General features: G+C 51.5%; 1 protein-coding gene across 5 annotated transcripts; it reads right to left on the bottom strand.

Annotated features, from left to right (window-relative positions):
• Positions 1–17933: 17933 nt before the first annotated feature.
• On the bottom strand, positions 17934–29180 carry LRRC32 (leucine rich repeat containing 32). 5 transcript variants are annotated; one of them, XM_010334340.3, is made up of 4 exons: positions 29003–29180; positions 25839–25926; positions 20033–21958; positions 17934–18465 (listed from the first exon to the last, which is right to left on the bottom strand). In XM_010334340.3, the coding sequence occupies exons 2-3, from the start codon at positions 25920–25922 to the stop codon at positions 20054–20056; spliced, it is 1989 nt and encodes a 662-aa protein (XP_010332642.1). In that variant the 5' UTR covers positions 25923–25926; positions 29003–29180; the 3' UTR covers positions 17934–18465; positions 20033–20053. The 5 variants fall into 5 exon arrangements, with proteins under 5 accessions (XP_010332642.1, XP_074256997.1, XP_074256995.1 ...); XM_074400896.1 differs by lacking the exon at positions 29003–29180 and adding an exon at positions 28150–28349; XM_074400894.1 differs by lacking the exon at positions 29003–29180 and adding an exon at positions 28356–28820 and having other exon boundaries at positions 17934–21958.
• Between the last annotated feature and the right edge of the window lie 31768 nt (positions 29181–60948).

Raw genomic sequence — 60948 nt, 5'->3', positions numbered from 1 at the left:
AGTGCCTATTATCCAAGCACTTTGGGAGGCTAAGACAGGCAGATTGCTTGAGGCCAGGAGTTTGAGACCAATTCGACCAACATGGCAAAACCCTGTTTCTACTAAAATTACAAAATATTAGCTGGGGGTGGTGGTGCATGCCTGTAATCCCAGCTACCTCAGAAGGCACGAGAATTTCTTGAATGCAGTAGATAGAGGTTGCAGTGAGCTGAGATCGCACCACTGCACTCTCGCCTGGGTGACAGAGTAAGACTCTGTCTCAAAAAAAAAAAAAAAAAAAAAAAAAGAAGAAGAGGCTATGCACAGAGTGCACCTGCGGGACTGGGATGAACATGGTTTTTGCTATCAGACTTCCTGGGTTCAAACCCACTTCCACTGGTACATGCTGTAGGACCTTGAGCAGGTCACATCACCCTTGAGCCACCTTGAGCTACAGTGTATAAATAGGAACTATAAGATAGAAACAATAATTTCCACCATATGAAGTGTTTAAGAGAATCAAGTGTACTCGCAAAAATGAATGCATATGGCAGTGTGATGCTGAATGCAATTAGTTGCGTCCTCCCGAAGCTGGCTGCCCAGGCTCTGCCTCAGTTGACTCCTCCATCTCCTCCGCACCTTGCTGCACAGCTTTAGCTTCTGTTGCCTGGCAGCCCTGGCTTCCTGTGGGCAGTGCTGGCTTTGCCCTGTCCCAGCTTTGGGGCCAGCACATCAGCAATCCCCTTCCTGATGCTACTATCCAGAACAGAAATCAATTTTGTGAAAACACAGAATAAAGAGCTGGCATGGCATAGCACACAGCAGTGATGTGTGTGTTTAAATCCCCACAAACTGCTTCTGTCTCCTCCTGAACCCTCTTCTGACACAGCTGCCTTTCTCACAGAGGCAAATGTAGCTTGAACCGAACACCCCCAGTTTTATTCCTCCACAGTCATCTCTGCCCTTTGGGTTCTGGGCTCTCCCCATCTGTTATGGGTTGAATTTTGTTCCACTTTACCCCACAACTTATATATTTATGTCCTAACCCTCAGTACCTCTGAATGTGACCTTGTTTGGAACTAGGGTCACTGCAGATGCTGTGAGGCTACACTGAAGTAGTGTGGGAACTAATTCTAATATGACTGGTGTCCTTGTAAAAAGGGGACACGAGTGCACAGAGACATATGCACAGAGAAAGTCCACGTGAAGACTGGAGTCACACTGCCACAGGCCCAGGAGCTACCAGAACCCGAAGAGAGGCCTGGACAGATCCTTCCCCGGAGCCTACTGAGGGAGTTGATCTTGAACTTCCAGTCTTCAGAGCTGTGAGATAATCTATTTCCTTTTTTCCTTTTCTTTCTTTTTCCTTTTTTTTTTTTTTTTTGAGACAGAGTGTCACTCTGTCACCCATGCTGGAGTGCAGTGATACAATCTTGCTCACTTCAACCTCCACCTCCTGGGTTCAAGCGATTCTCCTGCCTCAGCCTCCCAAGTAGCTGGGCCCACAGGCACCTGCCACCATGCCTGGCTAGTTTTGTATTTTTAGTAGAGATGGGGTTTTCACCACACTGCCCAGGCTGGTCTTGAACTCCTGACCTCAGGTGATCTGTCCACCTCAGCCTCCCAAAGTGCTGGGATTACAGGCATGAGCCACCGCACCCAGCCAAGACAATAGATTTATGTGGTTTAAGACAACCAGTTTCACAGTAGCCCTAGCAAACCAATACATTACCTAGCTGCTGTGTCCTCAGGGCCTGGCAGAGCCTGGCCCACGGTTCCCATTCAGGAAAGATTTGCTAAAGACTTCTTGAAAGCAGTAGCTCTGATGCTTGCCCTTCAAGGATAGTCCAGAGCCGGACAGGCTACACTATCAAGAGAAGGCATTGCCAGACATGAGCAAAGGCGCAGCCAGGGGCAGGAAGGGGCAGGCTGGGGAGGCTGTAAGGAGCCCGCAGTTGGCTGGGATGTGGATACTGGTAGTGGGGAGGGGTAGGGTGGAACCAGAAGGTGGAGGAATGTGACGTCAGGGTATCAAGGTCTGTGAATACATTTAGTTGAATAAGCAATGGAGCGGTGGGTGCTGCGGAAAGGAGATAGCAAAATAGCAGGGCTCTGGAATAATTATCAAGCTGCAGAATGGAGTGAACGCAGGGAGACCAGGGAGGTCTGGGCTGGGAGCACAGTCCGATTGAGACATGATGAAGGCTGGAACCCTCATGGACTCAAGGATGGAGACAAGATCAGACATTCGAGAGGAAGAAATGCCAGCATGATGACTGCCATGGAGGTATTTCCCCTTGGAGGTGCTACCTCCAAGCCCCTCCTCCTGTAGACGCCACGCTGAGAATTTCCATGATGTCAGTAGTGACATATAAATCACACCACCCCCCAGTTCCCTCTCTGAAGGCTGACAGTTCTGGTGAGAGAGCAAAGGACGCACAATCCCCACCCCAGGCTGCTCCGGTTTCTGGTTCACAATTCAAAATGTCAGTTCATGGAAAGAGGTGATTTTTCACCTTTTTTAATATCAATTTTTTATTAACAAGCATGAGTAATACAAGTTAATGGTACCAAAAAATCCTGAAACTACAGTGGCATTGACATCTTACAGATATAAGGTGAAAATTACAGTAAAAAAATGACCCTGGATAATCCCTTAAGACAAATGACCTAGGATATTAGAAATTCAAAAGACAAAGAGTACATAATTTCGTCTTTACCTTTTGATCGTAATCATCAAAGACCAATGTCTAGTTCAAAGTGGAACGGACTGGCAGGGTTTGGAGGTAGGGGGTGGCTAAGTTATGGTGCTTCCTGCATATGATCCACTATAATGATAAACCAAAGAAAAGAGCAACCACCTGAAATCCTTCTCCCACTCTTATTTTTTGGAGAGCGTTCTCATTTCTGTCTTCTATTTTTTCCCAATGCATATTACAAGCTAGGCTCAGTGGAGTAGAATCATGTAGTAGCTTTATTTTTCTGACAATAGTATCTTGCAAGCCTGTTCCACTGGCTTTCCTTTCCCTCAACCTGGATGATGAGATCTTATCTTGAGCAGATCTCATAGCTTTGGGGACGGGGAGCAATATAATGTTGGATACAATGAAGAGCCTCATTTTTGGTTTCATTTTTATTTGAAGTTCCATGTGCAGAATGTGCAGGTTTGTTACATAGGTAAGTGTGTGCTATGGTGGTTTGTTTCACCTATCAACCTATGACCTAGGTATTAAGCTCAGCAAGCATTAGCTATTTTTCCTAATGCTCTTTCTCCCCTCATTTCACCCCAACAGGCCCCAGTGTGTGTTTCCCTCTCTGTGTCCTTGTGTTCTTATTGTTCAGCTCCCACTTATAAGTGTGGATATGCGGTGTTTGGTTTTCTGTTCTGGCATTAGTTTGCTGAGAATGATGCCCTCCAGTTGCATCCATGTACCTGCAAAAGACATGATCTCTCTCTTTTTTTAATGACTGCATAGTATTCCATAGTGTATATGTGCCACATTGTCTTTATCCAGTCTATTAATGATGAGCATTTGAGTTGCTTCCGTGTCTTTGCTATTGTGAATAGTGCTGCAATGAACATACATGTTAATGTATCTTTGTAATGGAATTATTTATATCCCGTTGGGTATGTACCCAGCAATGAGATTTCTGAGTCAATGATGATACTTCTGGTTCTAGATCTTTGAGGAATCACCACACTGTCTTCCACAATGGTTGAATTAATTTACATTCCTACCAATAGTGTAAAAGCGTTCCTATTTCTCCACAACCTTGCTAGAACCTTACATTTCTTGACTTTTTAAAATTGCCATTCTGACTGGCATGAGATGGTATCTCTCTCTCTTTTTTTTTTTTTTTTTTTTTTTTGAGATGGAGTCTCACTCTATCCTCTAGGCTGGAGTGCAATGGCGTGATCTCTGCTCACTGCAGCCTCTGCCTCCCAGGCTCAAGCAATTCTCCTGTCTCAGCCTCCCAAGTAGCTGGGATTACAGGCACCCACCACCACACAGAGCTAATTTTTGTATTTTTAGTAGAGATGGGGTTTCACATATTGGCCAGGCTGGTCTTGAACTCCTGACCTCAAATAATCCACCTACCTTGGCCTCCCAAAGTGCTGGGATTATAGGCATGAGCCACCACACCCGGCCGTGAGATGGTATCTCATTGTGGTTTTGATTTGCATTTCTCTAATGATCGGTGATGTTTAACTTTTTTTCATATGTTTGTTGGCTGCATGAAAATCTTCTTTTGAGAAGTGTCTGTTCATTTCCTTTGCCCACTTTTTAATGGGGCAGTTTGTAGTGGAATTATTTATACCCCTTTGGGTATATATCCAGCAATGAGATTTCTGGGTCAATGATATTGCTGGTTCTAGATCTTTGAGGAATCACCTGTAAATTTCCTGTAAATTTGTTTAAGTTCCTTGTAAATTCAGTTATTTTTTTGAAGTCTGCCAAATAAGGGTCTGGCATAAAGTGCCTTCTAATGTGGTTCCCCAAGAAAGATACTACGTCACTTCTGTGGTGTGATATAATTCCCACCACTTCAGCTGGTGGGAATGCAAAATGGCACAGCCACTTTAGAAGACAGTTTGGCAGGTTTTTGTGTATGTGGGTGTGCAAAACTAAACACACTCTTATTCTTTGATCTAGCAATTGCACTCCTTTGTATTTACCCAGATTAGCTGAAAACTTACGTTCACACGAAATCCTGCACACAGATGTTTATAGCAGTTTTATTCACAATTGCCAAAACTTGGAAACAACCAAGTTGATCTCTGCCCCTAGTTCCTAAAACAGCTCCCATAACCCTCGGAATCTCGGAATCTCCCGAGTGATAAGAATGTCTTTTGTATGCCAATGAGATGACTGGTGGCTGGAGGCCCCTAGGTAATTTCAATATAGGGGCTGCTTACAGGAAAGATCTAGCCATGATTAGAGGGTTGGAACTTTCAGCCCCAGGCTGAAGGCTCAGTTGATCACCAAAGGCCAAAGATATAATCCATCATGTTTACCTAATGAAACCTCCATAAAAACCCAAAAGGAGTGGGTTTGGAGAGTTTCCAGAAAGATGAACGCCTGGAGGTGCTGGGAGGATAGTGTGCCTGGAGGGGGCATGGAAACTCCCACATATCTTGCCCTATGTATGTACATTCTTCATCTGGCTGCTCATCTGTATCTTTTGTAATATCCTTTATAACAAACAGGTAAATGTAAGTTAAGTATTTCCCTGAGTTCCATGATCTGTTCTAGCAGATGAATTAAAGCTAAGGAGACATTGTGGGAACCCTGATTTATAGCTGGCTGGTCGAAACCTGGGGCTAATGATGGGCATCTGAAGTGGGGTGGAGCACTGTGGGATCTGATGCTACCTCCAGGTAGATGTTGTCAGAAGAGCATTGAATCGTAGGATGCGCAGATGGTGCCTGCTGGAGAAAACTGATGGTTGGTGGGAAGAAATCCTGCATGTTTTGGTGACCAGAAGTGAAGTATTCTACGGTGAGTGTGAAAGTAGAAAAATATTATTTTTTCTTATCTCTTGCAAAATGGTATTCTCACCAAAAAGGCAGAACCTGACAGAGAAACTATCAGACAAAAACCAAACTGAAAAAAACAGTCTACGAAATAATTGGTCCAGAGTCTTCAAAAATGTCAATGTCCTGAAAGACAATAGAATATTGAAGAACTGTGCTGGATAAAAGGAAACTAAAATGCCGGGCGTGGTGGCTCAAGCCTGTAATCCCAGCACTTTGGGAGGCCGAGGCGGGTGGATCACGAGGTCGAGAGATCGAGACCATCCTGGTCAACATGGTGAAACCCCATCTCTACTAAAAATACAAAAAATTAGCTGGGCATGGTGGCGCGTGCCTGTAATCCCAGCTACTCAGGAGGCTGAGGCAGGAGAATTGCCTGAACCCAGGAGGCGGAGGTTGCGGTGAGCCGAGATTGCGCCATTGCACTCCAGCCTGGGTAACAAGAGCGAAAATCCGTCTCAAAAAAAAAAAAAAAAAAAAAAAGGAAACTAAAGAGACATGGCAGTCAAGTGAAATGCGTAATCTTAGATCCAGTACTGGGTCACCGGTGAAGATTGCTATAAAGCATGTTATTGGGGGCATTTTGTGAAATTGGGTCTAGCCTAAGGATTGGATAATAGTATTATTTTAATGTTAAATTTCCTGAATCTGGTAACTATATTGTAGTTATGTAAGATAATGTTTTTTTTTCTTAGAAAACACACGTTAAAATATTTGGGAGTAATGATGTATGCAACTTACTCTAAAACGGTTGAGAAAAATGTGCATATAAAAAAAAAGTGACAAAGCAAAAGGTTAACAATCACTAACAGCTGATGAATGTGGATAAAGGGTGTATATGAAAGTTCTTTGTCCTATTCTTGCAATTCTTTTGCAAGCTTAAAAGAGTGTTATTCAAAATATATAAAGAGCTCTTAAAACTCAACAATTAAAAAAATAGTCAATTTTAAAATGGGCAGAAGACTTGAACAGACACCTCACCAAAGAAGATATACAGATGACACATAAGCGTATAAAAATGCCATACATCTGATGCCATACATCATCAGAGCTGTAAATTAAAACAACGAGATACCACTACACACCTGGAAGAATGGCCAAAATGCGAAACACTGACAACATCAAAGGCTGGCAAGGATGTGCAGCAACAGAAACTCTCATTCATTGCTGGTGGGAATGCAAAATGGCACAACCACTTTAGAAGACAGTGTGGCAGGTTTTTGTGTATGTGTGTGTGCAAGACTAAACATACTCTTACGCTTTGATCTAGCAATTGCATTCCTTTGTATTTACCCGGATTAGCTGAAAACTTATTTTCACACAGAATCCTGCACACAGATGTTTATAGTAGTTTTATTCACAATTGCCAAAAAAACAAGATGTCCTTCGGTAGGTAAGGGGATAAATAAATTATGGCACACTCAAACAATGAAATATTATTCAGCATTCAAAAGCAATGAGCTATCAACGAATGAAAGACATGGAGGAAACTTACATGCATATAAGTTACTAAGTGAAAGAAGCCAGTCTGAGAATGCTACATACTGAACAATTGCAACTATACAACATTCCGAGAAAGGCAGAACTATGGCAAAAGTGAAAAGATCAGTCATTGCCAGAGGTTAGAGGGGAGTAGAATAATTAGGCAGAGCACAAAGGATTTTTAGGTCAGTGAAACTATTTTGTCTGATGCTATAATGATGAATACATGTTATTAGCAATTTGTCAAAATCCACAGAATATACAACACCAAAAGTGAGCCCTAATGTAAACTGTGGATTCCAGGTGATAATGATGCATCCATGTAGGTTAATTGATTGTAACAAATGTTCTACTCTTCTGAGGGATGTTGATGGTGGGGAGGTTGTGTTTTCGTGGAGGTAGGTGGGTATGGGAACTTTGTATGTTCTGTTCCATTTTGCTGTGAACCTCAAGCTGCTCTAAAAATGAAAGCCTGTTTTAACAACAAAAGGTTAACCTCTTACTACACTCTCATTAAATGGATTAAAGAAAAAAATAACAATACTAAGTTTTGGTAAGGATGTGGAGCAACTGGATCTCTTACACATTGCCAATGGGAATTAAATATCGGACAACGACTTTGGAAAACAGTTTGTCGGTGTCTTTCAAAGGAAAACATATACCTACTCAGTGACCTAACATTCCCACTCCTAGGTATTTGCCCAAGAGAAACCGAAATTTTTGTTCACACAAAAATCTGTTTATGAATGTTTATAGCGGCTTTATTTATAATTGCCAAAACTAGAAACAACCCCCAAACATTCTGTAGTAACAGAATGGTTATACTTCCTGTGGCACATCCATTCAATGGAATAATACTCAGTGATAGGAAGGAACGTGCAGTACTTTCAGAAACGTGGATGAATCCGAAGTACAGTGTACTAAGTGAAAGAGCCCAGACTCAAAAGGCTACATATTGTGTGACTTTGTTTTTATGACCTTCTGGAAAAGGCAAAACTATATGCAAAACTAAATGGTTTCACTTTAGGGTGAGAGGAAGGATTTATACCTTGTCAGTGGTACGGTATCAAAAACTCACAAAACAGAACATTATTAAGGGTGAATTTTTCCATGTGTAAATTATACCTCAACTAAGCCAATGAATCAACTTGAGTTTCCCCTGTAGCTCTGTGACCCAGCTCAGAGACCTGCAGTGAGGAATGGGAGCCTCATTCGCCTCTCCCCTTATCTGTTCTGTTTCTTTGAATTGGGCTCCAGGATGAGAGGGGTTTGGGGGAGATACAGGCAGGTGCAAGGTCTGCTCTGAATGGAGTCATTGTAACCTGGTGTTAGACTCTTCTAGGTGGCAGATGCCCAAACTCTGGCCCTTGCTTTAAAGGGACAAACATCGTTTGGGTTGTGTGCAGACTTCTCTGTTAGTCTCCTCCAGCTGGTTCCTGGGCTTGGGTGACATATCCCCCAAGATCACCTGTGCCTGTCCCCTTCACTCTGGCTTTGAGTCCTTCTGTAGGGTTCTTCTCCTGGTGGGCAGACTTCTTGGGCAGGGATCTTCCATGATGACTGACACCTGGTTACCTTGCACTGTTTCTGGTTGGTAGCACAGGAAACATTTCTCTCTTTTGCACCCTGCAAGCACAGGCTGTTCCCACTTCAGCCCCCACCCCTCATGCTACCACCAGGGACAGCTGCCATAGGCTTTTCCTCTTTAGACTTTTCCAGGGGAGAGGTGGGTCAGGTTCTGTTTCCCCGAAGCTCCAGGGAAGCCCCAGTCTCTTGGCTTGAGCCAGGTGGGGTGAAGTACAGCACTGAGGTGACTCTCCCCACGGAAAGCCCCTGCATCTATCCTCCTCTCTTGGGTCAGTGCCGGCTGTGAGGTTGCTCTGAGGCTGTATGAGGGCATCACAGCCTGTCCAAGTCCTGTTGGATTGTGTCTGGTGCTGCGTTTGAGACTCTGGGATATAGCAGCAATTCCGAGGCAGGAAAGTCCTATTTCACATCCTACTACACATAGGTATTAGGTTATTTTAACAAAACTGGAATTTTATACACATATCACCATTTTATAGCCTGCTTTTTCACTTCTTACTATGTTTTGAGCATCTTTCCACATCAGTAGACTGCTATATTCGTATCATTTTAAATGGTTGATGACGATCACTTACATAAATATACTAAAATTTATATCCATCCTCACTTGTTGGCTGTTTTAGATTGTTTCTAATTTTAAATTATTATTATAATGTTACATTTGAGGTGAATTTATGTCAAGCTCATGAAGGGGCCCCATTTGCATGAGGCCCTTGTAAACGTCTGGGAGTGATCTAGCAATTTTGTATTCATAATTTTGTATTCTTTGTATTACAGGGGGCCCCTAAATTGTATAAACTTCAGGCTCCACAAAAACTGGATGTGTCCTTGGCTATGGCAAACATCTTCACACGCAATTTTTTTTGTTTTGTTTTGTTTTGTTTATTGGCTACGTCTTTATTTCCTTAGGATAAACTCCTAGAAACAGAATTGCTAGATTAAAGCTGATGGACTTTTTTAAGATTCTTGGACCATATTGCCAAAGGGCCCTCCAGAAAAGGTGGTTTCATTTACACTCCCACTCTGCCTTAAATGAGAACACCCACAACTGGGGCAGTTTCTGAGGGATTATGTTTCCTTGTTATTGTGGCTTGCTTGTAGCTCACATTCCCACCTTTTCCCGAAAGTAAAGGTTTTGATCTGAGATTCATGGGATCTGTGGGTAGAATTCTTGGGGTCTGTGAACTTGGTTGAGAAAAAAATTACATCTTTATTTTCATCATTAGCCTCTCATTGAAATGTAATCATTCTTTCCATCTTGAATGTAGACCACAAATCCCCATAGTATTCGCAGTACAAATGACTGTAGCAGTTCCGTAACCAAGAGAAATCACATGTTTTCACGTCCTGTTACAGATCTCTCAGAATATCATTTATGCTCATCAGTGCTTCAAAATTATAATAGTTATTAGATCCGCCACTAGATCTTATTATGTAATGTGCTCATAAAGAACATGTATTACTAAATCGCAATTAAAAAAATATTTTGATAAGCATAGTCAATAGATTTGGTTTCCTTGTAATCATTTGTATTTTTTATTGTATGAATTTTAAAACCTTGTTCTAAAAAGAGGTCTATAGGCTTCACCAGACTGCCAAAGCAACATAAAGTTCAGAACCCTTTGTGTATGGATCAACTCCAGTATCTTTAAAACTTACTGAAGGAAAGGCATTAAGCTTTCATTAACCCTTGCCTGGAGTCAGGCCCTGGGGGTACATGCTGGAGGTACAGAAGGAACAGGATGACCTTCTGCCTTTGAGGAGCTCACAGTCTAGGTGGGATATGCAATTTCACAACTCCTTCCACTCAGTGTCCTGTGGGGTGAGGGCCCAGTTTCTCAGATCTTTCAGAATTTTTTAAAAAATTAGAAATCCAGATTTTTATATGTGCCCATATAAAACAACTCTTCCAATATTTAAATGTTGGCAACTAGTCAAAACTTTTATAAACCACTATGTGGGCCAAATAAAGCATGTCTGAAGGCTAAATTTGGCCCAAAGGCCACCAGTTTTCAACCTTTGCTCTTAGAAAGCTGAATTCCCCAGTGAGGGTGGGACAAATTCATTCTGTAGAACAAAGCAGCAGGGAACCTGAGCATCCCCACCCCAGGGAGACAGGGAACTAGAGCCTTGGCTTTGAGAAGAGAGAAAATGGGAGAAAAAACTCTACTGTGGGCAGTGGGATTCCCTGTAACTTGGGTGCGGGCTGGGTGAGGAGACACATGGCTGGAAGTAGATGCTACTGTAATGAGAGTGCCAAGAGAATTGTGGAAATAATGAGGCAATTAAATTATTGTATATCTAGAAAACCTCAGAACCTCTAGCAAATACAACTGCAAAAGAAAAAACCTATTTGAATTACTAAGAAAAAATGATGTTATTAAAGATAAATGTACAAAATCTATTGCTCTTCTTATTTTCGGCAATAAATGCATATAAATGGAAATTAAAAAAAATCTTTCCATTACAATATTGACAAAAACGATATTCCGAAATAAATTTGACAAGAAAGATATAGGGCCTCTATGAAGAAAGTCATACCATCTTGTGGCAGGATAGAATACAAGATCTGAGGCCGGGTATGGCGGCTCATGCCTGTAATCCCAGCACTTTGGGAGGCTGAGGCGGGTGGATCACCTGAGGTCCGGAGTTTGAGACCAGTCTGGCCAACATGACAAAACCCCATCTCTATTAAAAATACAAAAATTAGCCAGGCGTAGTGGTGAGCACCTATACTCCCAGCTACTCGGGAGACTGAGACAAGAGAATCACTTGAACCTGGGAGGCAAGTGTTGCAGTGAACCAAGATCACACCACTGCACTCCAGCCTGGGTGACAGAGTGACACTCTGTCTCAAAAACAAAAAAAAAAAGAACACAAGATTTGAACAAATGGAAAGATACACCATACTCTTGGATGAGAAGGATTAGTGTAGAAATGTCAAACCTCCCCAAATCAATTCTAAACAGAATCCAATGATCTTGATGTTTATATGAAGGAATAAATGGCTAATAACAGCTAAAAAGATATGAAAAATAGTAATAGTACAGATGACTTGTCTTGCAGATATCAGAACCAACTCTAAAATCAATCATTAGAGTAACGGTATAGGAACAGAGAAATAGATCAGTGAAAAAAAATAAGAAATCCAGAAATAGATATCAAATATATACCAGAATGTAATATCTGACAGAGTAACATTTTAATTATTTAATAAGCAGTGTTTTCACAATTACTATTCCTTCTGAAGGAAGTAAAACTGGATGATTATCCAACTTCAAAATAAAAAACACATCTCAGGTTGTCTGGGGGTGGTGGCTCACACCTATAATCTTAGCACTTTGGGAGGCCACGGCAGTAGGATCCCTTGAGCCCAGGAGTTCAAAACCATCCTGGGCAACATAGGGAGACCCTCTCTCTATTAAAAACAACAACAACAACAGCTTATGTAAAGATTTAAATGTAAAATAAAAAGCAAGGTAACAAATTTTGTGTTTTTTTTTAGATGGAGTTTTGTGCTTGTCACCCAGGCTGGAGTGCAGTGGCATCATCTTGGCTCACTGCAACCTTTGCCTCCTGGGTTTAAGCAATTCTCCTGTCTCAGACTCTCTAGTAGCTGGGATTACAGGCATGCACCACCAGGCTTGGCTAATTTTTTTTTTTTTTTTTTTTTTGTATTTTTAGTAGAGATGGGGTTTCACCATGCTGGCCAGGCTGGTCTTGAACTCCTGACCTCAGGTGATCTGCCCACCTTGGTACCTCAAAGTGCTGGGATTACAGGTGTGAGCCACTGTGCCTGGCCAAGATAACAAATTTTACAAGAAAATTTAGGAGACTATATGAGCAACCTGAGTGAAACTTAATAAAACTGAGAAGTGATTAAGGAAAAGTGAGACTTTGGAAAATGTTGTGGGTCAAAAGATACCTAAGCAGGGACAATAGACAAATGAGTTATGGAAATGTGAGACAAAGTGTAAGATCTGCAACATACAATAAGAATTTACAAATTGATAAGAATGAGTTAACTCAGTAGAAAAATGGGCAAGGATAAAAATGGGTACTTCATGGAAGAGTTCATCCAAATGGCCAAAAAAAAAAAAAAAAAGAAAAAAAGAAAAGGTACTCAGATCCAGTAGGAAAATGCAACTTAAAGTAACAATGAGAGCTCATTTTATACCCGCAGCTAAAACCTGCGTTTCTGGCAGGGAAGCACAGAAAAAGGTATCTCATCCGTTGTTTGTGGAAATGTGAAACATTACTATTTTTTGAAAAGCAGACATTATTAAAAGTATATATATAATATACATTAAAAATGTATAGAATTTGTATATATCTCCACTGATCTAGCACCTCACTTTTAGGTATTCATTCCACAAGACCACAAACCCTCGAGAGTCTAGGTATCTGAACAGAATTTTTTTTTTTGCCTCATGTTTATAGTTGAAGAAAAGATAAAGCTATTGTTCATCAATTGGTCGATGGCTGAATAAATCATGGAATATTATGTACTGTCACAAATGATTTAGAACTTATATCAGTTTATTTGGGGGGATTTCCTTGAAGTACTATCGAATAAAAAAAAGCAAAATGCAAGAGAGTTTATAGAATATGATCCCATTTTTATAAAATAACAATTAAAATCTCTAATACATGCATATGTATGTTTGCGTACAATTTAAATGTGTCTGTCGGTGATTATCTGGTTATGGAGAAAACATACAGGAGGTTGGATACAACGGGTTACCTGGGGTCAAAGGGGAGGGTGGCACAAGCTGACATAGCAGTGTGGAAAGAAAGGAGGGAGACATTTTTGGCTCATCCTCCGCCAAAAAAATTAAAAAGCAGGGGCCTTTGGAGTTGGACTCCCTCACCCTGCAGCTAGCTAGGCCCCCGCCTCCAAAATACGTCACTCCCTTGGCCATCCCTCCCACCACCCTATACATGGCCTTCCATGTTTTTTCCATGATACTTGAATGAGGCAGTTAAATTACCAAGGGGCAGGGAGGGCCGAGGGGTCAGGGCTGCTTTCAGTGCATGAGAGAGGACCTCAGGGTCCAGAGTTCAGGCCCCACTCTCCCCAAGAGTGGGATTTGCCAAGGCAGCTTGGCAAATTCATGAGTGAGGGCCTCAGGGAGTGTTAATTCACTTGTTCTCTCAGCTGAAGTCCTCCTTCCGGCTCACTGACAGGCCATGTCCTCAGAGAGGATTCTTCTGAGTCCCACCCCTCGATGATCTCGCCCTTCACTCCCTCTCCTAGCACTCATCACAATTTTCCATGGTTTTCGTATGTGTGTTTAATGTCCATTTCCTCTATAAGCGCCACAAGGGGAAATACACTTGCAGCGCCCAGTATGAAACGTGACAGGGCTCCGGAAATGCGGGCTGCTTTCAGTCATAGGCCTCCTCTGTGCTCCATTGACTCACTCTTGTATGCATTTCTTTATTCATTTTTTCCCTTATTCACTCCAGAAACATGCTATTGGTTCATGCCTTTTCCTGATCGTCCGCTTTCTAGGGTGACTTTTTCGGAGGAGGTGGGAGTGGGGACATGATGGCAGAAGTCTGGGAATGCATCCACAACTTGGGAGGGCCTAGCTGGGTGAGTTGGAAGCGCTCCAGGGAAGGAGGGAAGATTCCAGAAGGCCGGAAGTCTCAAGCGGAAGGTGCCAAAGGAGGAGAGAGGTGAAAGTGATGTGGTGGAGGCTGGGCCAGGCAGACCCCTCGACTCCCAGGCATGCCCTGGCTCTTCCCACTGCCAGGCCTCGGCTCCTGCCGTTTCTTCTGCCTGGAAAGCCTCTTCCCATCTCTACTTGTTGAAAGCCTACCCTTCCTTGCAGAGCCAGCCCAGATGTCCTCGAAGCCTTGTCTCACTCCACCAGCTGGAAGGGCTGCTCCCTGCTGCAAACAAATTCCCAAGCAGAAAATCTGGACCTCCCTCGAGGCACTGACCACTTCCTGGCTTGTGCTGTGGTGTGGCCCCTCTCTCCACCCCATAGGCAGAGGCTCTATCTAACTGTTCCCTGTATCCTGCAGGGCTAGGGCCCAGCACAGAGCAGATGCCCGAGACACTCTGGCTGGACGAATGAGCAGTGCTGAGTTTGGGGTGGGGCAATGATTATAACCCCATTTTACAGATGCCGAAATAGAGGCGCAGATAAGTGACGGACTTGGCCTTGGTCCCACAGTGAACAAGCAGCAGAACCCAGACTCAGACCTGCGTTTCTGGTCCCAGAGGCCGTGGTCTTTCTAGGGCAGCTTGGTGGGAGGTGAGGTAGGGTGGAGTAGGGTAAAACCCGGGTCCTGGGAGCTAGCAAGCCAGGAAGAGCTGGAGTTAGGACAGCCAAGTTCAGGGAAAGCGCAGCTGGGGAGGAGCCAAGGTATTTATTATGCTTGGTCTCCAGCTCCAAACAGAGCTGATGGATGGAGCTACTCCAGTTCCTATAAACAGCTCTGGCCTCCCTCCCCCATCCCTCTCCATTCCCAGCCACCACAGCCCAAGTGTTTCCAGTGCGATACGGGTAGGGGTGGGGGTGGGGGGGGATGACCAAGGAGAGAGGAATGGGAGTGAGGGGGGTGAGCAAAGGAGTGGGGAAGACGAAGATTAGATGGGGTCCCAGAGGCCCCAGGAAGCTGCAGGGAACGGAGGGAGGTCAGAGAGGATTCTTAGCCTTCCCACCGGCCCCCGCTGCCGTGGGTGGCCCGCAGTCTGCATTCTCCTGTCCTCTCTGTGTCCCCTGGGTCTGCTCAAAAAGCCTCCTTACCACATTCTCTGAGAGCTTGTCTCAACTCCACAAGCTTCTGAGTCCTGGAGGGCAGGGGACATTCACTCAGGCAGGCTTTTCTGAGCTGGCTTTAGTCTGTGTTGGCTCACAGGCCCTGGGGACAGAGAGGACTCTGGGGAGGACCTCCCCCCGGGAGCTCCTGGCTTGGTGGCCAGGTCAGGCAGGCAGTGCTGAGGGCAGCCCAGGGCTGTGCGCAGCTGGAGGAGGGAAATCCAGACAGTCTCCCCAGAAGAGGTGATGGCAGTGATGGCGGCGAGGGTGGTGGAAGGAGATTGTGCAGGTGGGGCAAGGGCTGAGCTGGTTCTGGCAGAGGAGGCGGGAGAGGTGCAGGAGGCAGTGCCGCCTAATGGTTAAGACTGCCGGCTCCAGAGTGGGGCAGCCTGGGTTCAAGTCTCATCGCTGGAGTTCAGTTCTCTAAAATGAGGACGGTAACAGTAGAAACCTCTTCAAGGTTGTCGGAATGAAACACGGCAATGCACATCCAGCGCTCAGCATGGGCTCACCCGGACGTGCTTGACAATGGCCACCTCTGAGCATGCGGTGAGAGGTGGCGGGAGAGAGATGGGCCTCATGGGCCCTCGAGCTGCCTGAAGGACGGGGGCACAGAACACAGATGGCAGGTCCTGGATCCTGGAGGGTGCGGCCAGCCTGTGGGTCTGAGAGAGTGAGTTGCTGGCGTGTGCTGGACCCTTTCACTGGTGGAGTGGCACACGAGCACAGGGAACCCCGGGAGCTGGGTCCTGCAGCTCAGGCTGACTGTAGCCTGGACGTGGCAGGGCCTCCTCTCTCCTTGCAACTTGCTGAGAGCTCGGGAAGCTGGATGCTCTGATGACCTAGCTGGCAGCTGTGTCCATGTTTGGCTGAAAACGGGAATTTCTGCCTCACTGGGGGTCTTGGCCAGGTGAGCAAACTCCCCTGTTTGTCAGGAAAAGGGGTCGGGGCCTGGTGGGCTCCCTGCTGGAGCGGAGGCCTGCAGACCCTGGGCTCAGCTCAGTCGGAGCTCCTGCCTTCCCCTTAGGCCTTCACGGAGCACCTACTGTGTGCCAGGGTGCTCTCCTCCAGTATGTGTGGGGCTTTCTCCTCTCTCCCCCACCTCTATCCCATGAAATAGGCATTGAGAATTTCCCTTTGCAGACAGGGAGCCAGGAGCAGGAAACGGGTGGTGAGAAATGGAAGAATCTCTAGGAAGCAGAGCTGCCAATGCTGGGCCAAGGGGCTGCTGGTTGAGGGGAGGGGTCCAGACTGCCTGCTGGTGGGAAGGAGAAGCATCACAGAGCAGGAGCTTGGGGGAGAGGCAGTCAGGGAAGGGAAGGGAAGGGTGACAAGGTGGCAGTGCCAGGCTCTGCTGAGAGGTGAAGTGGGCCACTAGAGGACAAGCTTATGAACATGGGAGGAAGGTGTGAGGGCCAGAGGAACAAACCACTCCTGCTCTGTGTGCTCTGCCCTGGCCTGTCACACCTCTCAGCGCTACTGCACCCAGGTGAGGCTGCTTCTATCCATATCCCACACTCACCCTCCAGCTCCCAGCCAGGAACCAGGTGTGGTTTTCTACCAAGTTCAACCTTGATCTGCAGCCCAGCTGATCATTGAATTCTCCAGGCCCTGGACACCTAGGGAGGCCTCTGGGAACCAGAGTTGGACTTTCAAGAGGGGCGGGGCTGGAGACAGGGATGTAGGCCATCAGAGAGCAAAGGGTGTTTCCAGCAATGAGGCCATGGGCTCCCACGGGAAAAGGGCCTCGGATGGAGCCCTGGCCATCACCATTTAGAGCTGGCTCGAGGAAGATGAGCAAAGAAGCAAAGAAGACCCTGAAAAGCAGTGGCCTGCGAGGGAGGGGACAGCTTCCTGTGTGGAACCACAGCTGTGGGGAGAGCAGGGGCATGGGTGGGGGGCCCGCTGCACAGGGCCCAGGGAGAGAAGGTCTAAAAAGTGTGCTGAGTTTGGCAAAGGACACCCTTGGCGTGGTTAGCAAAGGCAGCATGGGGCTGGGAGGGGCTGAAGGCAGCTCCAGGAGGGTTGAGAGCAGGAGGAGTGGGAAGGGAAGCAACTTTATCAAGAAGCTGGTCTGTGACAAGCAGGAGGGGGAAGGGGAAAGTGGCTGAGGGGCTTCTCACTATTAAGACGGGCAAGTCTTGAGACCAGCTGAAGTCTCAGAGGAGATGTGAATAGAGACGGAGAGGCTGGAGGCAGAAGAGAGCATCATGGGGCACGGGAGAGAGGACGGGGCTGGGGACCCCCGAGGAGGAGGGCAGTGCCGCCTCTGAGATGGGGCAAAGAGGGCGGAGCACAGAGAAGGGGAGGGGCCTCTAGCTGTAGCAGGAAGGAAACAAAGGGAAGTCCCCAGCCTCTCAACCTTGCGGAGCAGGGTCACCTGTTGAGTGTGGGCGACAGAGGTGTAGCAGGGGCTGTGCTAGTAGCTGAGGCTCCAAGGTCCAGAGTGGTGCTGACCCAGAGCCTCCCTGTCCCCAGGGATTTGCCATGAGGACTGAACAACCGTATGGGAGTTGAGGGGCAGGGTTCAAGTGGATACAACGAATCGGATAGCAAAGAGGGGCTGGCAGCCGCACTGCTTCTCCACAATAAGCTTTTAATACATTCAGGTAGGTTATACACAGAGCTGGGCCCGAGGCCTGGGCTGTGGCCTGGGTCCTGGGTCCTGGGAATTACAATTGACAGCAGCATTGTGTAGTGTTTTCAAAGATCAGGCATGGGAACCCATACCTTGGCCTCCAGGCCTAAGGAAGAGCGTTATGTGCAGTAGCACCTGTGGTCCTGATCCCAGCCAGGACTGGATCTGCCTGGCTGCCCCATGCATCACCGGAGCCTAGCCCTGGCTCTGCCCATTGACTCTTCCTTAACTCCTCTGGACCTTGGTGTTCTTATCTGCAAAATGGGAATGGAGACGTTGGAGACGTGATGTTTTCATTTTATCACACATGACTGAGTGCACATCATGAGCCAGACTGTGGGTCAAGCACAGGTAAGCTGACGAAGACAGTCACACAGGGTCTTGGGTTGGTCCCAGGGCTTCCATTCTTCCCAGACAGTCCATGACTCCATGGTATGAGGGACAGGGGTTTTCTGGGTGAGCCTTCCTACCTGCTTTTTTAGAGGGAAAAAAAAAAAAATCCTTGCATGATGACGTACAGAAAGGAAGTTTGGAGCCAGCATTATCTTGTGATGTGACAGCCAAGAGAGGACACTACTCTGGTCCAACCCCCATCTCACCCCACCAAATAAGGTCTGACTCTTTTTCATGCCCCACAGGCTCTGACACTGACTTGTACAGCTCTCTGTATGTTTCATTCTCTTCCTGAACCTCAGTTTCTCCATCTATACAATGGGCGGGGGCTGGATTCAATAGTCTCAAACTCCAGGCTCTGCTCAATAGAGGAAAAGGGAGTGAGAGAATGCAAGAGCAAGGAGAGAATAGGCGAAGCCACACCAGGGTGCAAAGGAGGGGAGGAGGGCAGCTAAGGAGGAGGAGAGGGCGTGGCTGCCTGCCTGGGAGAGAGGAGAGAGCAGGTGTGCTTGGCACAGGATGCTTCCAGACCCTGCTTGGGCTACGTGGGACCACTTCCTGTCCTCTTAATGGCCTGCAGCCCTTGCAGTGGCAAAGATCCAGGCCCTGGATACAGAAGGATGAGGGTTTGAATCTCGCCTATGGCATTAGTTAGCTGGGGCCCTGGAGGGAGATTTGCAGAACTTCAGTTTCCTCTTTTACAAAATAGGGATAAAATACCAACCTCTAAGGGCTGTCATATAGGGGCAGACACAAGGCTCGGATTCACATCCACATCTGCCAAGCTCGGTGCAAAACAGAACCAGACATCTAAGGTTCTAGCTCTTGGCGCAGCAGCCAAGGTGGGGCTGGGACGGAGAAGTGGGGCTGGGCAGGGCGGGGCTTAGAGCAGTACTAGGGTCAGGGTGTGCAACATGAGAGCACCAGGTAGAGAGAGGGCCTGTCCAGAGCAGGAGATGGAATGGCCCAGTACTGGGCTGGACCCCTTAACCAGACCCTGCTGGAGCCACCACAGGCCACCTAACAGCACCGGATCCAAGACACACTTGCACGGCTCCAGTTCTCTTTCGGTCATAAGCTCTTCATTTTCAGAGCGGCTGAAAGTCATTATCAGATGTGACAAACAGTCTGCTTGGAAATGTCTCAGACAAATCCTCCCGGGCTTGGCCCTCCCTGGCCCTGGCACTGCTGGGGCTGGACTCTCCGCCCTGAACCAGCAGGGCCTGCCGAGCTCCAGACCCCTGGGCCTTCACTCCTCAGGCCCTGAGCACACTGTGTGGTCACCGTGTGGCTCTGCAGCAACCCCGCCACCAGACTGGGAGATTCTTGAGGGCAGGAATGTATTTCATTTCCCAGCGTTCCCAGTGCCCAGAGCAGGGTGTAGCACAAAATAGATGCTCATTGAAGATTTGTTGATCTGATGGGTCAACATTATTCTCTGCTGTCCCTGAAACCGCCCAACCTCTGGCTTCCACAGCTGGACCCAAAGTGCAGCCCGGGAAGGGAGTCACCTGCTGATGCAGCAGGCGGCAGAGAAAGGAGTACTGGGCTGTGATTTGGGGACCAGCGTTCTGGGACCCTGGGTCACTGTGTGACCTTGAGTCAGGCCTCACTCTTCTCTGTACCTCAGGCTCCTGCACTGACCTAGAGCATCTCCCGGCTTCTTCAGGCTTTATATTGTTGGTTAAACTTCTGCCGGCGGAGGCAGCAGCAGGTGGCCAGCGTGGTGAGGAGGATGGCAGAGACCAGTATGAAGGTGAGGATGATAATGAGGTTGATGTTCTTGAGCCCCCCCTTCTCACAGTCCTCGGGACGCACGTGGCTCAGAGACACCTCCTCCTGGGAGCTGAAGCGGCAGATCAGGTCCTGGGTGGCGTCCACGTCCACTCGGCCCTGGTGCAGCTGGGCTGCCAGCCAGCCATTGCCGCAGCAGCTGAGTGGATTCCCCTGCAGGTAGAGGCGCCGGAGGCTGGGCTCCAGGCCTCCCATGGCACTGCCTGGCAGGAGGCTGAAGCTGTTGTTCCGCAGGTCCAACACCTCCAGTGACACGGCCTGTGTCCAGGCGGGAAGGTGGCTCAGGCGGTTCTCGGCAAGATTTAGCCGCTTGAGGCAGCTGAAGTAGGGCAGGTCCACCTGCAGGACCGCCAGCCCATTGCCCTGTAGTGCCAGGACCTCCAAGGAGGCCTCCAGACCTGCCAAGGCCCCCCTGACCACCACTAGCCCAGGGTTGGAAGAGAGGTCCAGCTCAGTCAGCGGGGTGCGGAGGAAGGCCCCTGCCCTGAGCATCTCGATCTCATTATCCACCAGGCTCAGGCTGCGGAGGGAGGAGATGCCGGAGAAGGCCACACAGCTGGAGGGGCCAGGCTCATCCGGACCCCCACAGGGGCTGACCCGGTTCCCCTGCAGGTTGAGATGCTGCAGGCTGGCCAGGTTGGCAAAGGTGTATGGGGACAGGTCCCGCAGGGCATTGCCCTGAAGGAGCAGCGTCCGCAGGGACCCCAGGGTTCCGGTGCCCAGTTCCAGTGCCTCCAGGGCATTGTGGCTTAAGTCCAGGAGCATCAGGCAGGGCAGGGAGCCCGAGCGCCGGGCCTCAAAAGCCCGCAAGCAGTTTCGGCTGAGGTTCAGGAAGCACAGGGAGGTCAGGTGCTCAAGAAAGCTGTCGGGGATGAGCTCAATCTCATTGTAGCTCAAATCCAGATTCAAGAGCTGGGAAAGGGGGTGGGCACTGGCATTCCCCCTGGGGTTTGAGAGGGGCAGGACTGACCAGCCCTCGGAAGGTGTGTGGATGGCCTTGCTGTGCTGGGGTGGCCCTGTGGGGAGCCGGATGAGGTTATTGGACATGTTCAGGTAGATGAGTCTCGGGAACGCGGCCAGGTCAGGAAAATGGAGCAGTTTGTTCTCCCGCAGGTCGAGCCAGGTGAGCTGGAACTCGGCCTGGGGCTTAGGGGCCGTCTGAAAGGTCTCGATGCTGTTGCAGCTCAGGTCCAGCACCCGCAGCTGCTGGAGGCTGAAGTCAGAGATGCAGGTGAGGGAATTCCTGGAGAGGTTGAGATGGGTCAAGCTGGGCAGGGCTTCGAAGGCGCCGTCCTCGATGTCCATCAGCACGTTGCTATGCAGGTCAAGCCGCTCTAGCGTGGGCATGCCCCGGAAGGTGTGCTGGGTGAGGCGAGTCAGACTGTTCTCCGCCAGTGAGAGGGTATGCAGGTGGGGCGCCTCCTCCAGCAGCCGCTCCAGCAGGCCGCTGTACAGGCTGTTCCCAGACAGGTCCAGGGAGGTCACGTGTGGCAGGGGGCCCAGGCCGCCAGTACTTAGTACAGTGCCCACTGCCAGCCGGTTGTGGGCCAGGTTGAGGTGCTGCAGGTGGGGCAGGGCCTGGAAGGCTCCTGGCTGGAGGGAACTGATCTCGTTGCTGCTCAGGTCCAGGTGACGAAGTGCCGTGTAGAGGCCCAGGGGAGAGACCAGGATACTCCGCAGCTGGTTCCCAGATAGATCGAGGGTCTCAGTGTCCGGTGGAAGCCCCAAGGGGACCTGAAGCAGGCCCAGGGCCTGGCATGAGACCTTCTTGTCTACCTGGGGAGGGGTAGGGTGGGGAGACAGCTGGCATGAGTAGGCGTGGCAGGGGATGAAACCAGACATGCTTACCCAGGAAGGACTATGAGACCCCTGCCCTGCTGGGGAACCCTTCTCCTGTGGACTCCCAGAATGCTCAACTTTTCCTCACCACAGCTTGATCACCCCATGCCTGGATGACCTGTCTGGCTCCTGATCCATCTCGGGCACCCAGCATAGTGCTGGGCATTAGGAAGGAACTCGACGAGGGTTCCATGGGAGGATAGATGGAGAGATGATAAACAGAAGGATACACGAACTAGCAAAGAGAAACCCTGTACTCATTATTACCCCTCTTACAGGAAACAGCTGTATATCCCATAGAGTGACCCCCAGCCAATGAGCAGCAGGGCAGAGCTGGGACCCAGGGCTCCTGGTTCCACATCCTAGGTCCCTTCTAGGGCACAGATAGTTAAATTTCCAGTAGTAGATGGGAATTTCTTCACTTTGGGAGAAATGTTTCCAAAAGGGAAAACTGTAATTTGTGCTCTGTCATCAGTTTCTGTGTTGGTCTCCGCCTCAGATCTCATTCACGCTCTCGTGCTGTGGGCACAGCCTGGGTTCCGGGGCCTGCCTTCCTTGTGGATGCTTCCCAGATGTGGCCTCCTCTCTGCTGCTGTTACCTGACCCCTGTAGGGGGTGGCTTTCCTCCCAGGCTGGGTCAGAGGATTGGGACCCTGGAGGTGGCAAGGGGCAGGGAAAAGATGGCCAGGGCCAAATTCACAGTCTTTGGTGACAAGACGGTGCTTGTGCTGTGTGACCTCCAGGAAGTCACATAACCACTCTGCTTTCTTATGTCCTTTCCCAGCAGCCACTCAGCATTTGACATCTTAGTTGATACTTACAGGCCCGTGGTCCCATAGGTTTTTACCATAGCCTGCCCATCTGATACGATCACCCCTATTTACAGAAATCTAGGCTCAGTGAGGGGAAGGGATCACCCAGCTGGTGAGGAGCAGAGCTGGGATTTGAATCCAGGCTTTTAGCAACAAAAGGCCCCACTCTTGTTCTTCCACAGATGTGCCTTCTGGGCCCCAAACTCCTTCTGTGCAAATGCAGGTCTCCCTTTTCTCTTCAGGCCTCCAGGAACCCTAGTCTTTCCCAGAAAAGGGTCTGACTTCCACAATCACTGGGCTCAGGCTCGCCACCCACAGCTTCTGTCTCTGCTGACCTGTTCTGACCCATTCACTGCTAAATGCCTGACAGCTGCTCAAAAGCTCCACTCTGACTGAGTGGTACCTTGGCTTAAAGCCCTCCAGGGTGAAGTCCGGGACCCTCAGCAGGGCGTTCGAGGCTGCTTGTCGCCTCTGCCAACCTGTCCCCCACCTCCCACCCCAGCCCACATGCAGTGACCACAGCTGGCCACTGCCCATCATGCCTTCCCACACCCACCGCTGGGTCTCCTCCCTGCACTGGATACACCATCCATCCCCAACCAGATCCACACGTGAACTCTTCACGCTGAGCTTCATGGCCTCCTCCGCCAGGGACCCCTCCATGACTGTGCTTCCTCTCAGAGCTCTAACCCGCTGAACTGTGGCTGTGTGTGTGGGGACCTGCCAGACAGCGAGCTCAGAACAAACAGGGACTGGTTTGGTGGCTGTGGGTGCCTTGGACCTGACTCGCAGGTCATTTTTTTCCTAACGAATGAGTTCCAGACATCATTGGTTTAGTAAAGGTCTGAGGTACTAAATCAATTACTTCTCTTGGAGGAAAGAAAACAGATGATTGATATTTTAAGAATACAGCCAAAGACGGCTAGAGCAAGAAGAGTTCAGTTCGCCCACTTCCCAGAAGGGGACACTGAGGCCTGAAGATGGCAGTGACTTGCACGAAGTCACAGTGAGTCAGTGGCTGAGCTGGTAGGGAAGGAACAAAGGCCTGTTCCTCTCCTGGTCTAGCTCTGTGCTTCCACCTGAGAGCCCCAAGGTGAGTAGGGTCTGCTCGTAGGCAGGGCTACACTGGGAGGCCCAGCTCTCCAGTTCAGTCCAGGAAGGGCTCGAAGGCCAGGGCGGTGCTCAGAGCTGCACTTCTGGGGTCCCCATGCCTCCTTCAGCTCTGAGCTCCCAGCATTGCCTGACTTACAGTGGGAGGGAATTGGAGGAATTGGCCCTTTGCCAGAGTTTAGCACTCCCACCCACTGTCCTGGGCTATCAGGATGCCACTGCCCAGATTCCTTTTGAGAAGCAAAGACTTGCCATCCAACTCCATTCACCACCTCATCACATGGAGGAACACCAGGTAAGGAGAGACACCAGGCAGTCAAGGAGGGCTGGGTTCGCAGGTCCCTGGTAGGTCACGTGTCTTCTCAGCTCCTGTGTGTATTCTCCCCATGCTGGTTCAGGACGCGCTTTCCTATCTATTATCTCATTTCCCCAGACTCCAAAACTCACCCGCTTTCCCTCGGCCTGTTGGGTGGTCAAGACCTTCCCCTCCGGGCCTCGTCTCCCTGAGGTAGAATGTGTGTTTGTATTTGGTGATGCCTGAGGCCTTCTCTGCCCGTAATTCTGGGCTCCAGGAATGTTAGAAGGGCTCTGAAGAGCAGGAAGAGTGGTGGCAACAGGAGACATTTCACCCCCAGGGAAGGGCTGCGGGCAGGCAGCTGCCAGCACCTCCTGCCTCCTGAAGCAGCTGCCTGTTGAGTGTCATAAGTTTCTTTGGGTCTCAGGTCCAAGAGCGGCTTCTGGAGGGCCTGTCCTTTTCCAGCCAGGCTCTGGCCTTGACCTCAGTGACTGCCTGGCCTTACAGTGGACCTACGTGTTCTCTTTTCCCTGTATCTCATAGGATCACAACAACTTTAGGAGTCCAGGCGCCGTGGCTCACGCCTGTAATCCAAGCACTTGGAGAGGCTGAGGCGGGTGGCTCACGAGGTCAGGAGTTCAAGACCAGCCTGGCCAACATAGTGAAACACCGTCTCTACTAAAAATACAAAAATTAGCCGGGTGTGGTGGCACATGCCTACAGTCCCAGCTACTTAGGAGGCTGAGGCAGGAGAATCGCTTGAACTTGAGAGGTGGAGGTTGCAGTGAGCTGAGACTGTGCCATTGCACTCCAGCTTGGGTGACAGAGTGAGACTCCATTTCAAAAAAACCAAAAACCAAAAACCAAAAAACTTTGTGACTAGTTTCTGGCTTGGGGCAGAGAAAAGGAACAGAAGCAAATCAAAGTTGGTCCTTGCTCTCCTTGCCCTGAGGAAGTTCATGGTCTGGTAGGTGAGACGGGCTTGGACCCATTCACCAACCACTCCACGTGCTCAGTCTGCTCAGTGTTGAGATAGAGGGAAGCCTGGGGACCGAAGGAGCCCAGAGGAAGGGCGTGACCAGACTAGGTCAGCCTGGGAGGGGGCTCGGGAGGCTTCCTGGAGACGGTAGCATTCAACCTGGGCAGTAAGGAGTGAGAGGCATCCCAGTGAGAAGTCCCAAGTCAGGGAGCCCAGTTAGGAGGGGGATTTGTCCCCAAGGGGAATTAGCACAGAGAAGCTCCCAGCTGGCCTACCCCAAATTCCCCACACATATATCATTCTAGCTGGGCCTAGTGCTCATGGGAAGAGCTTGGGGGAATACAGTCTAATCACTGTTCCCGGCTGAATGACCTTGGACAAGTCACACTTCTCCAAGCCTCAGTCTCCTCCTTTGCAAAATGAGAATAATGGGGCTTACCCGGTAGGACTGTTGGGTAAACAAGGTATTTAAACATTTCAGTAGGTGCTCATTAAATGCAAGGTGCATTGCCTTTCCTCTCCTGACTCTTCTAAGTCCTGGCTTCTGGGGCTGGGGCACTAGCACACCCTAGGGCACGGAGGTGGGGGTGGCCCTCACCCTGTCTGGGTAGAGCATCTTACCATCTTACAGGGCACTTTGTCTTGGAGTTGTGCAGCCAGGCCTAGGGTCAGCAGGGCCAGGAGCAGCAGGATCTGGGGGCTCATGGCTCTGTATAGGGGGAGAGGAAAGGGGAACAGTGTAAGACGCCTAGCTCCTTCCCACTGCCAGCCCCCATGCCCACCCACTCCGTGCCTGTCCTTGGGGAACCCCAGAGCATGGCTGGAGCTGGAATAAAAGTGTCTGGAGAAGGGCAGGGAGCAGGTGGGAAATGGGCCTGCAGCCCATCACAAAAGGCCTCTCACCCAGGCGAAGGAGTCGGTCCCTTACCCAGGGGAAGCAAGAGTTTAAAAACGGCATGTGACTTAGTCAGATGGGGTTTTCAAAAGACCCCACCTGGTGGAAGACAGCCTGGAGGTGATGCACAGAGGCTGACGGACCCTAAGGGTTGCCCTGGGCCATGCTCAGTGCCAGGGGTTGGGGGTATGGGGGTGGATAGGGGGCTTGGAGGGTGGGCCTCTGACTATATATTTCCACCCAGGTCACAGATGTCCTCCATCCCAACTCCTCAGTCTCTATATAGATTCCTTGTTTTCTGCCCACTCACCCCGCCTCGTATTTTGCTCTTTGATTCTCTGGCCCTTGCCATTGTTCAAGGCTGGGCCCAGGCCTTGACAGGAAGCCCCACAGGAGGCCTGTGCTGCCCCAGCACTGCTCTGCGGACTTCCCCAGGAACAGCCTGGCAGGCTCTGTACTTTCACTGAAGCCACACTCCAGCCTCCTGGGCCAGCCCTTTACTCTACGAGCAGCCAGGGGTGGGGTTAAGGGACCACGCACAGGCCCTCAGCAGGGTCAAATCCCAGTGCTGCTGGAGGCTCCCTCACTCCCTCACTGAGGACATGAGCCAAGTGCTAGGGACATACAAATCCATCCATGAATTTCATTCATTCATTCATTCATTCACACCTTTACTGAATGCCTCCTCAGGTCTGGCTCTGTGCTGGGAACTGGGAGCTCAAAAAAAAATGGAACATAAAAAAGAAGCAACAGTGATACAGACAGAGAGTCTTAAAGAGGGACACAGGAAGCCTTCCAAGAGGACCAGACTCAGAGTCACCCACATCCGACTGCTCCATCTTGTCTCCTCTACCTTCCTGCTGTGTGATCTTACAAGTCATTTCACCTCTCTGAGCCTCAGTTTCCTCATTTGAGGTTAATGGCAGCCACACCAGGTTTTGTTGAGAATCAAATGAGATGCCACTTACAGAACCCTCATTATGCACTAGGCCCTCTTCTCGGCCCTTTCGAGGCATGAACTCATTCCATCCTCACAAACATTCAATGACTTGGTTCCATGATCATTTTACAGAAGGGAGAAGGAAGGCTCAGAGATCTTAGGTACTATGCCTGAGGTCACGTGGTTAAGGAGCCGCTGGCCCAGGCAAGCCTGGCTCCTGGGTCTGTGCCCTTCAAATCCACACTCTCGGCCGCCCACAGTGGGTGCTCCCTGAGCACGTGCTGAACCGCTTCCCCTCTGCCTATTCCCCTCAGCATCTGAAGGATGCTGCAGGAGAAACGGCATTTACAGGGCTTTTGAGGTCAGTGTCTTTGACTGTGGAACCCGTTAGTGATGAGCTTTGGATGAAGATGGCTGCATTGAATCTCGTCCAGTTCTGTCGCTGGCCAGCCCCAACTATTGTGATGATCAGGCAAAGAATGGCGGCAAATGTGCCCTGTGTCCTCACTGTCCTTCCCAGCTGGTACAGTGACCCTCGCAGGGCTGAGCATCTCAGGTGAGGCATGCTCACTGGGGAGGCCCCAAGCCTGCAGACAAGTGGACTGGGCAAGAGGAGGCACGAGACATCTCAGGAGTCCAACTCAGAAAAGTGCCAAAGACTGTGTGTGTGTGTGTGTGTGTGTGTGTGTGTGTGTGTGTGTATGAGAGAGAGAGAGAGAAAAAGAGAGAGAGAGAGAGAGAGAGAAAGAGAGAGCGAGGGTACAGGGGGCAAGATAACTATCACAATAAGCCCTACATTTAAGAATGTTAGACAGTCTTCTAAGCACTTGACCTATATCATCTCATTTAATTCTCACAATCACCTATTGAGGCAATTACTGTAATTCCCATTTTACGGATGAGAAAACTGAGGTTCCGAAAAGTGAAGTGACTTACCCTCAGAGTTGCCCAGCTCATAAGGGCTTTGGAGCAGGGATTTATCCAGGTCTACATGACCTGAATCCTGTGTTTTCTCTAGCACATGCTGAGCCAACTCCCCGCTACAGAACTGTCTTCTTTTGCCCATGACGAAAAGGAGGCTCAGAGAGGTGACTTACCCAAAGTCACACACGGAGCAAATAGCAGAGTCAGGATCAGAATCCAGTTCATCTGCCTCCAGAACAAATGTTTCCACGATACCAGACCAAGGTCTCCTTCCCTAAGCCCTGCTAACGACCCCTCCCACGCAGGAGTAGGGCTGACTAGCTCACAGTCTGGGCTGGGAGGTCCTCTCTCTCCCTCCTCTCGGCCTCAGCTGACTTACTGGCAGAGTGGGGTCCTGGGAGAGCTGTGCGGACGTTCCTGTCGAGCAGTGAATCACTAAGGGCAAGCCTCGTTTTGGAGACATGTGCATCCCACGGGGGAATTAGACCTTAACCCAAAGGAATGTGGCTGTGATGGCGGAATTTCAGGCAGCTCGGGGTGGGGGTGGGAGTCCCTTACATCTTACCACCCATGAAGAAGGCTGGCTTCAGAGCCCCTTGGAGAGCGGTAGGTGCCCCTCACCCCACTACGAGAGGTGGGCAGGCCATCTAGTGTTGTGGGATGGGCAGCACCACGCCTAGCCAGGATGGGAGCGTTGCAGAAAATCTGAATTCAAATCCCAGTCTGCCCTTGCCTAGCTGTGTGTTCCTGGGCAAGTCCCGGTCTTCGGGCCATTTTTTCCCAGCTGTCAAATGGGAACGCCAGCCTCACCCCTTTGCGGGAAAGATGCGCCGAGACCCGAGCCTTGGCGGCCTCCCCGTGATCGAGGGAGGGTCTGCCACGGCTCCATGCGCGCAGTGTGGGCAGCGGGAGGGGAGGTTTTGAGGGGGCGTCCCGTCGGACCAGCTCCGGGCCTGCGATCGCAAGGGGCGCTCGACAGTGCGACCCCCGAGGGGCGGCCGGCCTCGCCCGTCCGGCGGCTCCTACCTGGCTCAGCGCGGCCGCAGCTCCTCTCCCGGGCAGCCTCCGCACATTTTGCGCAAACTCGCCCCCGGGTCCCACCCCGCGCCAGACCCCGGGGTCACGGCCCGAGGAGGCGCAGGCCGCTCGGGTGCCCCACGGGAGCCCCGCGCTCCGGCCGCAATTTAAATACCTCTCACGCGCGCCCGCCACGCCACGCCCCCCCTCTGGCGAGGCTGCGGGGTCCTAGCGCCCGGCCCGTGCCTCGGTTTATCCGGAGCCGACGGGACGGGGTGGGGCGGGGAATCCGCTTCACCACCCTGGGACGTCGGCTGGGAAGGGGCGGGGGCCCAGGGGCGGGAGGGAGAGGGGTTGGAGAGGAAGCGCCGCGGGAGAGGCCCGTCCCGGTGGTCGCGGCACGTGCAGTTCGCAGCCCCACGGGGTCCGGAGGGGGGCGCGGTGGCTCTAGCAGCCTCAGGTCCGCAGAGGAAATCCGGCCGGGCCCCGATTTCCCAGCTGCTGGCGCCGCCGCACTTAACGCGGGGGCAAACAGGAGAGGTGACGGCGGGGCTGAATGCGGAAGGAAATGACCCTTCGCTGGCCCTGGGGCGGCCGCGGAGGGGGTTCCCCGCACCACGGCGGTCCGCTCTGGTGGGTCCTGGCAGGTCACTTTTCCTCCCCGGACTGTGCTCTAGTGTCCAGACCCGTCCTCCTCCATCATCTGCGGGAGCCTTCAACAGCCTGTTAAAGAGCACCGTCGAAGTCCTCAGTTTTCAGGCAGAGAAACTGAGGCCAGGTGGAGGCAGTGTGTACACATAAAAACCAGTTGTCTGAGACTCGTAAGGTCCCTATTTATGATTGGGGAAACCGAGGCTCAGAAAGGTTAAATGCCATGTCCAACATCACACAGCTTGTAAGAGTCAGGGATTTAAGCCCAGTCTGCCTATAAAGCGAAGTCTGATCCAGTTTGGGCATTATCTTGCCCGAATTTTTAAAGTATTGTGCAAATATGGGGTGGTGGTGTTGTCCTTTAGATCGGGGGTTGAAGGAGATCTTCCCCAAAGCCACCCCTCTTCTAGATGCCTGAGCCCTACCAAATCACAGGTAAACTGCCCTGCTTCCTGTGGACTCTAGGATGCAGGTCCCTAGAGGAGAGGGGCCCTGGCTGTCCTCCAGGTCCTGGTGTCAAGGGTAGAAAGTGCCTTTTCCACAGCGTTTCTCTTCCCTGATGGTCACCACCCCTCAGATTGGGGCAGGGTGCTCATTTTACAGGCATGAGAATGCAACCACCCAGGGCCTTCTGGCAAGTCAGGGTAAGCCTGGGCTCAGAAGCGGGATTTCCTGATGTCTATACAGTTACTGCCTTTTCTTTCCCCTCTTCAGTCCATTGTGGAGACGGATCTGGGCAGATGGGGTCAACCCAGAGAGGACAAGCCATGACAACAGGGGCCCTAGGGGCCTGACCAAGCCTTAGAGGAGGAAATCAAGGAAGGCTTCCCTAAGAAGGAGGCCTGAGCTGCAGTGAGGTGATGGGTAGGAGGTGCAGGTAAGGAATCTCTCAGCAGGGCTTGGGAAGAGTATTCAACCCTCTTTCCCTTTGCCCCCAGCCACCTGAGGCATGAGGTCTATGTACATGGGGTCCTAGGTGGTTCATCCAGCCCCCTGTCTGGTCTCTAGTGCTCTATTTGGTCAGACGGAACCTCAGTGCCCCTATCTGTAAAGTGGGAAAGATAGTAGCTACTTCTTGGAGTTGGTGCTAGAACTAAGTGCAATGGATCCAGCTGGAGCCTGCACCCAGTGGTTGTTAGGCAACTTCTCAGTGCCTTTACTGTGGCAGCCTGTGGGCTTCCTTTTCCAGGTCCCTGTCCAAGGGGCCAAATGTCTGGGAAAGTGCTTTGAAGCTGCCCTGCAATATAAGCAGAGCAAGTGGATCATTTGGGCAGTTCCTGGTCTCACCTATCAGACCAGCTCCCGGCCATGCAGGTGCAGGTTGGCTGAGCACTGCCTCACCCTTCCCAGAGCTGCTACCAAGCAGAAATCACTGGGCCATGGCAAAGCTTCTGCTAGGGCCCAGGAGGGCGGAGCTGGGGCTGTAGCGGACTGGGGATGAGTGGCCCACCTCCCACAACCCCCTCCAAGCTGTAGTTGTGGTTAGTCAGTTCGTGGGGTTCCACCTTACTCAGTGCCCAGATGGGGCTCCCCAAGAGTTTGAGGCAAGATGAGCAACCAAGCATGCCCACCTGCTACAGATGCCTTTGGGGACCAGGGGCTGAAAGCTGGGAAGCCCACAGGCTCAGCGCCCCTTCTTTCATCTCTTCCCTTCTTCAGCAGTTATGTTGTTGTGTGACTTTTGGCAGGTCGCTCGACCTTCCTGACCTCCGTTTGCTGATCTGCAAAGTGAAACTAATAACAGTGCTTGATGTATGAGGATGGCCTATAACGACATGAGTGAAGTTCCGGGTTGGGGGTGGGGGAAAGCTTTGCTCAATAAACATAATGTCTCTTCTCTGGTGGGCCCAGGACAGCTGGTGAATAAAAATGTCCAATGCCCACCTTTGTGAAGCTCCCAGGCCAGTTGAGAGACAGATGAGAGCACAGAGGATGATTGAGTCTAGGGGCCTTGAAGGCCAAGTCCAGGAGGCGGAGCTGGAGTCTGCAGGAGGAGGGGAAACTAAGCAGACTCAGGCTTGCCTGGCAGCCATGCGGAGGGTCTTTTAAAGGCCACCAAGGCCAGCTTTCCATCCAGTGTCACTTAGCTTCTGCTGACACACCACCAGAAATGGGGAGTCCTCCTGGGCAGCCCATCAGCAGACGGCTCAGACTTCACGGTGTTGGTATTATTGTGGAAATGCTTCCATTCCTTCATGCATTGTCAGTGAAGATATAAGAGACGCATCTCTTCCTGTGTCCTTGGGACTACCATTCTGAGATGAAAAACCCTCTCTGGCACCAAGTCAGGCTCAAGCCTCCCTGGGAGGATTTCACCTCAAGCCAGATTGAAACCTGAGGGTCCTATGAAGGAGCTAGTGTCCCAGAAAGGTGATGATGTGCACATCTTGTGTGACCTTGGACAAGCTGCTAAACCTCTCTGAGCTTCGCTGTCCCGATCTAACTGTAGAAACAGAGTGGAGAGGACCATGGCGCCCTAGGCCACCAATTTAGTCTCCACTGCTCTTTGCTGAACCCTCACTATGGGTCAGTCCTTCATCTCATGTGGCAAATGGGAGAAAAGACAGCCTTCCAGTTAGGTGTCTTAATTCTCAGTTACTGACTAGGAAACTCAGGCTCAGAGAGGTTAAGCAACTGCCTAAAGTCACACAGCACAGCTACGGCGCCAAGAATTGAACCCAGGTCTTCTGACTCTCAGGCCAGATCTCAGTGCGGAGATACGGCTGTCTTCACTCCTTGCTTCTGCTTAGCACCCACATGGGCCCCTGAGAGTCTGGGAGTTCCCTCATGTGCCCCTTCTGGGCCCTGCCTTCTAATGCAGAACCCTGGGTTCCCCACTTCTTCCCTGACTCCCCTCCCTTTCTCCCTAGGGCAAATGGGCTAAGTCCCACCAGCTCTGAGCCACCTCCTGGAGGGGCAGGAGGATGTTATGAATGGCCCAGTGGCGGGGAGTTGCTGGTCTGTTGAGTGGGACTATCAAGTGCTTGCAGGACCAGGCCTGGGCCTGGTACTTGACTTATCCCCTGCGCATAGCCCTCCGACGGGGAGAACTATCCGCTTGCCTTTTACAGAAGAGGGATGAAGCCTAGAGGGACCCTATGACTTGCTGGCAGTCATGCCGTGGACACAGCGGGCACTCCCATCCCAGTCCTCAGGCTCCAAGTCCTTATACATGGCCGAAGACAGACTCAGCTGGCTTTCGGCACCCGCTCATGGCAGCACTTAGCCTTACCAAGGCAGGGGAAGCAGGTGCTAGTGAGGCCCCAGATACCCAGCAGCCACCGCACGGAAGGCTCCTGGCTCAGAGTCCCGTCAGTGACTACTGTGGCTGAAAGGACTAGAGGCTCCCAGAGGCCCCAGGGGAGCTGGGGGGATGGAGCAGGCAGGGCAGGATCAGAAGTGTCTCCGCAGCTTGCCGCTGTGCTGAGCCGTGGAGCGTGAAACCGCAGCTTTCTGCAGCACCAGGCTGCTGGGAACCTGGGGGTTTGTCCCTTTGAGCCCTGCCACTTTTTCCTCCATTTCAACTTCTTGAGGGGTAAACTCGATGTACCCTTTTTTGACGATCCAGGGTATATCACTTTGGGCTTCGGTTATGGTCCGTGAGGTCACAAAGTGCTATCTCTAAGGTACCCAAAACAGCAACATCAGGGGAGCAGGGCGCCGGCAGAGGAGGCGAGGCCCCATGAGGGTGGCCCTGCCCCCAGGGAGCTGGTCAAACTTGGGCTAGCCGTTTTCTCATCTGTAATGTGGAGACAGGTGTTCTGCTAACTTCAGGGGGTGTTGAGGAGAGGATGACTTTGTAGAGAGCTGAATGCCACCGGGTTGGGTCATAAAATTATTGATATCATCTTTCTCACATGAAAGTCTGGGATTCTGTGGCTGCCAGGGACCTGTTGGGGAAGGGAGCACCCAGAGATGGGAGGGCATGACTGCTGAGTCCTGGGAGACTTGAGGTCTGGGAGGGGAGCTGAGTAGGGGAGACCCTAGCACTTTAGGCTCAGTGGACCCTGGTCAAGCCTGCCCCTGACCCCCCAGCTCCTCAGGCAGATCCCTCTCCTGTGAAGGGAAGGGCCATGGCCCAGGCTGCACCCCATGGTGAATGTAGCTGCCTGCAGCAGTTCCCTGGGGGTCCCTTTCCAACTTCCAAATCAGGATGTCAGGTCCTCACTGGGCTGAGTTGCCAGCAGCCTGTAGGCTCCTGTCTCTGTCAGAGTGGTCGAAAGTCTTGAGTGAGGCCTGGTAGAGCTTCCAGAAGCTGGTTTTCAGGTATCGAGTTGATCCCCATAGGTCACCTCCTGAAGTTTCAGAGAAACTTGCCTGCCTCCTCTACTTGCATGCCAAGAAACAGGACAGAGTCTAGGCCCAGAGAGGGTGAGGATGTGGCCTGAGGTCACACAGTGGGCAGAAGGTCTCATTCTCCTTCTCCTTGACTTTCTTCCACCGGCCTCACGTGGGGTGCTCCCAGGTTCACACAGCAACCTCCTCAGAAGTCTAGCCCAGTTCTTCTCAAGCTTTGGCAAGCACATGAGTGAATCCCTGAGGGCTGGTTAAGGAGGTCGCTGGGCCTCCCTCTAGAGAGCCTGGTTGAGTAGGTCAGAGGTGGGGCCTGAAGTCTGCACCTCCAGCAAACCCCCAGTGGTGCTGATGCTGCCAGCCCTTGGACCACCCTTTGAGATGTGCTGCTCCAGGGAAGCACCGTGGCTGTGACGGTGAGGTGCAGGTGGGCTCTGCAGTGGGGCTCAGGGCAAGTCCTGGCCCCTGTTCTCACAGTCGCCCAGCCTTCACCATGAAATGGAGATAACACGAGCCCCTCCCTCACTGCATCACAGAAATGAAGGAGTGAAATGTAAAGGTTATGGTTAACAGGACTGTTGATCTTTCTACTGAGTTGGGAAGGGAATAGGCGGGACCAGGCAGCCTTCTAATGCAGCAACCCATTCAATCCTTAACTACACCCAAGAAGGCAGATTTGCTGTTATCAGCAGCTCCATTTTACAGATGACACATGAGGAAATGCAGCAAGGAGGAGTAATTCGCTTCAGCTTGCACAGCCAGTACGCGTGAGCCCAGGCAGCGAGGCTCCAGTGCCTACACACAGAATACTCGATCGTACCGTCACTTGAAGGAGCATGAATGAGCCCAAAGAGCAAGTTATCTAAATGCTCTGTGTGTGGCTGTGTCCCCTTCCCACCTTAGGTGGGGTGAGGAGGGGACTGAGAAGGGCAGAGTGGAGAAAGAGAAGCAATCTGGGTTTCGGAGAGACCCACCTGGGCTCCCACCCTCACTGTGCCACCCACTGCTGTGTAATTTGGGCTGGTGGCCTCACCTTTCTGAACCCAGTTGAGTGAGGGCAACGACGGACAGTGGACGAGTAGGGCAGCCTGAGGAGTGAAGCTGTTGCTCGCCGTCAACGGCACGGCTTGCGGTGCTCTGGGCCCAGGTCAGCATTTGAGCTTTGGGCAGCAGCTGTGGTCTTTGTGCTGGTTCATTTCAGGGAGAGGAAAGTGGTTTTGAAGCTGCACTCAGGGGCTTAGTAGGGAGAAACCTGCCTCAAATGTAGCTGTGGCTGCCCCTCGGTGACAGTGTGGGTGGGCAGTGTGAGGGTGCAGCATCCCTCGGGGGGCAGGTGGAGGCCCCCAAGGGGCGAGTAGGGGGGCAGAGGCCTGGGCACACCCAATTGTCACTGGGTCAGGGTCTTCTTAGGCACAGGGCACTGAGCTCCCACTTGCCCTAGTCATGTTGCCATCTTCCTCATGACCATCGGGCCTTCCCAGAGTCCTCCAAGTACTCCCCATTGAGGGGAAACTGAGGCTCTACAGGGGCAAGGAGGAGGCCAGACAGGGGCTGCCCTCTGTGCTGCACTGGGCTTTCACCCCTCCCCCATGACATTTTCCCACCTGCTGACGAGGGCCACATGTGCTTGCCGCACAGACACAGTGCACCTGCAGAGCACACACGCAGCCACACACATCCTTCACATGCGACACAGATGCATGGCCGCAGCTCATGAAAATGACAAGCATCGACCTGACACGCGAATTTCACATAGGCACACACACGATTCCCAAACATTCAGATATTTCAGAGACGCCGTCAAAAGTCACACAGTCACCACACACAGTGCCTATGCCCTGCACAAATCCAGCTCTCAAATATACACCACACATGCAAGACACAGCACACACATGTACATTGAGCATAAACAGTGGACACACACTGGATCCATACATCCTACACAAACACCACACTCACAAACATACCACACACATTGCACACAAACACAGCTCACATCCAGTATGGACAACGAGGACTTAAAATACCAAGGCTCCTCAAACCCAGTGCACGCACAGCAGACAGCGCGGAGAAGCCTCTCACCTGTGTGCATGGACGTGCACACACACAGACACGTGAGCACACCTGTACACATGGGCACAGGTGCACATGCTCATGGGAGCTGGGCTGTCATCTCGCACGGCTCATGACTTTCATTTTTCTCAGAGGCAGACCACACATGGGCCGAGTGGCTTCCCCTGGGGCTGGTTTCCTGACATGGAAAAGGAAAGGAGGGGAAGGGACGCAGTTTGGGCTGAATAAGTCAGACAGACTGCCTTGGCCTCCCCGGAGTCTCACGATTAATCCAGCTGGGAGGCTGTGAGCTTCGAGCCCCAGGAGCTGGGCTCGAAGAGTTCTGGATCCTGTCTCCTGAGGGGTGGAGACCAGGCCTTGTCCCCAGGCCAGACCCTCTGTAGGTCTGGAAGCTTGGAAAAGGGTTATGTGGCCTCCAGGACCGCCACTCCCTGGCCTCTTCCAGGCTGTGTGGCTTCAGCGTGCTTGCCGGTTTTCCTCTCCTGTGGTGCTGGGGTCCGGAGACTCGGGTTTAAGCCTGAACCTGACTCCCAAAACCGAACTTGCCCCTGCTGGCACCAGTGCCCGCCTGACCTCCTGGTGGATGGGCCGTGCTTCCTGCCAGCAGAGGCAGCACCTGCCTCCTGGGAACCTTCTGGGCAACCCCTCGTGTACACGCCCTATTTCACCAGCCCCTTCTGGGCCTTCCAGGTTCCCTTCAGCTGTGGCCCTTGCCTCCTCCAAGCCAGGCCCATAGGGAGCTACCCGCAAGACGGCTCGTCTTGCTGCCTCCATTGCCTGCACTCTCCACCTGTCTCCAGCCCCTCATTCCAGCAAGCGCATCCACGTCAGAAGTGCCGTGGCCGGGCGGAGGGACAAGGCCCAGGTCCCTTGGCTGTGTTCTTCACAGCTTCCGCTCCTCCTTTAATGGCCCTCTTCCCGTGGCACCTTGGAACCCCCCTCCCGGCCCTCCTCTCTGCTCTCTTGCAGCTCCTTCCAGACCCTGCTGCGGGCCCTTCCCTTCCTCCTCCTCCTCCACCTGATCTCTAAATGTGGGAGCTCGCGGCTCCCACCCCCTCTTCGGCCTGGCGTTTTCTCCCCTGGCCCTTTCCCCAGGACTGCTTCCTGGCCCAGGATCCCTCTCTTCCTGCTCATCCACTCAGCGCCCCCATGGCAGCCAGATGAAGTCTCTCCAAAACACAGGTTTGACCAGGTCACCCTCCTGCTTAAAGGCCTTTGATGGCCTGGGGCGTCTGAGTCCACGCCACACTTCCCGTTTTCCTGTCTCTTTCACGATGCACAGGGGCCAGGTTCTGTATCACGAACCCACATACATCCTCCACCACCTCCTCTCCCCTTTCCTGCTCTCCCCTGCTGTGCCCTGGTAGCCCTCTCAAAGTCCTTCTCCCTCCTTCTCCTGCCTCTCCCTCCTCCTCTCTCTTCCTTCCCATCTATCTCTCCCTCTCTCACCTCACTTAGAGTCACCAGAGGGGAGGGCTGCAGGAAAAAAAAAAAAAGCCAAGCCTCCAGTTCAAAAGGCTCTTCATTTCCACGCTACATGAGTCCAGGAGGTCAAGAGAAGAGGGGATGGTGGCTGTGGGAATACACAGCCCTCCAGTGGGTTTTCCCAAGTGGGTGGCCAGAGTTCATTACTTTCCCTGCCTTTTCACCCCTCCGTGTCCCCACTTGCACTGCAAGTCCTGACCCTGGCCGGGGTCCGCAGCACACTCTGGCGTCTGCCCTGCTCTGCATCCATATCCAGACACCCGGCTGCTGGCCTTGGCTCCCCGGCCTCACCTGCCCCTTCCTCTGCACCCTGCCCCATCTCTACTCGCTGGGTCCCACGCTGCAGCTGGTGACCTTGTCTGAGTCACCTTTTTCCATTTAGTATGTGGCTGGGGCCCATAAGGCCACCAGGGTGGTGCAGGTGGTGGGGGCTTTGGAGCTGAAATCCAGTTCTGCCACTGGCTTGCTGGGTGACCTTGGACCGAGTCTCAGTAGCTTCATGGAAAACAGAGGCAGAATATTTGCCTTGTGTGATTGAAGTGAGGGGTGCATTGCAGATACTCCATCCATGTTAGTTCCTTCTTTCTGGTGAAATAAAGACCCTCTGTGTGCTGCACACAGGGCAAGCCTTGGAGACAAGGCCTGGGAAGACCGGAGCCAGCCCTTTGCAGGGTTCTCAGACCTTGGATCAGTCTTGTAGTTGTTTTTTGGGTAACCACCAATGAACCAGGAAGCTGAGGCTAGGTGCTAGTGGGCTAGCGACAAAGGGAGATTTGGGGACGAGGGAATGGTGAGAAAACGATGGAGAAAGGTGAAGCCGCTGCTAGGGAAGGGACTCTGGGAGGGAGAACTGAGGCTTAAAGAGTCCATGAAGCTTGGCTACCTCGTGAGCCATGATGCGCTGTCTCCTCTGGCTCCCAGGAATTCTTCACCGACTCTCCATTTCTCACCGGGGCACTGGGGAGTTGGATGTGGTTCTAGGCTCTGTCAAAGTGCAGAGCATGGGCTCAAAGTGGACACATGGGACTGTCTCATGGCCAGCTCCCCCCACCCATGTCTGTAACAGCAATTCTGGAAACATGCTGAGTGGATACTATGACGCTCCTCAAGCTGGAAGGATTTTGTACCTGGACACAATCGTGATGGGAAAGGTCTTCTCCAGGCCACTGGTTCCAGGCCTTAATGGGTAATCGTAATCACTCATAGGAATACTTTTTAGAATAAAAATGCTCTAGGTTGAAATTGGGGGTCTGAGGGATTTGGAAGGACAAGACGGCCCAGGGCATAGGGATAGGAAGGGGCTGGGCAGAGGGGAGAGAGCTGGCAGGGCCAGCTCCAGGAGCTCCTGGGCAAAGGCCTTTGGCCATCAGTAGTGCACACTTGCTAAGTCGGAAAGTGACCTGGCCAGGTCTGTGCTGCAGGTGGATGGGGTGGGAATAGAGGCAAGAGAGCAGCATGAAAGCTGGTGCCCTTGCTGTGGACCAAAGCCGGAAAACATCGGGGCAGGCTGCATAAGACTTGGTGACTGATTGTGGAGCGGGTAGAGAGCTGTCATGAGAAGGACAGGGAAGAGAGGGCCATCACCTGTTTCTGTGCCAGGAGACCAGGCAGAGCACAGTCAGGGTCATCTGTGGCTCACCGGGAAATGTCCACAGGTCAGAGATGCTTCTGCAGTCTGTGGATGGGGCAGTCATGCCTGTCCCCCAGGAGTGCGACAGGCCACAGGAGCCAGTGTCCAGTATAAGGCGATCACCCATGCGTGTGTCATAGAAAATGCCAGTGTCTGGAGACACACTGGGACACATGCCGACTTGGGCCAGGCCTTTCCAGTGGGGAGAGGACCCTGAGATCTGCTGTCTGTTTCAAGACTCACAGGGGCCGGGTTCTACATCCTGGAGCTCACACTCTACACCTTGACAGAGCCTAAAACTCCATCCAGCTCCCCAGTGCCCTGGTGAGAAAGGGAGAGCTGCTGAATTCCCTCTGTGCTTCAGTCATTCAGGGAAGTTCTCCACGTGGAACTCCTCCGTGGGGTGCCCCATCAGGCTGCGTGTCCCCCTCCTCGCTCTCCTTGCTGGGCGGCCTGCGGGCTGTCGTGGGGGCTATGAGTATCCAGGGTGGCCACAGGGGCTGCTGTTCACTCCGGAACAACTTGCCTGCCCCCTAGTGGATTACTGAAAGAATCTTTTGGGCCGCAGAAACCTGCGCCGCTCCTGACAGGGAGACTGAGGCCTCCAGTAGGAGGGACTTGTGCAAGGAAGTGCAGGTCAGAGCGTACATGGGAGGTGGCGTGGCCAGCCCTTGAGAATGGGCCGGGCTTGTGTGTCCCACAGCTCCGGTGAATGCAGCAGCCCATTTGACTAGTCAGTCTCCTCTCAGAGCCTTGGGTCCTCACCGCTCAATGGCAGTGCACACAGTAGGCACTCAGCACATGTGTGGCGTTTCCCTGCTGCTCCGTGTCACTTCACCTCCCTCTCTGTAAGAGTGTAGACTCCACTCTGTCTTTTGAGCAAATCTGGATTTTCATGCATGTGGATTTCCTTAAAGGGAGGTTCACCTGCCACCACGGCAGCCTCCTTCACCTCCTCTGCTCCAACATATTCCTTTCCCACTGAACTTTTCTGGTCAGACACTGGGGTCACACAAACAGGGTTCAGACCCAGCTTTGCCATCCAGAAGCCCCTATTCTGCAGAGAGAGGCTGACACAAGACCTACAGTGTAGTTAGTGCTGAACAGGGTGGCCAGGGCAGAGGAGCCAGAGGAGGTGCCAATCCCACAGCAAGTTGGGGTGAGAGGGAGAGTATCAGGGAAGGCTTCCTGGAGGAAGTAGCAGAGGATCAGAGGTTTGGAGAAGAAGGAGTTAGCTAGAAGGGGTGGGAATCAGGGGGCTGGGAAAGAGCCTCCAGGCCGGGGCAGGGGTTGGAGGTGAGGGCGTCCATTGCAGCACGAGGGCAGTGGTGAGGGTAGACAGGGCTGCGAGGGGAGCCATGAGCTGATGCGCTGCCTGTGCCTGGTGTGCCGGGATCCCAGCTAAGCATCACACCAACCAAGCCCAGATGCAGAGAAGAGCAGAGGAGAAACCAGGCAGCCGACCTCAGGAGCTGGCATTGCAGGAGGGGAGATTATTTATTAGATGCTTTTGGGCTAGTTAGTTCCTTGCTTTGTTCATTCATCAGTTCGGCTTTCTAGCACATGCCTCTTCCTGGGCACTGGACTAAAGGAAGGAACTAGATAAGGTCCCTGCTGTCAAGTGAGGGTCAGGCATGGCAACTACTGATTCCATACCGAGGAAGATTGGGAAAGGGTTTCAGGAGGAGGTGGCACTTTAGGTGGATGTTAAAGGATGTAGAGGCATTCACCAGGTGTTAAAAAAGGGACAAGGTCATCTCGATAGAGAAAACAGCAAGAGCAAAGATGTGGCATCGTGAGGGATTTGCAGAAGATGAAGGAGTGTGTCATGGCCAGAGCTGGTTGTATAGGGCACAGATGAGATGGGGCCAGCCTGTGGAAGGCCTTAAATGCCAGGCTAAAGTATTTGGACTTTTCTAAGGAATCCATCCCAAATTGTGCCCACCTGAAGAACCGGGGACCAAGCAATTCCAGATCACCCAACCCTGCAAGGACCTTCTGGAAACCCATGGCTCCAACCGCTGCAGCGAGAACCCAACCTCTATAGAAATGCCAGAAGGTCCCTGTGCTGGGAGTGTACTCCAAGGGACAGGTGAATGGTCACAGGCTGCTGGAGGGAAGGCAGAGGGCCTTCATGGGCACCAGATGGCGTTGACTCATCATGAAAGCCGTGCCTTGGAGCTCCATCTCTGGGGTCCCATCTGAGCATGTACATGGACGCCCATGTGAATGTCGGACGGGCTCCTCCCGCCGGCTTCCTCAGCCTCAGCTGGAAGACACTATCCTCATCACTGTTCTGCAGAAGAGGAAGTGGTCTGCTCACTGAGGCTGTCTCCCCAGAACCCTCCAGGGACCACTGCTGTTTTTTCTGGGATTTTGTAGCCCTGTGTCACCATCTCGTATCAGGAGAAAGATGGGCTGACACACACAAGGACTTTAGCCCCCAAGCCTCCAGCTCCTAATCTGTAAAGTGGGCAAATAACTCTCATCTTAGAGGGTGGACATGGTTGAGACAATGTGCATGAAGCTCCTGGCACACACCCGGCCTATAGCAGATGGCAGGTAAATGGGAATCAATGAGACCTAAAGCCTCCCAGATTGGAGGAAATGGTCAGCCCTGGACTGGGGCATAATGCAGGATCCAGGTGGGCCTGGGCCTCCTCCCTTTGTCCCTAGCTGATGAAGAAAGGTTGGGGAGAGGTGAGAACCTGGTGTGTGTGTGGGAAATATGGTTTGGCTATGTCCCCACCCAAATCTCATCTCAAATTGTAACCCTCGTGTGTCAAGGGAGGGACCTGGTGGGTGGTGATTGGATCATGGGGGGGATTTCCCCAGGTTGGTCTTGTGGTAGTGAGTGAGTTCTCATGAGATCTGGTTGTTTGATAAGTGCCGGGCGCTTGCCCCTTCTCTCACTCCCTCTCCCTCTCTCTCTCTCTCTCAACACCTTGTAAGAGTTGCCTTACTTCCTCTTTGCCTTCTGCCATGATTGTGTAAGTTTCCTGAGGCCTCTTCAGGCATGCAGAACTGTGAATCAATTGAACCTCTTTTGTTTAGAAATCACGAGTCTCAGGTAGTATCTTTGTAGCAGTGTGAAAACGGACCACTGCAGGGAGTCTAGTTACATGCAGCATGTCAGCTTCGGAGCCAGAGTTTCCTCCTAGAGTCCTTAGGAGCCTCTAAGAACAGAGCTGACTCGGCCCCTCTCAGCAATGGCAACTCAGGAAACAGGCAGAGAGTCAAGAGCTGCTCCCACCATACAACCTTCCAGAGGCCCGGGAGCATGAAGATCCATGGTTGAATCCAGACACACCCTGACAAACAGCACACATGCACACAACAGATACTTGGACACACATCACACATGTGGGCACACATGGTATGCACACAGATACACGTGCCACTGCCCCAGATTTTGGTACTCAGACATGCTCAGACATAACACACAGTAAAGCCGCATACATGCAGATACATCAAGGCCGTAAATGCACAGAAACACACAGACATATCAATGCACACATACACAGACAACAAGCACAGACGTCCCCAGACAAGAATATACATGCAGACACAGACACAGGGACAACACACACATGTCCACAGGCACAGGCACAGGCTCACTGTCACTTGCCTGCAAAGGGCCCTTTGAGCTCCTGTGTCCACTTAAATGTATACAAGGTCACACAGATCTGTTCACCTGCCCCGCCCCCCAAGTCGCGTCTGCACCACAGTTCTCAGTTGAGTGTATGTTCACCCGCGCGCCGCCTTCTGGATCTAATGGCAGCCCCATGAGGCAGTTAGGGCAGGGGCCTGGGCCCTCCCGTGCAGTGAGGAGCAGAAGACCTAGAGGCGCGAACCGACCAGCCTGGGTCACACGGCTCCCGGTAAGTGTCTCAGTCAGCCTGGGCTGCTGCAGCTGAGCCACACAGATCGGAGGGCTTCAGCAATGGATATTTACCTCTCACCGCTTTGGAGATTGGAAGTCCCAGATCAGGGTGCCGTCAGGCCCTGGCACTGGTGAAGCCTGTCTTCCAGGTTCACGGATGGCCTCTTGTTGCTGTCCCTTGGTGGAAAGAGCTAGCTCACTGGCCTCTTCTCACAAGGGCACTAATCCCATTCATGAGGGCTCCAGCCTTATGATCTGATCACCTCCCAAAGGTCCCATATTCTGACACCATCACATTGGGAGCGGGGTTTCGACATAGGAATTTGGGTGGAGAACACAGCCCTTCAGTACACAACAGTAGGAAAGAGGAGTCCTGGTTGGAACTGTGGCCCCTCCTGCCTAGTGGCAGTGCCCGGGCACTAACCCATGTGTGTGCTCATGGATGCTCGCAGCTGTGCACCCAGAGGGGCTTCAGGAGTCACGTAGACCACATGCTCATTTTACAGATGAAGAAACTAGAGCCCTGAGAGAAAACCCACAGGCCTAAAGGGAGCCACCCACAGGGCCTGTGGAGGAATGGGCCACACCTCTGACCCTGTCCCGCACCCCACCCCACAGCTGTACCACATGCACAGATACGATCACACACAGCCACAGGCACATTCCACAGACACACGCATCCAGCTGCTCCCTACTCAACACTCCCGCAGGCTCGCGGGGGCACACGTGGTGTTTCCACAGTCCTCTCGTTTAACTCTATGATGATATGGGACATAAGAGTAACTGGCTCCATTTTGCATTTGAGAAAACTGAGGCATAGAAGAGTTAGGCCCAAAGGTGCACAGGTAGGGACAGGCAGTGGCATCTCCCAAAGCCAGTTCTATACACATCATCACATCCTTACATACCTCTTCTCTCTTACACACACACACACACACACACACACACACACACACAGAGGCACCTGGGCCTCTGTGGGCACAAGAGCCCCCGGGCAGAACATTTTTCCAACAACCACCAGTTCAAAGTCTTTGTGCCAGCTCCCAGCTCCTAAGGGGTCTTTTGAGAAGGGATGAGTTTGTTTGGGGCTTAACTTGCCCGCTTGCCCCCACCCCTCTCCCCTCAGTTGAGGAAATGAATTCCACGTGTGCCTGATCTTGCCTGCTCTGAAATCACCCTCGGGGATTTGGTGAGCACTCTTTGATGTTGGAAGCCATTTAATAAGTTGGCTGTTGGGGGGTTTTTGTGTTTGTTTGTTTGTTTTTCTTTTCTGTAAGACAGAACTCTTGTCTCATTTTCCTGAGAATCAAGGAATTCTCACCTTCCCTCCTCCGTCTGGAGTTTCTGAGTTCCTGCGTCCCAAGGCCTGGACTCTGGACACAGTGCTTGCAGACACCGGAAGGTCTAGGCTGGCTTGGGGAGGAGACACAGGGAAGGAGGCAGCATACTTTGAGACTTTCCTATGGGCCAGGCCTGTGTTAGAAGCTCTGAATCCTCTCAATGCTCATTTTAGAGATGACAAAGCAGAGAGATGTGTCTGCCTGGCTGCACTTCCTAGTCCCAGCATTGCTTCTGCCGAAGCAGCTGCGCCACCTGGGGCAAATGACCGCCTCCCCCTGGGCTTTGGGCCCTGCAGCTAGACAGTGGGCACAGGGTTCCTCGGGATCAGCTCTCGTGGTAATGAGCTGTCTGCATCAGAAGCATTTGTCAAGAACAAAGCAGCACGTGACAGGAGTGAGAGTATCTATTTTTATTGTTGTTCTGTCGAGACGCAAGTTCAGCTCTAGGATTCGCATGGGAAGGCATCAATTACTATCACTCTGAGCACTTAGTAAAGAGCACCCGGTTGGCCACCAGGAAGCTCAGCAAGGAAGTCTGAAGGAAGTGGAACAGGGAGGGGAAGGGGGTATCCACAGAAGTCTCTGTGCCCCAGGGCCTGGCCGAGGCCCTTCCAGAGCTCTGGGTCCCTGCCGCGTCCTGACAGGCTTTGGTAAAGGCTGCCTGGATTTCGTGGTTTATGAGGTCTTGCCAAAGGTCTCTGGGAAAAAAAGGAGAAACAAGAATACTAAAATGACCACTGAGACCCGCAGTCGTGGGCGTTCAGATCCCCACCCTGTTGGCGGGGCACTCCCTTCACTTCCTTCATGCTCCTGGCCCCCCCGCAGCCCAGCCATGGGCACACACCACCTGCCCCTCCTTGAACTTTAGGGAACTGAGGCTGGGAAAGGTGAAGTGTCTTTTCCAGGGCCACGCCGTTGCTGACTCATCTTCAGGTGTGGCTTCAAGCACAGTGGCCTCCTGGGAGACAGAGAGCTAGCTCAGCTTCCACCTCTACTCAGGACGTGACCTTGGGAGGCTGGGAAGCCATGGGGCAAGGAGCTCTGTGACTCTAGGATATTATACAGCTCCAGGGTAGGGACCCTGGTCTCCTACACACTTTCCTTTTCTCACTTGCTGCCCACAGGTGCTGGGAGCAGGGTGGAGCCAGGTCACTGCCATTACGCAGAGAAGGAAGCCAGGCTCCAAGGGACAGCCAGGGTCTCACAGCAACGTGGCTGGCAGGGGATGGGTTTTGCACCTGTTCTGAGGGGGCAGAGAGGAGAGGGGGGCCACTTTGGGGAGTGTCTCTGTGACGTGTGACGAAAGGCACTTCCGTGGGCACTGCTGGTTAAGTCGGTGGCTACACCCAGACATGGTTGCGGGCAGGGCCTCTGTCCCCTCCCCTGATCTCCACCAGCCTCCTCAAAATCCCCAGATAGAAAGACAAATCACTTCTGCAGGACTTGGAAGTACATAAAGTGGGGATTAAAAGTCTTTAGGAAACTTAGCTTCAAAAAAATAAAAATCAGGTTATAACAAACAATGCAAGCAAAACATTTGGTATCTGCTTTGTACATGCAGCTCCAAGACAAGGTCCCATGCAGCCTGTCCCGAGCCCCTCCCACAGAGCTTCTGTGTGTGTGTGTCTGTGTCTGTCTGTGACCTCATCTCCAGACGTGCAGGCCTGCAGTGCAGCAATCCTCCCCTGCCTGCCTGGAGGTCTGGGAGGCTCCCACGTCAGGTGGTGCCCACTGTGACTAATCTCTGCCCTCCTCCCTCCCGCTGAGCCAAGAAGATGAAAACATTTCTGGCACTTTCCAAAGTTTCTGTCCAGGAGTGGAAAAGCCATCAGCCGAGGGGGTGCAGGATGACAAGGCTGCCAGATCTGCAGGTTCCCAGTTCCGAGACAGGATGGGCAGGGGAGGGCTGGGAGCTGGGCTTTTCACTAGTGCCTGAAAGGACAGACTGGGTCAGGAAACTTGGTGGAAGGTGGCTGGTGCCTAGGAGACTCAAGAGGTCACATTCCCCAGGTGCTGACCTCAGATGGACGGATGTGCTGGCGGCTTGTGGTCCGGGATCTCCTGAGTCTTACATGGTCAGGGCAAGTTCCGTCAACTGATGAACAAGAAATGTCAGTAGTTACAAGTGCTGTGGAGGCCACCATGCTGGGAAATGGGCTGGAGGGTGACCGCAGGGCCCATTTAGAGTGTGTGCCCCGTGCTACCTCCTGACTGAAGCAGCATTTGACTGAGACCAGGAGGATTGAAGGGGCAGGGCATTCCAGGGACAGGGAACAGGAACAAGCAGCAGAGGTGGGGAGAGCATGGCGTGCTTTAGGGACAGTGAGACGGCCTGGGAGCAGGTGGTGAGCAGTGGAAGCTGGCAGGAGAGGCCAAGCCAAGGGGCAGGCACTGGCTGGACAGCGTGGAGCCTTGGAGACTGCATGAAAGGCTCCTCAGTCTCAGGGGGATGGGACAGCCCAGAAGCGTTAACAGCAGCCGCCTTTCCTGTCAATCATGTTTGTGGTTTTTGTTGTTGTTTTGAGACAGAGTCTTGCCTGTCACGAAGGCTGGAGTGCAGTGGTGTGATCTCGGCTCACTGCAACCTCTGCCTCCCAGGTTCAAGTGATTCTCCTGCCTCAGCCTCCAGAGTAGCTGGGATTACAGGCGTACACCACCACGCCCGGCTAGTTTTTGTGTTTTTAGTAAAGATGGGATTTCTCCAAGTTGGCCAGGCTGGTGTCCAACTCTTGACCTCAAGGGATCTGCGAGCCCCGGCCTCCCAAAGTGCTGGGATTACAGGCGTGAGCCACTGTGCCTGACCCATGTTTGTGTTTAATATCATTCTGGCTGCCAGGTGGAGATGGATGGAGGGAGCCCTGTGGCGGGCCATGTGAGGGGCATGGTGGTGTGGGTCAGGGTGGAGGCCGGGAGGTGGAGAAGCCAGCCAGAGGAGGGGTGTGTGACGGAGTCCGGGCTGGGGGGCATAGGTGTGCAGGATCTGAGCCTGAGGCCTGGGTGGGGGCCTCCCCGGAGGCTCTGGAGGCTCCAGACTTACTAGTGGATGTGGGTAGGTGTGGAGATGCCAGGAGCCTGGGTCGGTGCTGGTCTGTCTTAGGATGTTGGAAAACCAGGTTTCAAGGGTTGCTGGAGCTTTGCAGTCTGTGGTGCTGCGAAGCCCCAGGAAGAAGCATTGAGCAAGCAGCGAGAGCTTCAGGAGCCTGGAGCCCAGCGGGGTTGGAGCCCGAGGCGTGTGCTAGGCGTCCTCAGTGTCTGGGTAGTGAGGGAGGCCCCAGGAAGGGGAGGAGGAGCTGGTGCCAGAGGAAGAAAGAGTTCCTAGGAAAAGGAGGGCAGAAAGGCAAGGCTGCTGAGCAATCAGGTTGAGAACTAAAACTGCCCCCAGATCTGGTGACATGAATGAAGGTCACTGGAGACCTTTCCAAGGTGGAAGTGGGACTGCGGGGGCAGGGAGGGAGTGGGAGGTGAGGAAGTGAAGTCAGCGTCAGCCGCCGGCTTCTGTGAAGGGAGCTCTGCGTGGAGGTGAGCAGTGGGATGGGTGCTGGTGGGGAGGCAAGGCCAGAGGAGGACTCGCGCCTCGGGACATGGAGGACGGCGGAGGACAGGCCCTCCCTGTAAGGGATGGGAGAAGAGGGCCACCGGGGAGCCGAGGGCACAGTCCAGCGGAAGAGCCAAGGGGCCCAGACAGGAGCGAGATCCGCCCGAGGCCCCACCACAGGCAGGGCCTGGCCGGAGCCCCATGTCCACACCACACTGCCTGCCCTGAAAGTCATTCATGACTCCGCAAAGGAGGAGGGCCCCTTTCACCAGCACAAGCCGGTTCTGCCCCTGAGAGGCTGGCATATCCCTGTGAAAAGGGTGTGTGTCAGCACCCTGGGAGGCTCGCCATCCCATGCCAGTGTCTGCCCAACACTCACTCTCCTTCCCGCCCTTCCTTGCTGGGAACCCCTCTGGACCCTGACGTGTATGTGGCAAGGGGGGACTCAGATGAGGGGGAGCAACTCCTACCCTGAGCCCCAGGCTCCCTGGAGCCCCAAGGCCTTGGCCCCCCAACAGCAGGAGGGGAAAGGCAATGGCTGCTATGACCTGTACTGTCCATGTCAGTCCTGCCTGCTTGGGGGATGCTCAGCCTGGGCTGCTCCAACTCTGGCCCCTTCCCAGGAAGCCCATATTACTTGTCTTTGAGGGATGGAAAGGGGTGGCCTTGGGTGGCAGGCCATCCTGGAAGAACTGGCAGAGCCAGTTGGAAGTTTTGATGAAGGGTGCATTCTGAGCAGGGAGACAGGCACGGATGTGGGGGTGCTGTAGCACCCCAGGTGGAGCCCTGGCTTTTCAGGCTCCCCACCAGTGCAATCGGCCAGTCAGTCTCTGTGGTCCCTGGGACCTTTTGGCAATTGGCAACAGCTATGCGCCTGGCCCTCTGGCCCTCTGCAGACTGCCTCCTCAAGGAGGGGCGGAAGGGAGTAAGGAACAGCACTTTGAAGTAACATGTTATTAACATTTCTCCCTTCCCCAGCCCCATCCATGTTGCCCTCAGTGAGGGACATGGGTTCTAGGGGACAGAGGACAGAGGGAAGAGACAAACCACCAGGCAGGCACAAGCTCTCTGAGAATCTGCTTCACATGGCCCCCAAAATGTGGGTGCTCTTTTTATCTGTAAGTACCTCATCTGCGGAACGAGTCTCACTCTGTTGCCAGGCTGGAGTGCAGTGGCACGATCTCCGCTTATTGCAACCTCGGCCTTCTGGGTTCAAGAGATTCTCCTGCCTCAGCCTCCCGAGTAGCTGGGATTACAGGCACCCGCCACCATGCCTGGCCAATTTTTGTATGTTTAGTAGAGACGGGGTTTCCATGTTGGTCAGGCTGGTCTCGAACTCCTGACCCCAAGTGATCTACCTGCCTCGGCCTCCCAAAGTGCTAGGATTACAGGCGTGAGTCACTGCACCTGACCTACTGCAGATATATTTATGAAGTGCTTTGAACAATATGGGAAGGTGCTCAGGACAGTGAGCCAAGGGTGCAGATCGGGATGAGAGGTGATCTGGGCCGTGTGACCTCAGGTACCCCAAGCACCTGAGAAGCAGGGGTGCAGGAGCCCTGCTGAAGCACTAACAGCAGCTGCCTCCTGGGATTAGAAAGATGGGATTATTGAATATTCAAAGAATTCTGTATTTTCCAAGTTTTCCACGCTAGGTGGGAAATACTTTTATAATCAGAAAAATAGCAAATATCAAGTGCAAAACAAAAGCATCCAAGCTTTTTCGGAAATCTCTCTCACTCACCCAGGTTTGATGTCCAGAGGTGCAGGGAGGGGCCTGGGCCTGGGGAAGTCTGCCTTCCCCACCAGCCAGGAGGTCTCTTCCATGCCCTTCCCTTGGAAGAGAGGCGGAAAGGAATGGGAAGGTCCCTCCCCATGCAAACCTCCTCAAGCAGAGGAGCAAAGGCAGAATGTGTGATTCCAATAGCTCTGTGGAGAGCAGCCTAGAGCCTGGACTTTCAAATCCTGACTGTGCTGCCTCCTAGCTGTGTGACTTTGGCCAACTCACTTTACCTTTCTGTGCCTCCATTTCCTCAGTACCTCACAAAGTCATAAAGATTAAATAAGTTAATATTTCTCTGTTGAAGAAATAACTCAGCCGGGTGTGTGAATAGGCTCATGCCTATAGTCCTAACATTTTGGGAGGCCAAGGCGGGTGGATCACTTGAGGTCAGGAGTTCAAGACCAGCCTGGCTAACATGGAGAAGCCCCATTCTACTAAAAATACAAAAATTAGCCAGGCATGATGGCACACGCCTGTAATCCCACCTACCTGGGAGGCTGAGGCAGGAGAATCGCTTGAACCTGGGATGTGGAGGTTGTAGTGAGCCGAGATCACACCACAGCTCTCCAGCCTGGGTGACAGAGTGAGATTCTGTCTCAAAAAAAGAAAAGAAAAGATATAAAAGAGAAAAAAGAAAAGAATCATGAGCTCTGTGATTCACAGATCTAGAGTGCTAAGATCCCAGGATTTTACCATCTGTGATTCTCTCCAACCTTCACAATGGAAGGACCTGGTGTGGTGACTTCCCCTGGGGGTCAGGAGTGAGGGGACTTGAGGGGCATAAAGATCAGGGCTGGCTGGGCTGGAGGTTCCATGCCCCATCCTGGGCCAGGGCTCTATGAGATGGATATTGACCTTGGAGCCCCCGGGCCCACGTGAAGAGCCTGAGGTTGGCGTGCTGCCCTCCCCACACCTCTCTGCCCTCCCCACCTCTCTGCCCTCCCCACACCTCTCTGCCCTCCCCACACCTCTCTGCCCTCCCCACACCTCTCTGCCCTCCCCACACCTCTCTGCCCTCCCCACACCTCTCTGCCCTCCCCACACCTCTCTGCGTCTCTTTCTGGAATGTGTCCTCCATGCCTCAGGATGCCCAGTGCTCACCCTGCTAAATAAGACATGCCTGCCCTGACTTACTCTAGCTCATTCTCCCCTAACCCTAGCCATCCAGAGCAAAGGATTCCATGTTTGCCGGCTTTCACAGGGTATGTGACCATGAACAAGTTGCTGCCCCTCTCTGTGCTGCACCCTTCTGCACCGACATTCCACAGTGTAATTAAGTGAGTCCCATGCGGCACTCAATTTCCGGGACCCAGTGCATCTGGCCTTTAAACTAGATTGCTCCGGTCTTCCTGCCAGATCTGGCTCCAGCTGAGGAATTTGAGGAGTAAGAGGAGGTGGGGTAGGAAGAAAAGTCACTGATAGGAATGCTGTACCATTGCCTTTAGAGAAGGTTAACATTCAGAGAGAATGCACAAGTTGAAGCCTTTCTCTGCCTCTGAAGTGCTCAGCCGCTAAGATTCAGTATAGGCGTTGACTTAATGGCTCAACTACTATGCATTGTTGTTTAGGCATGTGAAGTACGGGAATAATGGCTAGAATAAGAATGGAAAATATAAGGGCCAGTACATCTCCTAGTTTATTAGGGATGGATCATAAGATTGCACATGCAAATAAAAAGTGTCACTATGGCTTAATGTGGGACAGAGTATTGAGGGATTGGCTAAAGTGTAATTGTCTGGGTTGCCCAGGAGGTCAGGCGAAGGAAGTACTAGAGTTGTTAAAAGGAGGAGGAGGAAAATTAAACTTAGACTATCTTTGGTTGTATAGTAGGGATGGAAAGTAATTTTGTCTGGAGCTGATGAAATTCTTGAGGGATAATTAGATCCTGTTTCATGTAAGAATAAAAGGCGAACAGTTGCTAGAGCTGCAATGATGAAGTGGAAGGTGAAAAATTGTGTATGAGTGGCTTTGTCAACTGAGAATCTGCCTCAGATTCATTGTACAAGGTCAGTTCTGATATATGGGATGGGTGATAGTAAGTTGTAATTACTGTAGCTCCTCAGAATGTTATTTGGCCTCATGGGGGAGCACGTAGCCTATGGATGCTGTTGCTATAGTTGTAAGTAGGGGGATGACGCCAATATTTCAGGTTTCTAATAATAAAAATGATCCATAGTACAGACCTTGACCAACGTGTAACAAGAGGCAGATGAAAAATATTGAAGCACCATTAGCACAAAAATAGCGGACTATTCATCTGTAATTTATATCTCAGCTGATATGAGTGGCTGAAGAGAAGGCAGTTGAGGTGTCTGATGAATAGCGCATGGTCAAAAATAATCCTGTGATGATCTGAAGAATTAGGCAGGCCAAGCAATGAGCCAAACTTTCATCACATAGAAATGTTAGATGGCATAGGAAGATCAATGATAAATAGTTAATAATTTTTATTAGCAGGTGTGTTTTGCGGTTATTGGTAGTTAGTGTTCTTATAACTGAAGTATGATAATGATTTTTCATATCATTAGTCATGGTTATAGTTCATGTGGGAGTAATGGCTATGCTTTATTTTTATTGTTCTTTGGAACTTTCTCCTATTTATGGGGGCCTAGGGCTAATTATTAGCAGTGCTGTGGGTTCTGGTATTGTGTTGAATTTTGGTAGGGCTTTCATGGGGTTAATGGTCTTTTCGATGTGTTTGGCATGATGATTGTTTTTGGTCATACTGTGGTGATGGCTATTGAGGAGTATCCAGAGGCATGAGGGTCAAGTACTGACATTTGGGGGCCTCACTGCAACTGTGTCGAGGAGCCGTGAGAAAGATTGGGGTACACGGTGGGGAGGGTTGCAGTGGTGGTGCTTCCGCCCACCAGGAAAAGCCCTCCATCTCCAACCCCCTGGTGAACAGTTCTTGGGAAGATAGAAGATCTATGACAAAGTGCCAGCTGGTTCCAAGGGTATTTCATCCTGAAACTATACCCCAACACCTTCAAAGAGTTCCCAGGGTTTTTTGAAAGCTGCATGTCCGCAAGGTTCCTGCTTTGGGTTTGGTGTGTCAGAGGGCTGGGGAATCCTGTGAGTGTCTAACACTTTGTAAACTTCCAGAAAGGGCTGGCCACATGTCCGGCTCACAACGAGAAGAGTCTTGCGTGGAGGCTGAGGGCTGCCTTCAAGTGACCTCTGTGGAAATGCCTTTCTAAAGACAGTACAGCCTCCATGCAAGACTCTTCTCTTTGTGAATCGGATATGTGGCTAGCCCTTTCTGGAAGTTTGCAAAGAAAGGAATTGTGCAGCCTTTATGATTTCTTCCTTCCTCAAATGTTCTCTGTTGAAATGGAGACTCATTTATCCCTCTTGTTAATTCTTTATCTTCTGTCCTGGCTTCAGTAGTTCTCGGAAAACTCATTGATGCTGAGTTTGCGTGTTTGCGGGAAACAGAGGTGAGACCAGAGTCAGAGAAGAGGAGGAGAAAGAGGAAGAGGGAAGGGAGTCTGACGCTGTGCACCCACCTTCCTGCAACAGCGCTCCCAGGTCCACCGCAGTAGGGGTGGCATCCCTGGCGCGCTTTCATTGGCATTATCATGCAATATTCCCCAGCCTGCTTTGTCTCTGCATTGCATTTTATCAATACTACCAGTGGATCCTGCTGTCCCTTTCTGTGAGTTTATTAATATTGCCCTCTGATCTATGGGTAGCTGCCACACTTTATATTCCAGCCCCATCCCGGCTTCTCCAAACCCAGACACCATATTTAATTAGATTTTCTCCCTGGCTCAGGCAAACAGAAATTGAACTCCCAGTATATCTCTATTGCTCCAGAGCTCGCGCCTGACAGAAGGAGACAGCTCTCTTTCAGTCTCTGGCTTTCTCTGCCTCATCCCCTCCATCCCCACCTCTGACATTAATATTCCAAGACAAGCCTACTTCTAAGTTCAGTCTCTGCCCCCAAACACTGAAATACACCCCCATGTTACCCACTGCCACTAAATAAGTCATGTGTTGGAGGATTCTCAGGCTAAAAGTTTTTTGCTCTCCCTCCAGACTTTGGGCTGGATCTGTCTGTGGGCGAGTGGTGTGGGGAGCAGAGGAGGTGGGAGCGGGGTGCAAGGTGTCTCCATCCAGAGGCCTGAGGACACAGAGACACATTAAGCACCCTTTCAAGATGACCACGCCATCCCTGGAGCACTTTGTTGGAAGGGTTTTAGGAAAGAAACACCTTTTGGTGTTACAGTTCTTCAATCTTTTTGGTGTTTGGGAAGAACTGGTCTTTGTTAAAGTAATGAAAAAATGACCTCTAATTTACACTTTCTGTTAACTAAATGTGAGGAGAGCTCAGGGTTAAGAGGAGACCTGAAAAAAAAAAAAAAAAAAAAAAAAAAAAAAAAAAAAAAAGGCCGGGCGCGGGCGCGGTGGCTCAAGCCTGTAATCCCAGCACTTTGGGAGGCCAAGGCGGGTGGATCACGAGGTCAAGAGATCGAGACCATCCTGGTCAACATGGTGAAACCCCGTCTCTACTAAAAATACAAAAAATTAGCTGAGAATGGTGGCACGTGCCTGTAATCCCAGCTACTCAGGAGGCTGAGGCAGGAGAATTGCCTGAACCCAGAAGGCGGAGGTTGCGGTGAGCCGAGATCACGCCACTGCACTCCAGCCTGGGTAACAAGAGTGAAACTCCATCTCAAAAAAAAAAAAAAAAAAAAAAAAGAGGAGACCTGGCGGGTGCAGGAAGGAGTCAGGAAGGAGGGCTGCCTCCGGTGCTCAGGGAAGTCCTGCCGGCAGGAGGGCAGGCCCTTACCCCACACCAGCCCTGGAGCCTGGCCACAGACCCATGGGCAGAGAGGTCTTCAGGAAACTTTGTTTTAAAGCTACTTTGTATCCCTTCAAAGAATTAATATATTTGAGACTCAGGTTCCTCCCCTGTTGAATGGGGATAATGACAGCTGCCCTGAGCCCGTGCCACAGAGGCGACCCTTGAAAAAGTCTGTGCATGTGACTGTATTTCCTAGACCGGGGTCCTGTGTGTTAGGATTGGGTATTCCTATTCTCAACTAAATCTTGATTTGTAATTACTATTGGGCAATGTAAAAGAGAGGACAGTAAAATAATTATTTGACTTTAAAATGATTTTTTATGTTCTTTATCCAGGAAATTTGCAATTATAATTAGCTAACCTGGTCTGAGCACTTAAACAGACTGATACCAGAGGATATTTAGGGTGACAAAAATTTTAAATAAAATGAGAAGGAAGGAGGAAAGGAAGGAAAGAAGCAGGGAGGGAAGGAAGGACACACCAACAGGCAGATAGCAGAGAGCACGGTTAACCCGGGTTCCCTGGGTAACGTTTGAAATGGCTTCATACCAAGACATAAAAATATGCACATTTACTTTAAAGCATAATGAGTATTTGAGATATTTACATATGAAGAGTGCTGAGCACTCCTTAGAGGGCAGATACGTCTGCGGCCCCGTCCACCGTCCACCGCTTCCACGGCAGCAAGGAACGGCCTACCCCAGACCCCGGGGCCATCCTGTGCTCAGCCAGGAGCACCGCCTTCCAGAGCAGCTCCTGGTGGTTGCTGTCCTGGCGGTCAAGGACAGTGCAGTGAGGGTACGTGAGGGGGCAGAGAGAAAATTCAGTACCAGGTCCTTCCACTGACCAGATGGAGGGAATGTGGACGTGGCATTGGGTTGGCATGAAGGGCTTTGGAGTTGGCCAGATATGGGTTGCCTTTCTGGCTGTGCCACCTAGCAGTGTGACCTTGGGCAGGTTAAGCATCGCTCTGAGCCTTAGCTTTGTCATGCTCGTCAAAGGGAAGACACTGATTGTTGCGCAGGATCATAGGATTTAGCGGAGCCATGCGGTAGGTGGAGGGGGGATGTCTGGCCCACTCTGGGGCCTCTGCTCTGTTAGTGCCTTTCTCTTTTCCCATCTCTCTGAGAAGTGCCCAGTGCCCCTCATTGGCAGGGCTGGGAGGACAGGTTGAGTGCCTGCTCAGATCCGATTTTCAGGGAGCCGGGTTTGCATTCTGATTATATGGCACGACCCACTGGGGACTGGGGCAAGTGAGACCAAGAGAGGGTGAAGCTTATGATTGCCCAAGGCAAACACAAAGGTCCTCAGAGACGGCCTTGGCCCAGGGGCTTCCGGTGTCCTCGTCAGCACACTTCATGCTCTCATTTCCTCAGATAAAAATTGCACCTGTCAGCCCACAGATGCCTCACAATCAAGGCCGGACAATTCTGGCCACTGAGAGGCGTTGTCTGGAGCCCTGCCCACTTAGCCCTGGGCCCACCCCACTGCTGCACCCCTAACAAGGGAAGATTGAAAACCATACCTCTAGATTGGACCTGCCTTCTCCAGGGAAGTCCCCTGACCTGCTCTGGTCATAGGGTAGTTAATGGCAGTGCTGATTCTAGAACTGAATCCTGTTCCGGGGCTTACCTCGTGACACCATGATGCATCTTGACAGAGGACCTCTTGCCATCCCCAACTTTGATTGAGTCACTGCATATCTGGTTGTCCCTCCATCTGAGGAGGATATTTTGGTATCTGTGGATACCAGAATCCACAGATGCTCAAGTCTTGACATGAAATGTGATAGTATTTGCAGATAACCTATACACATCCTCCTATATACTTTAAATAATCTCTAGATTACTTATAATGGCCAATGCAATGCAAATGCTATGGAAGTAGTTATTATACTGTATTTTAGGATTTGTGTTATTTTTATTGTTATGTTGTTATTTTTTAAAAAGATTTTTGATTCACAGTTGACTGAATCTGCAGATGTGAAACTTGCACATTCAGAAGGCCGCCTGTATTAGGTAAGGTAACACTGTCTACTCCGAAATTTTGGTGGCTCAGTAGCATGGACATTTATTTCTTGCCTGTGTAACAGTTCGATGTGACATTTTTTGATCAGCAGATGTGGTTCCATCCCACGATGACTCAGGCACTTAGGATTGTTCCTCATAAAGTGAGCTTTATCCTCCCACCATCTACAGAAAGGGTGGGAGGATAAAGGGACTGCAGACGCCTTTTAGAAGGCTTGACCTGGAAGAGGTACCCATCGCTGTCACTTGTGCTCCATTGGCGAGTGCTGTCCTGAGAGGCCATGCTTCAGTACATGGGAGGGCAGCCTTGCTGTGTGTCCCGAAACGAGCAAAACAAAAAGCTGGGTGCTGGGGCACAGCTGGGAAGCTCGACTGCCAGTCACCCTCCTGGTTGCCAAATACCTGTGTTGCTCCCTGTTCTGTGCAGCACATGCTCACACACCCTGGCCTCAGAGGGGCAGTCTTCTCCTTCAAGTCTCATGCAGCTTTTCGATGTCTGGTGAGCTGCGAGCTAGCAAAGCAATTTATCTGCCCTCAAGATACAACTGGGATGCAAGGATGAGAAAGCTGGCCAGTGTCTGTGGGCAACACACCCAGCCGGGGATGGGATGGAGTTCTGCTGGCGGCAGTGTGAGGAGCGCCACCCTGGCAGTGGGAATGCTACGTGGTGAAACCCGCCTCTGCTCGCTGTGAGGGATGTCCTTGTCCATCGTCCTGCAGAGGCCCTGCCTACCCTCGAGGAGGTGCTTCCTTGTCCACCCCCTCCATGTCACATCCGACACCAAGTGTGGGCGTCTGGGAATATGTCTGCCTTCGACTAATGGGCACTTTTCACTCATGGGCTCTTTCAGGCCAGCAAACAGTTTTTTTGGTATTCCGTTCCCTCAAAAACTTGGGAGGTTTCTCAACCATTTGCTTCTAGTCAGTTCCAAATACTAGTATCAGCACCTAAAGTTCTTTCGAAGGTAACATCCTCAAGTGTACGTAAATTCTTTTTCCCCGAGCCGTCCTCTCTCACAGTTTAATGAGACATCAGAAACAATAGGCTTGGAAGGTTCTGAGTTTGCTAGGCTGCATAACAAAGTACCACAAATTGGGTGGCTTAAACAAAAGAAATGCACCGTCTCTCAGTTCTGGAGACTGGAAGTCTAAGATCAAGGTGCCAGCGGGGGTGCTCCTGCCCAGGGCCACGGGCCGGGAGGGAGATGCTGCTCCATGCCTCTCTCCTAGCTTCTGTGGTTTGCTGGCAATCTTTGGTGTTCCTTGGCTTGTCTATGTCACCCCAGCCTCTTCATTCATCTTCATGCCACGTTCTCCTTGTGTGTCTGTCTCGTCGTCCAAATCGCTCCTTTTTATAAGGACACCAGTCATATCGGATAGGGGCCCATTCCTCTCCAGTGTGACTGCCATTACATCTGTGATGACCCTATTTACAAATAAGGTCACATTATGGGATATTGCGGATCAAAACATCAACACGTGATTACTTAGGGGACACCATTCACCCATTATGGAAGAGAAGGAGGTGTCTTTAATTTGATCTTTGTTACAGGGCTGACAGAGTCCCTCTGCTTAACTGAGAATTATCAATGGGTCTTTGTTCGCAAAGCCCTTTTCTCTCTCTTCCAGCTCTTCAATGCCCACATTTCTAAACTCCCTTCAAGTATTCTTCCTAGAAGGGAAACCTAACCCCATTAGAAGGAAAGGAAAGGAAAGGAAAGGGGCATATGGTGAAGACCTACTATGTGCCTGCCACTATCACATATCTTGTATCTCATTTTGGGATTCTATGAAATGAGGATAGATCTTCCAGGCCTGGGAGGAGAGAACTTTTCTGGGAACAACCTCTACATCCTGTGCACACTCCGTAACCTTTTTAAGCCTTTGTTCCAACATCGGCTTCTAAGCGAGCCTTCCCTGAACACCCTATTTAAAATTAGACTGCTCTGCATTTCTCTTCTACCCCTTTCCTTGGCCCCACAGCATTCGTCCTCACCACCTTCCAACAGAGTGTGCACTTTTCTAATTTTTGAGTTCATCATCTGTCTCCCTGCACTGCTGGGCTTCACAAAGACAGTAGAGAGTTTGCCTGCTCCGTTTGCTGAGTTCAGTGCCTAGAGTCGTGCTGTGCAGGAAACTCAGGGTGCATTCAGTAGAGCCCTGTTGGGAGAATGGATTGGAAGTGTCTGCAAGACTGAGGCTAAAGACAAGCACCCAGGTTGTGGGAGCTGCAGTGAAGCAGATGGGCTTAGCGCCCCCAGGGCTGGTTGAAGTCCCAGCCCGATGCTCTACCAACTGGTTAGCTTGGGAGGGGCAGTTTATCTTTCTGTTCTTTAGTTTTCTCCTTGGAAAATGGGGCAATAACAGTACATCTCCCACGGGGTTGTTGTGAGGATTAACAAGTAGCACGCATGCTCTTGAAGAAACACTTGGCAGGGGCCAGGCCTGCTGGAAGTGCTCAGTCAATGGTGCTTCCACTTGTTAGAGCTGTTAATAAAACCACTTCTCATAAGAGAAAATGACTGTGCCTTTTATTGTCTTTGCATTGTTGATATATTTTGAACTTGGCCCTTTATTCCAGATGTCCTGAAATGGTACCTCTATTAGGTAAGAAAGCACAGGATGGCTTTTGCTGTAAAACACTCAGTTTTATTCCACTTCTTTCCTTTGTTCAGCCAAAACGACACTGGACCCCTGACAGCAGGTTCCATCCACCCCACCTGGCTGGATCGCCTCAAGCCTGTGAGTCTTATGGCCTCAGCCTGTTTATTCATGAAATAATGAGATTTCTTTCTCAGTAGAATATTTGAAGAGAGTTCCAGAATTTGGGGCATTGAGGGTTGGAATAGAGGTGAAACCAAAGAGGGCTTTGAGGAACAAAGGCCCATTGATAATTTTCGGTTAAACGGAGGGACCCCAATGATATGCACGGGGCCTTCAGTTCTCACTTCCCCTGATACTCCTGTCTATGGGTCAGCCCGGAATATTCCTTCACAGTCGCAGTTGCTGCAGTCTCTAGATGACACGTGCTGCCAAGCCTGCCACACCCATTTGGCTTCTGATGCTGTCTAGGATGGACGTGCCTTTGGCCTTGGGAAAGTCTTTTCCTGAGCTGTCTCTGACCAGCAGGATTTGCTTTGATTCTCCAACTTCACTGTGCAGTTCTCCTTCTGCAGGGACCTGGTACCCCGCACGTCTGCTTCTCCCCCATCCAGCCAGGCTGAAGCAGACAGGTGCAGAGAGAGGAGGGGTGAGGGAACCAGAGTGCTGAGACAGTGAAGTCACTAGCTAGTCCTACTGTCTCTCTATCTCTTTTCCGGGACTAGATAGTTGCATTCTTAGTTTGTGTTTTATTAATGAAGGGACAGACAGCAGAGGACACCATAATGATATCGTAGTATGTCTGATCTAATTATGCTAATCAATTTTTATGGCTCATCAGAGGGAATCCCGATGGGTTTATGTCAGGAATTCCCCAGAGATCTGGAGAGGCAGCTCTAAGACTTGGAGGGCTGTTGGGAGAACATCTCAAGATTTTGCAGAGTTGGGAAGCTTCTGTGGTTCCAGGCCACCCTCTGTCCCATTCAGGGAATGGTTGGAGTGGTGGGGGAGGGTGTTTCCCTGGGAACTGGGGGAAAACCTCCAAAGAGGACAGGTCCGAGAGGGACCAGGAGTGGAGAGATGGGGGCTTCCAGAGCTTGTGACTCCAGAAGAAGCAGCAGAGGCTCTCGGGTGGGAGGCTGCTGGGTGCGTTGCGTGTGTGGCTCCTGCCCTGCTCTGGTGGCAGAACCTGCAACCGAACTGCATACCAGAGTCCTGTGAAACAGGAGCCTTGCCCCTGTGCAGATCCAGCCACGAGGCTGCCTCCCACTGCCTTCTGCTCTTTTCCCACCCACCCCTAGACTTTCAAGCACACTTTTAACCCCACGTATTTCCTTTTCCCTCCTTTAGCCTGAGTACTACCAGGTCCATGCCTGTGTCTTCAGTTCTTATCTCGCTTTCCTTCCGCCTACCTCTCCCTGCTCCTCTCTTCCCCCAGAACTGTGCCTAGTTTCGTGGCTCATCTAGACTTCATTTGCAGGTGGGCAGGTAACATATTGGTTATTGAAGGATCTTGGGAAAACCTTTGGAGACACAAATAATCCTCCTCTCACCTTGTGCCTGCCTAAAATTCCATACGTTGTTTATTTGTTTTGGCTTAAACTATAGATTCTTGTACAGAGCCCATCTTCCCTGGGCATGTGAGTGAGGGTGTATGGTGTGCTGTGCTTTTGCCCATCATATCTGCCGGGGGAATCATTTCCAGCTCTTTCTTAGGGGAGTTGTTGAGGGTGGTAGGGAGAATAGTGGCCACGTTATCATATTTTGACCAGCGCTGCCCAGGGCTTTGTCTCCTGTGGTCACGTGTAGGACACACCAGTGCATCCCTCTGTCTTTGTTCAGCT

The sequence above is a fragment of the Saimiri boliviensis genome, chromosome 6, assembly GCF_048565385.1.
Source record: "Saimiri boliviensis isolate mSaiBol1 chromosome 6, mSaiBol1.pri, whole genome shotgun sequence".
Taxonomy (NCBI): domain Eukaryota; kingdom Metazoa; phylum Chordata; class Mammalia; order Primates; family Cebidae; genus Saimiri; species Saimiri boliviensis.
This window is presented reverse-complemented; position numbering and strand designations above follow the sequence as displayed.

Bases quoted from the DNA above. Each gene is read 5' to 3' on its own strand.
- LRRC32 (XM_010334340.3), bottom strand. From the start codon at position 25,922: ATGAGCCCCCAGATCCTGCTGCTCCTGGCCCTGCTGACCCTAGGCCTG. The intron at 21,959-25,838 runs GTAAGATGCTCT...ACCCCTCCCCAG, and splicing joins ACAAAGTGCCCTGTAAGATG to GTAGACAAGAAGGTCTCATG.